At 39.9% G+C, this 72089-nt stretch overlaps 4 protein-coding genes across 4 annotated transcripts; 3 read left to right on the forward strand and 1 right to left on the reverse strand.

The window, feature by feature from the left end:
- Nucleotides 1-10174: 10174 nt before the first annotated feature.
- Nucleotides 10175-11919, reverse strand: LOC149407752 (exopolygalacturonase-like). The gene is made up of 4 exons (XM_089621764.1): nt 11800-11919; nt 11301-11606; nt 10631-11146; nt 10175-10417 (listed from the first exon to the last, which is right to left on the reverse strand). The coding sequence occupies exons 1-4, from the start codon at nt 11917-11919 to the stop codon at nt 10175-10177; spliced, it is 1185 nt and encodes a 394-aa protein (XP_089477890.1).
- A 1337-nt stretch (nt 11920-13256) lies between these two features.
- On the forward strand, nt 13257-14159 carry LOC149407753 (dirigent protein 2-like). The gene is made up of 2 exons (XM_089627359.1): nt 13257-13507; nt 13714-14159. Exons 1-2 carry the CDS (start codon nt 13289-13291, stop codon nt 13942-13944), a joined length of 450 nt encoding a protein of 149 aa, XP_089483485.1. The 5' UTR covers nt 13257-13288; the 3' UTR covers nt 13945-14159.
- Nucleotides 14160-40398: 26239 nt separating this feature from the next.
- On the forward strand, nt 40399-42217 carry LOC149407754 (uncharacterized). Its single transcript, XM_089621772.1, has 3 exons — nt 40399-40839; nt 41247-41441; nt 41558-42217. Exons 1-3 carry the CDS (start codon nt 40399-40401, stop codon nt 42215-42217), a joined length of 1296 nt encoding a protein of 431 aa, XP_089477898.1.
- A 645-nt stretch (nt 42218-42862) lies between these two features.
- On the forward strand, nt 42863-43375 carry LOC149407755 (uncharacterized). The gene has a single exon (XM_089621791.1). It carries the CDS (start codon nt 42863-42865, stop codon nt 43373-43375), a length of 513 nt encoding a protein of 170 aa, XP_089477917.1.
- The last annotated feature ends 28714 nt before the right edge of the window (nt 43376-72089 follow it).

Here is a 72089-nt window from a genome sequence, read left to right on the forward strand (position 1 = left end):
CAATATAAAAAATTAAAAACTTTTAGAACTGATTCTAATGTGTTTTAATATCATCCCAAACTCATAGAAAATCAACATGATTTTTAATTTAAAGGCAAGAGCAATAAATTAAAAAACCTAAGAAAACAATTCTAACTTGTCACAAAATTAGTAAACTTTAGAAAACGATTTTCAAGCTCATAATTTTAAATACATGTACATGCAAATATTTGACCATAGCTCTGATACCATTTGTTGGAATCAATCTAGGGTTTAAGAAAAAGTTTAACGCTTCGGTAAGCGGCGGAATTTTAAAAAAATTCTTTTGATAAGTAAAACGTTTTTACTAACCTAGACAAAGAGCAAGAACATGTAAATAAAAACTAATATGAGCATTAAAGATTACTAACCTTTTTAGAAGCTTGAACGTTGAGAAGCTTTTGGAAAAGATTGCAACGTTCGTCTTCCTTCGCAGCACGTCTCTCTCTTCCTTCCTTGGCAACTCGAGCAACCACGAAAGTTTCTATCACTAAATCACTCGAGAGAAAAAGGAATTAGTGTGTGGGCACTTTTAAACACAACGACTCGAGAACAAGTCTCGGAGTTGAAGAGCTAAACCCACTAGGTCAAATGAGGACCTAGGTGCCAAAACAAAAACGAAAAATAACTAGAGAGAGAGAGAGGAGAAATCGGCCACAAGGTCTAGAGAGAGAGTCTCTCAATCTCTAACTTATGTGGAATGAATGAAATAAGAGGAATGAGGTGGGGTATTTATAGGAAGAGAATTGCCTTCAAAAGGTAGTTTCCTCTTTACTATAGAATATCACATATTCATGAGTAAATCTTATTTCCTATTTTTTCCCTTGCTTTGCACGTCCAACCTTGTCCAACAATGCCTTAGATTTGTTTCCTCTTTTAGTTCCTCTCTTGGTTAGCCGAATTCCTCATTGCTTCTTGAAGCAAATTTGTTTCCTCTTTTTCTTTTGGCAAATTCTGAATTCTTTTGGCAAAATAAACTCTCTTTCACACTAAGGGCTGCACGAATTTTATCTCCCATTTCATTGGGTTGGACGGCCAAAAAGCCTTCTAGAAAGGCTTTCTAGGTTTTTCTTTAATTGTTCATGACAACATAAGAAAAGCCCATTAAGAATTTTCAAGTAAAATTCTATGAAATGAAATTAATTCACAAGGCCCAATGAACATATCATGGCCGAGTGTTATAAGTCATCATATGACCATGTCAAAAAATTTATTGACATTCATTTCATGCCATGTCCAAAAAGACAAAATTACCCTTTTGACAATTTTCATAAAATTCGTCTCGTTCTTGTTTTGACTTAGCTTCTAGTTTAACTATTCCTACTCGATGTGATTTGTGACAGTGACCTCATGGATCCAAATGAACAAAGCTTGAGCTAAACACTTGGATTCAAAAGTTCACAAACCTTTTCCAAGTTTAGCTTAATGTCAACTGACTCCACTAAAGAGTTGACACTGAAAATCTCTCGGTTCAAATGAATTTATTTTCTACTCAAGAATTCAACAAAATTATGATGAGCGGATCCACTGAATATCATCTATGTTTACCCTTCATGAATATCATCAGCTAGTCAGGATTTACTAAATTACAATTTTACCCTTCTACCTGTTATTTCCTCAACTCCTTTGTCGCTTGTGAATAAGTTAGAAACAATGTATTGACGAGGAGGTAACAAGTCACATTGTTTCATCCAAAAGAGTCAGGACTCAGTTTGGACATTGGCCAGTTCATTTATTCACATTCCAAGGAACAAAGCATGAGGTGATATACATTACATTTCAGCCATCTTATACATGAATTCCATATCTATGAGAACTTCATAAAGTTACTCATGACATCTTCACAACTTAGTACTTTACCAATAGGTCCTGTTTGGAATCACATAGTGAGTCTGAATTCTGACTTTCTCAAATGAGAAAAGGTAAGTTGTGAAATGGCATGTCTCATTTCAGGATTAAGGTAAGCATGATGCAATTCATACGTAGTGACTTCGAGACATAAGAGGTTAAATAGTTTGTTCTTATTTTGTCTCTAGAAGTGCACTGGTCAATTCAGTACCTTCGGAAAATATCTAAAAGAACTATAGAGTCTCCAACTCTCAATGCCCCATAACCAGACATCATAGATTCTCCTAACAATCGTAATGAGGTCAATAGTCCTTTGACCCTTAGAATGCGAATATATCGTTTTAAGCAAATTACGAAGAGTTTGTTCATGCAAATCTACATTTGTCTCTTCGTAAGTTGTTAAGTTTTTTTATGGACTAAAGACTAAGGTTTTATCATAAAGCTTCAAATAGACAAGGAAGAATGAATGAACGTTTCAATTTTTTATTAATGAATAAGCAATTACAAGCAAGAGTCTTCGTGAGACTTTATTACATAAAATGTACAAAATAAAGACTACAACTCTTCTTGTGGGCACCATTGACAACAGGAATTGCCATTCGTCCTATGGGCTTACAGGACAACCGCGCAAAACGCCACCGGCGAAACGCTATTCTCCCTCGCATATGGGATCGAGGCCGTGGTTCCGATCGAAACCGAGGTTCCCACATTTCGAGTCGATACATTCGACGAAGAAAACAATGACAAGGCATGCGCCTGGAGTTGGATTTGATCGATGAGAGGAGGTCATAAGCATTCAGCCGCCTCGCTGCACAGAAACGCAAGGTCGAAAGATACTACAACTCCAAAATCAAAAGGCGAACCTTTGCCGTCGGAAGCCTTGTACTCACACGAGTGTTCCAGAATACACAGGTTCAAGGCGTTGGCGTCCTAGGCCTGAACTGGGAAGGTCCCTACAGAGTCCGCAAAGTTATTCACGACGGGACATACTACATCGAGCACACAGACGGAACTCCGATCCGCCATCCGTGGAATGCGGAAAACTTGAGGCAGTACTACCAGTAGCTAGCATTCCCTACGTTTTATCGCTTTTATTTCCCATTTTCAATAAGGCATGCGAGCCAATGTTTTAGAATTTTAAATTTTTCGCAAACGTAATAAAATTCGAGTTTTTCCTTTCAAAATTTGTTTTGTGCAAGTTTTCCGGTTATCAAAAATTAAACTTATAACCCTAAAACTTGGGGGGCTAGTAACGGTAAGGAAACCCTCAAAAGAACATGCTCCACCAAATTTTTTTTTTTCGTAAGACGCCTATATGGCGCAACCAAAGACGCCTACATGGCGCAACCAAGTCATCTCTCGAGACGCGCCTAAGATGCCTACATGGCGCACGTAAGATGCCTACATGGAGCACTTAAGATGCCTACATGGCGCAACCAAAGACGACTACATGGCGCACGAAAGACGCCTACATGGCGCAACCATGTCGTCTCTCGAGATGCGCCTAAGACGTCTACATGGCGAACGTAAGACGCCTACATGGCGCAACCAAAGACGCCTACATGGAGCACGTAAGACGCCTACGTGGTGCAACTGTTGTCAATGGTGCCCACAAGAAGAGTTGTAGTCTTTGTTTTGTACATTTGATGTAATAAAGTCTCACGAAGACTCTTGGTTGTAATTGCTTATTCATTAATAAAAAGTTGAAACGTTCATTCATTCTTCCTTGTATGTTTGAAGCTTTATGATAATACACTAGTCTTTAGTCCATAAACAAACTTAACAACTTACGAAGAGACAAATGTAGATTTGCATGAACAAACTCTTCGTAGTTTGCTTAAAACGATATATTCGCAGTCTAATGGTCAAAGGACTATTGACCTCATTACGATTGTTATGAGAATAGATGATGTCTGGTTATGGGGCATTGAGAGTTGGAGACTCTATAGTTCTTCTAGGTATCTTCCGAAGGTACTGAATTGACCTGTGCACCTCTAGAGACAATATAAGAACAAACCATTTAACCTCTTATGTCTCAAAGTCACTACGTATGAATTGCATCATGCTTAAGTTAATCCTGAAATGAGACATGACATTTCACAACTTATGTATTCTCATTTGAGAAAGTCAGAGTTCAGACTCACTATGTGATTCCGAACAGGGCCTATTGGTGAAGTACTAAGTTGTGAAAATTTCATGAGTAACTTTGTGAAGTTCTCATAGATATGGAATTCATGTACAAGATTGCTTAAATGCAATGTATATCACCTCATGCTTTGTTCCTTGGAATGTGAATAAATGAACTGGCCAGTGTCCAAATTGAGTCTTGACTCTTTTGGATGAAACAATGTGACTTGTTAGCTCCTCGTCAATACATTGTTTCTAACTTATTCACAAGCGACAAAGGAGTTGAGGAAATAACAGCTAGAAGGGTAAAATGGTAATTTTGTAAATCTCGGCTAGCTGATGATATTCATGAAGGGTAAACATAGATAATATTCAGTGGATCCGCTCATTATAATTAGGTTGAATTCTTGAGTAGAAGATAAATTCATTTGAACCGAGAGATTTTCAGTGTCAACTCTTTAGTGGAGTCAGGTTACATTAAGCTAAACTTGGAAAAGGTTTGTGAACTTTTGAGTCCAAGTGTTTAGCTCAAGCTTTGTTCATTTGGATCCATGAGGTCACTGTCACGAATCACATCGAGTAGGAATAGTTAAACTAGAAGCTAAGTCAAAACAAGAACGAGAGAAGTTTTACGAAAATTGTCAAAAGGGTATTTTTGTCTTTTGAGACATAGGATGAAATGAATGTCAATAAATTTTTTAACATGGTCATTTGATCACATGCATCACTCGGCCAATATTAGTCTTATTGGGCCTTGTGGATTAATTTCATTTCATAAGAATTTTATTGAAAATTCGTAATGGGCCTTTTTCATGTTGTCATGAACAAATGGAAAAGCTTCTAGAAGTGTTTTAGGCGCCCACTACCCAAGAGAAAGAGAGAATATTTTGTGCATAAATGTATCAAGATACTTGCCTAAAGAAAAAGAGGAAACAAATTTCCTATGCATGCATAAGGGAATTTCGGCCAACCTATTAAAGGAACAAAATAGGAAACAAATCAAGGCTTCTAGAAGGCTTGTTTGTCCGTGTATCTCATGAAGGAAAAGAGGAAATTGGCTCATGAATGTGAGACCTCTCCTATAAATAGGAGCCTCATTCTTCACATTTCATTCATCCAAGTTTTAGAGATTTGAGAGCTTCTCTCTCTAGCTTGGCCGACTCCTCTCTCTCTCTCTATTCAATTTCGTTTTTGGTTTTGGTACCTAGGTCCTCATTTGACCTAGTGTTTTAGCTCTTCGACTTCAAGACTTGTTCTTAAGTCGTAGTGTTTAAAAGTGCCCACACAGTAATTCCTTTTTCTCTCAAGTAATTTAGTGATAGAAACTTTCGTGGTTGCTCGAGTTGCCGAGGAAGGAAGAGAAACGTGCTGCGAGGGGATACGAACGTTGCAACTTTTTCCAAAAGCTTCTCAACGTTCAAGCTTATAAAAAGGTTAGTAATCTTTAATGCTCATATTAGTATTTGTTTCCATGTGTTTGCTCTTTGTCTAGGTTAGTAAAATCATTTTACTAGTTAAAAGAAATTTTTTAAAATTTTACCGCTTACCGAAGCGTTAAACTTTTTCTTAAACCCTAGATCAATTCCAACAGCAACCAAGTCGTCTCTCGAGCCGCACCTAGGATGCCTACATGGTGCACGTAAGACGCCTACATGGCGCAACCAAGTCGTCTCTCGACACGCGCCTAAGACGCCTACATGGCGCACCTAAGACGCCTACATGGCGCACTTAAGACGCCTAAATGGCGCAACCTAAGACGCCTACATGGTGCACCTAAGACGCCTACATGGCGCACGTAAGACACCTACATGGCGCAACCAAAGACTCCTACGTGGCGTACGTAAGACGCCTACATGGCGCAACCAAATCGTCTCTCGAGACGCGCTTAAGACGCCTACATGGTGCACCAAAGACGCCTACATGGCGCACCAAAGACGCCTACATGGAGCACCTAAGACGCCTACGTGGCGCAATCAAGATACCTACCCGGCACACATAAGGTGCCTACGTAGCATGGCTGACTCGCAGTTGAAAAAACTTACAGAACGCAAACCATCCAAGCGGCTGGCGCGGCTGAAGTGAGATCGTGCTGAGATAAAGGAACTGGCAAGACCATTGACACAAACACTTGCCTATCCAAGCATGCCAAGACAAAAGAAAAATGAGCAAAAACGTTCATAAAAAGAAATAATGTTTCATAAAAAATAGGGCAACCGCCCCAAAAATCCTAGAAAGCAAGCGCTAAAGCAAGTGCGCTGAAAGGAAAAACCTAAAAGAAAGCATGCGCTAAACACTTGCGCGAAAATAATAAAGAAAATATATCACTTGGCGGGATCGTCACCAGGGGGATCGGCCCCGTCGAGTGGTGGGAACAGCGAGTCGAAGAAGTGGAAGGTGACCCCCCGAGAAGCGTTGTCAGTAGTTGTGGCGTCCCGATACTCCACCGTCGCCGCATGTCTCGCCTCTTCGACCCCGACGTCAAAATCCTCTTGAAGGTCGGACACAAGCTGTTCTGCTGCAGCTTTCTCCGCGATGACCCGAGCCAATTCCTCCGCCAAGGAGTCGCGCTCACGCTCCGCTCGAACACGGGCAGCTTCGCTCGATGAAAGCTGGCCTTAAAGAATACCTATTTCTTCTGTACGCGACTCCAACTGGCGTCGAAGGTCCTGCACCTCGCTCCGGAAGACCTCCGTCGATCGAGTCGCCACTTCGAGAGCTTGAAGTTCCGTTGTTAGCTCCTCAGCCATTTTTGCCACGGCCGACTGAGCACGGTCACACTTGCCGCGGGTAACCCCTAACTCCACGCGAGCCTCTTGAAGCTGCTCGCGGAGACTCGCGAACTCTGCCTTTGAGTGAGAACCTCGCTCAGCACGGGCCAGCTGAGACTTCGCTTGAGCAAGCTCCTCTTGGGCAAGGCCGATCCTTCGGATAAGGTCGTGAAGGATCTTTTCGCCCCGGGTCGCTCGAGTAAGCACCTGAGAAGGCGAAAAGACAAGTCAGCAAAAGATAAGGCCCTAGCAGGAACAAAGAAAGAGGGTAAAAGCAAGAGAAACTTACTCTCTGTGCGTCAGAGACGCCATGCCGAAAGAACTCCACGTCGTTGCTGGCCACGACACTCTTCCACATCTTCATCGAAGATTGAGTGAGGCCCAGGGAACATTCCCCTCTAACCTCTGCGGCCTCCACCTCGACCATCGAATTTACACGCTTCGAGTCCGAGGACGTGTCTGGAAGAGCCGAGGAAGAGGGTCGCTTCAAAGAAGCACGAGGGCCGCTCTCCGTCGGATAACCGGTATCAGGCTTCTCCCGACCGTTCCGCGCCGTAATCCGAGAAGGCCAAGAGGAAAAGGCGGGAACCACCCGGTAGAAGCCATCAGCTCAGGTGAACGGAATCGTTCAACAGCCTTCCGAGCCTCCGACATTCCCCGGATATCCTTCACGAAGTTGAGATCATCGGCCCCGACGTCGGCAGAAAACTCAGTCAAGGGACCGAACCGAAGTGGTGCATCACCAAAGGCCTCAGCCGAAACATACACCCACGGTCTTTGAATATGCTTCTCCGAGTCCGTGATCAGCTTAATGTTCCGGCGATTGCGGGCCATGAAGAAACTGGGTTTCCTGGGCGCGGGAAAGACCGCGACGAGATTGCGGAAGTCACTCACGATCATCTCCCACTCGGTCTGACAATGCCACCATGTGACACATTGCCACGATGCGATAAAACGCCGGACTCATCTGACAGGCATGCACCCCCAATCATGCTAAGAGCTGCTGAATGATGGATTGGAACGGCAATCGCAACCCGCAGTTGAGACTCGCGACCAAAACTGCGGCGAATCCACAGCGAGGGCGAAAGGGACGATCACCCTGTAAGGGACGGAGGAGCGCCACGGACGACGGAATGGCAAATGCCTCCCTGAGACCGATGAATGTCCGGTAGGTGAGCGAGCTCGAAGCATCAACCCCGAACAATCGAAGCCCTCGGGAGCAGCAAAGCCTTCCTCGGGATACCACTCTGTCCTAGCAAGCGACCTCGCCGACACTATCGCCTCTGCGTTAGGGGTAACGGGCTGAGCACCCCCTGGCTCCAAGGAAGGGCCTCCACCCTCCAACACGGTCGCAGCAGTCGCCAGCGGCCCCTCGGGACGCTTCGGTGCGAGGCCCTCGGCCCCCGGACATGTCTCCGAATCACCTCCGGGATCTTCTGACTCGGGACCAAAGTCGTCCACGCAGTCATTCTCGTCGAGGACCGACTCTAGCGGAGTCATCACATTCGCGCCCGCAACGTCTCCTGGTGTGCCATGAGAATCCAAGTTGGACTTCGGCGCGTCGGGACGGGGCTTATCATGTGCCCCCTCGCCGACAAAGTCGATCACAAGGCGAGGTGCGAGTTCCCTGGACGTAGGAGGGTCGGCGTCTCCATCTGCGCCACGCCCAGTCGGCACGCACTCCTCCCAAGGCTGAGGAACGGGCGCAGTCGCGCCCGGCTCGCCTTCTTCGAGCCACTGCTCCACTCCACTTATCTTCCACGTGCAAAGGAACTTCCCCTAATCCCGCGAAGAGGTCATCCTCTACATGTTCAGAGTCCTAAAACAAGAGAGAGAACTCAATCTCGGGATCCTTAGTTGAGAAAAGGGAAGGAATATCCATGATGCAAGCATGTAGAAAAGATAAAAGTGTAGAGAAAGAGAGAAAAAAATAAAGTGGAAGGATGAGAAAGAGGAGGGGCTTATTTATAGGCTCCTATGGGGGTAGGAGTCCAAATCCTACTCCCACAAGGAAGAAAACGAAGGAAAACCTCCAAAAAAAGTCGAACTCCCCCGCGCAAGCGCACCAGCCCCGCGCACGGGGCCCGCCACGCGCCGCACGGACCGCGCGCCGCGCCGTCTAGGGCGCGCGCCGCGGGGTTGCACAAAAAAAAAAAGAAAGAAAAAGGAAAGAGATCCTTTTTAGGTTGGCGGTGAAGACCACACCTCCATCCGGTGATTGAAAAAATCAACATTGGTGCAGAGATCCTTTTCGGAGAACTTCCACGACAATGAACAAAGAATTTTAGTTGGCATAATGGGTGTGTTCTTGAATCTCTCTTTGACATGACTTCATAGAACTTGGAACCGCTATATTTGGAGTTGATATGATAGAGATATGGTCATTTGAAATTTTGAGAAAAAGAAAGATAAAAGCTTGAGAGAATGAGAAAGAGAGAGAGAGAGAGAGAGAGAGAGAGAGAGAGAGAGTAACGAAAATGAGGATTGGATTTCAGGAACCGGGATATGATGTATTGATCAGGAAAAGGATTCTTAGCTATCATTGGGATCATGATAAGACTTTATCTTGAAGGACTCTACATGAAGCATTCAGACTAAATAATTTGATGAAATGTTTCCATGTAATAGGCAGCTAAGGTTGTGATTTTTGACATATCTGAAGAAAATACCATAAATACCCAATACTAAACGCATGAAACCCTAAATTAATCGGCCTCATTTTGTGTTTCTTTTAAGCGTTGATCGTTGTTATGAACTATATGCCGGATTCACCACTAGGAATCGTGCGAGCCGCTTCTCATAGAAATACAAAAACGTAACACCCTTCCTACAATCAAGCCCAAATCTTGGCTGGAAGAATATGATTCTATATTGGTAGCCTAACTATAGAGATCTTATTTAGAATGAGATCTATAGCAGAAATGCTATGCTTACACTCTATACTCCCCCGGCTGTCCTTTCATTGAACTCAAATAACCAATAACCGAAAATACTCATGCGGAGTAGTAATTAAATTTAAACTTTGTGTTGTTCCAATAAGATCTCTCGGTGGCATAAACCAAAATTGGCTTATACAGTCGTGGACCCACGTGAGGTCTGGGGGACAAATGCATACACACATTTATTGATAATTTATTGTATAATTTTCAAGCATACATACTTGAAGGAAACAGTTCATAATTAGAAATAAAATAAAAAATACAAGGTATATGATTAAATTTACCCTTAAATTTATTGTATATATAGTTGCAATGTTTTCAATGCCGCTATAAGTTTTACATAACCATCAATCTCAGTACCACTCCAAAAAAAAAAAAAAAAATCGTGCTTCTTGTATACGTATAAGTTGTCAGAAAATAATCATTATTAACTAATCCAAAATTTTAATTTTTATTAATTTTAATTTTGTCGCTTTAGGCGACGTTAGTCGCGCAGGCCGGGGGGTTCTGAGTGCCGGAGGTGAGAGGCTTAACGTGTTTGCAGTGTGAGGTGATGGTTCCAGCGGCAGTACCACTGTATTTGAGGTTGATATCTATGAGCTGCACATTCGAGCACGGCGCTGCTGTGCTGCAAATAAGGCTCACGGCCAGAGGTGTGGATGAAGTTCCCGTGATCTTCTTGAATATGACATTGCTAAGCTTAACTTTGGAGGGAACCTGAAAAATTCAAACACATTATATATAATTAGGGTTTTTTTTTATTTGATGTCATTTCCACCACAAATTATGCACAATAGTATGATTTTGAAGGTCGTAATAAATTTCTACGACCTTCAAAATGACACCTGTTATGTATTCGCATATTTTCGTCTGTGTAGTACTCAGTGATAACAGCTAGAACACTTCCTAGTTGTAAGGGACATATAATACCTTAAGGTTGCATTTGTTCCACGGACAGTATTCTTGGTCGATAAGAATGGGGTTTCCGACATTCTCCATAGTGATGCCCTCGAAGTGGAGGTCGGACGCGACACCAGAGTAGGAGTCGGGCCAAGTCTTGACCCGAACTCCGTTCATGGTGTTCTTCAAGTGGCTGTTCGAGATGTGAACACCCGTCACGGGCGCCTCGTTGGTGTACCGGCCCAAACTTCCAATGCTGATGCCGTGTCCCGGCCCACATGTGACCCCAGTGACTGTGATCTTCGAGCTCCCATCCCCGATGGAGATACAATCGTCTCCGGTCTGGATGTGAGCGTTGTTGATCTTGATGTCCGATGATCGGCCGATGTGGATCCCATCTGTGTTCACACTGTCCGCCGGAGCCACCACTTTGTAGTTGTTGAACGTCACGTTTTTGCAACCCAACACGTTGGTGTGGAATTGCTTGCTGTCCAGTGTCGTCACGTCTTGGATCACGGCGTTGGTGAGGAAGTTGAATCTCACGTTCTGTCATGAATATTATACAAGATTTGAGAAGAAGAAAAAAATTAGATGGCATGACAGTTAAAAATGTCAATTCTTAAGTGGGGGGTTTGTATTACAGTTTGTAAAACCGTCGTTGTAAGTACCACTTTTTTTAAGAGAGAGAGAGAGAGCTTACAATGGGAAGGCTTCCACAATATGAAGTATGCTCGCATTTCTTTCCCCATGCGGTTTTCCCGTTTCCGTCAAATGTCCCGGATCCGGAGACAGTGAGATGGTCAATGTGTTGAAACATAATCCAGTTCTCGCTGCTTTTGAAGGCCCCAAGGGCGGGTGCCTGCAGTGTGCCTTGGAGGTTGAACTCGATCGGAGCCCTGCAAGGCCCTTCCATAGTCGCTTGCGTTATTTTGTACGTCCCCTTCGGAACCACCACTTTGGTGCGTGATGGTGACGCGCAAGCTAGCTTCCATGTGTCCAACAATGCCTGTGAAAACAAGAGCAAATATATCAACATCTACGTAAATAGCCATCAAATGTCATTTGATCAAATATTGTAGCAAAACATTTATCCATATCTATGAGATTTGTTTGTCGGTTACTTTTTGTCTACTGAAAATGAAACATTTTACGTTTTATATAAGTAAATACGACAAATATTATATCTTGCTTGTCCTTACTTTAGTACTATCGGCGCCAGGTTTCGCACCCTGTTTTGTGATGTCAAAAACTTGGGCATTTGCATGCAATGCAAATAACACCACCAGAGCTATGAAAGTCACGTTCGATTTCAACCCCATGCTGTTTGATTTTTGTTTCTTCTTCTTGTTCTTCTTTCTAATGAGTACGTAGACCTAGTAGTTTTGTATCATGCAAACAGATGTTAATTATTGTTTCGGAATCTAACCCTTTTTATATATACCATGAAAGGCCTAAGAAAAGAGTCCTCGTAAGGCATGGTTAAGGTCGCCCTTGTTTTAAGGAACATAAGAGGATGTCAACGTCTTCAATAAGCGAAGCTATTCTTAGTCACCTTAAAAGTAGTCGCGCATGCATGGTTCCTAACGGATGTCCATTTGTAAAACCACACGTAATATCACCTAATTGAGTCTACATAATATTTGTTCGATTAATGCGTTTTTAGCAATAGCATTTGTCTTTTTAAGCGACCGTACGTTTTTTTTCCCCTGCAATTGCCGTTTATTATTCCCCAATGCGGTCGAATTTCAGTAATGCCAGTCTAAATATGGTGTAGCTTTCCCCATTAGTGTATCATGTATATTGTCAATACCAATGTCAATATTGCACCACCATGTTATTATATTTGTCCTAATCCAGTGTCTCCCATATATGAACAATATTATTGCCGTACAATGATAAACATGAAATATATACCTTTTTTAAAATTGTCAAGCGGCGCGTTTAACTAATTATGTAGTATGTATGTAAAACAATATATATTGTTTACTTGTTACTCAAAAAATATATGTTGTTGACTCACTGATTAATTAACTTCTTCACGCGTTTTAAATAAAATATACATACACCCCCCATTAACTATTCAATCGATTAGGATCACATCACTATAGACAGATAATAATAATTGACAATAATCTATTAGCTTAAAGATATTGCAGATAATTGAAAATCCAAACCCAATAATAAAAAAAAAAACCATGCCCATACACTATTATTTTTTTATTTTTTGCTAGAAGCCCATACTATTTTTTTTTTTTTAGTAGAACATACTATTATTATTACTACATCAAACATATTATTTGGCCATGTCGTACAATGATAATCACTAAATACCATTTGAAGACACGTCAATCCTATTTTAAACTAATTAAATTATGCAGGTAAAAACAAATTTTTTTTTACGCATTGATTACTTAATTTCTAGTTGGGTTTAAATGACTTAATAAGTACACTCAACTCTCCATTAATTATACAACCATTGACCACTAATAATTCACAATAATTTACAATACATAATTAAAGCTCAAATAAATAGAAAAAAACTCGAAGAACCCAAATACCTAAAAAGTATTGTAGCCCCAAGCAAGCAAACAAACCATGCCCATTTTATTACTAATCCTTCAAGCTTATTATTTGGCCATATCATTCTTATCCTCAACAAGCTATGCCAAAGCAGTAACCACCTCCGAGATGTCCTTATACCTCCAAGATTACTCCTACTCTAGCGGCAAAAACTCCACCTCTGTCTCCGTCGCCGGTGTCTCCGGAAAGCCGCAGCACTTCACGGAGTTTGGCACCGTCTATGTCTCCGATGACCCGATAACCCTAACGCCCGACCCAGATTCGGTTCGGGTCGGCCGGAGCCAAGGGACGTACGTCGTGGCGGGCTCAGACGGTCGTAATTTACAGGCAGGGACGATGAAGCCAGGATTTTGGCTTTGTGAATGAATTTTTTTTATTTTTATATATGACAATGAAACAACGCTTGGCTTTCAAAAGATAGAAGTTTTGGTAAAAAAAATTTGTGTTCGTTGATCAAGAAATGGCCTTTATTTTATGATTATTATTATCAAGTCCGGGAGGTTTTAAGCAGCTTCGTGTGTGCTTAATTGCAGGTGGTTCTTTCTTTGGTGTTCAACAATGGAAGTACGATAGAGATTCAGGGGAGTTACAGACAGTTCGAGGTAGGGTCCGAGGTTTCGGTCGTCGGAGGGACCGGAATATTCCGGTTTGTCCGTGGATATGCCACGTTCGAGACTTTTTCCTATCACCCTTCTTCAAACCCCAATATCCCGTCCCACGGTGTTCTACGCTTGAATGTCACTCTGGTACAAGTGCAATATTGATACGCACTCGAGTATAAATACTTTCTAGAATATTCTTAATTGGTCGTATATGGTCTATATACATCAATCAAATTATGTATTTTCCGTCCAAAATCTATTTTTGACGGAACCAAATAAACTCGAGTTACGATGGGATTGCGCGATTCTCCATGCATCGTATCAAATGTTGATTATTAAATTATCTTTCTTTTATCACTTTGTTTGTACATGCTGTTATTACGACTATTATTGATTTATTTTTTATCGGTAAAATATGACAAGATATTTGCCAACATATTATGCAATTTATTGAGAAACATTGGCCATCCTCTGATCTACCAAAATATTATGTGATCCGATCTTTGGAAAAATTCTGATTTTGTTGGAACAATATCATCGTGCAAGATATGCATCGAATATCTTCTACGCTCTTTAGTTAAGATACTTAAAAGATTCATCTAGTTCGTCAACCACTATAAAAGAGAGACGCTCCGCTAATTACTAGATCTTTGCTACACAACGTTCTAGGTTTTGCGCGTGCATGTTTAGTGTCAAAAATAGTTTTACGAGTGTGGCCATGTATTTTTGTTTGGCGATGTTCCCACGTATTTTTGAGTGACATAGTAATTAATGAGTATTGCTGCAAAAACTTTTATAGTTGAGAGTAACAAATACTTGGGTGTGTTTGAGTGGAAATGATGAGATTTCATATTCAATGGGATCACGAGTTTGATTCATGAGTTTTGTAATAGGAAATAAATGAATATGAAGAGATGATTATTAAGATAAAATCGACGAGTGCATATGACTATTTACTGATCAATGAATTTCCTTGTTACTATGCCATAACCTTTGAGACGTTTGTCACATAACACTAAATTGGGTTAACAACTCTTTATGTCTTTTATTCTACGCATTATTTATTTGTTTGTCTTGATTATGAGAACATCTTGTCACACATTTAATATATTGTTTCAATATTGTGTGAGACATTTTATATCGTGTAAATATAATTTCCAAGGTTCAAAATGCCGTTTTCGACGCCGTTTCGAGCCTCCTAATTTACGGAAAATCGACTCGCCGATGGAAAACTGAACGGAAAAAATGTGAAAAAGGGCAACTGATATGCCGTTTTCAAACGCCGTTTTTCATGAAAAATCGACGTGCCGATGGAAAATCGAACGGAAATAATGTTGCAAAATAAACTCATAGAGAAAAATACTTGTAAATATAATCCAAATTTAAAACACTACAAATCATACATATCAACCACATATATTTCACACTTAAAGTCACACAACAAAATATTTAAAAGACATAAATAATAAGTATTCAATTTTTTAACATGTAAAATATATGATATTTAACATTTAATAATATCTATATATGTATTACATTTTTTTATGTATTGATATTTATTTCTTTTGAGTTTTTTTTATTTTATTTTTAATTTTTATATATAAACTCTATATACTAAAAAACTTAGGTCATGTTTGGTTGCTCATCCGGAAAGTGTTTTTCAGTTTTTGTTTTTGCTTTTTGTTTTACAAAAAAGTAAAACGTGTTTGTTTTTCAATTGAAAAAAATTTTTTGAAAAATTTTCAAGTTGTATTTTAATTTTGTGAAGGATTTTCAAAAACAACTCTTAGGTGTTTTTGCTTTTTTTCACTCACGTTTCTCTCTCTCTCTCTCTCTCTCCAACTCGCCATCTCTCTCTCTCTCTCTCCAACTCGTCATCTCTCTCTCTCTCTCCTGGCGGCGGCGGTGAAGGCGCTCCTGGCGGCGGCGAAGCGGTTCACGGCGGGGCCGCCGCAGCTCCTCGGCCGGGCCGACCGACTCGACGAGGCTGCGAGGGTCGTGGACGAGATGCGGACCGCGCGCGCGCTCCGGCAAGGAGAACGCCGCCGCGAGCTCACCCAAGGCCACCGACCGTGGAGGGACACCGGAAATCAAGAGAGAGCGCGCCGATGAGGTCCGTTCCATAGCAAGTGAGGTGAGATATTCTCTTCTCTGAAATCAAGATTGAAAACTAGGGTTCTAGAAATTGATTTTGATTTGGGGCTTTTCAATTCTGAACGTGTTTGATACTCCTTGAATTGATTTTGAGCTCGATTATTGAAAATGATGATTTGAATTGAAGGTTTGAACTCGAATTTAGTTGGGTTTTTTTTTGGCCGTGGGTTTTGATGGAATTGAGATGTTGGGGGTTTTCGCTTGTGAACGAGATCGATGATTCTTGGATAAGTTTATACCCGAATTTGTGATTGTTATTGATTTTGGACGAATTTGCTTTGGATTTTGACAAGTTTGGCCATGGGTTTTTGTCTTGGCCGTGTGTATTGTTATTTGGCCGTGTGTTTGTGTCTGTGCTGTTGTTGTTGTTGTTGTTGTTAGTCTGGACTTGTTATTGATAATGATCTAAGATCGATAGGTTGAATTGATGTTTCGTCGCGGTGGTGATGAGTCGGAAACACGTTGATATTTTGGATTGTAATATGGTTGGTGAGCTTTGTTTCGTTTGCGAGTTTATTGTAATATGGTACGGTATAGGTGGGCTACGTAGAGCCCAAAACAGCGAGTTCGGGACGGCGAGGGCGTGACCGGGAGACGACGGAGTTATAGCGCGAGTATCGACGAGGCGAACAAGACCAGGAGAACGTCGAGTGGATACGGCGTTTCGGCTTTGGCTCGGAGGCCCGCGAGTGTCCGTTAGAATTTTATGAATTTTTGTTGTTGTGATGTGTTATCACGGGTTTTAAATAATTTGTATACGAATCGTTTTGAGTTAACGTTTGGTATCTTGGTTACTCGAGCGTCGCGATAAGAAATTTGACTATGTTTTCCTTGAGATTCAGAGAAGAAAAGAAATGATTTTTATTTTGTTGGAGTTATTTTCTAATCTCATTTTGGATAAATTAAATTAGTTTTATTCAAGGAAACACAAGCTCGCTTATTAGAGTTATTTCTCGGTTTTGAGTTTGAGTATTGTGGACTACTCATAAGATTCTGATTCAGGATCGGTTTGATTTACTTTTTATTCGGATCAATTTATTTAAGACTCATAAGCATGGAATAAAAAAAAAGTGAAAAGTGTACCAAACAGTTTTTCCAGTTTTTTCAATTTTTCAAAAACAAAAATGAAAACTGTACCAAACAGCTTTTTGAAAACAACTACAAAACAGTTTTTCAATACAACTACAAAAATTAGAAAACAGAAAACAAAAACAATTTGAGTTAACTACCAAACACTACCTTAATTTTTTTTTTTGTATAATACTTTTAATTTTCAAAGTATACATTGACGGATATACATTTAGTGTAGTGTGATAGCATTTAACTAATAACACAAATGATATATAACAATTTGGTCTAATCTTTTATTCAAACTAAAATTATTTAACAAATATAGCTAAATTATAAATTTAAAAAAGGGCCGGTTAGGTATCTAGCTCAAATTGGCTACCTCCTTTAAAATTCTAGCCCAACTATTACTTAAATTAGGTAACTAGCCCAATTCACTACCAAACAATATTATATTCCTATCTTACCTCTCATCAAATACACACCAAAATTTTCGCATCCGACTCCGAATCCTTCAATCCTCCGATATTGCCTCCGAACTCTCCGTCGATTTCGAATACTTCAATCCTCCGATATTGCGTCTGACCTCCTTTTCCGCCACCAATTTTTTATTTCGCCACTTCCGAAGCCGACGAAGATGTCTCCGTTCTCAGACTTGGAAAAAATGGTAAGTAAATATTATTTCCAATTCGATGAACCCATAGAACACCATAATCGAAACCCTAGTCCGCATCTCCGATCAATTCTCTGTTAGATTAACTATAAAATATGGTAAATAATATTTTCAATTAGATTAACCCATAGAACACCATAACTGAAACTTTAATGGTAAATAATATTTACAGTCAGGCCATTCGATAGTAAATATTATTTACCATTCGAAAAAACAAAATACTTGTCTCCGATTTGGCGAACGATTCCATGATTCAAATCTGATGATGAATAACTGAAAAAAAAAATTGGAATTAACAAAAAAATATGAGCGAAGTTTTATGAGACCAAAGAACCTAAACACCTACACTAGACAAACATAAACTAAGAATGATTAAATGACTAATCTAGACGAACAGATAATATAAGAACAATAAAAGAACATCTACGAAATCGATGATCCTAAACATCTATTCCAAATGAGTCGTCGAATATTGCAAATCGCATGATAATTTCAATGGTAAATAATATTTACAGTCGGGTCATTCGATAGTAAATATTATTTACCATTCGAAAAAGAAAAATACTTGTCTCCGATTTGACGAACGATTCCATGATTCAAATCCGATGATGAATAATTGGAAAATGGAATTAACGAACAAATAAGAACGAAGTTTTATGAAACCAATGGCAATTTTGGAAGTATGAGAAATATGGGCTATATCCCTAAATAAATAGATAGTTGAGCTATAATTTAAAAGTCCCCTCTATAAGTAGGCTAGTTGTTTACAAATCTCTTTAAAAAAATCATGTAAATATAATTTGGTCTAGTCTTTTATTCAAATTAAAATTATTGAACAAACACAACTAAATTATAGATTAATATTTTATTTTTCATATATATATATATACATATATATATATATACACGTATATATATATATATATTTGTAAAAAGAGGTTTAAAAAAATGATATTAAAAAATAGATCAAATATATTATACATACAAATAAAGAATGAATAAAAAGAAAATAAAAAAGAATTAAAAAAAAAGGTATTGTCAGTTTTTTTACACGATTTTTACCCTCATCTCTACTCTCTTATCTGTCATCTCTCTTCTTTGTTCTCACTTTTCTCTTCTCTTTTCTCTCTCTTGTTTCAGACTTCATCCACCATTTCCGGCGATTTTTTTTTCCCTCTGAATGAGCTTTGTTCTTTAAGTACAACGAAAATCGTCGGCCGTTTTTTTTGGCGAACGGCGCGTCGTTTCGCCGATTTCCGACAACATCCGACGACAAAACACGCATTCGTCGACCGTCAGTGTTCCGGCAGCGACTTCGCCGGCGAATTTCGGCGAATTTCTCCGGCGTTTAGAACTACGTTTGAACATTACTATCTTTAATTTTACTCGTTTTGGAAATTGACCTTGTATTTTTTTTTTGGCACTACTAGTCCGTAAGCTTTGAAATTTTGCGGTTGTGACCCTTTTGTCAGATTTTATTCATTTTTTTTATAGAATCTTATTATTGTACGATCTTATACACTATCTTGTTTTTATATGATTAAATTTGTCAGTTCATGTGAAAAAACGAATCGAGAAACCAAGTAGACTCTAGTTTCAACAAATAATTGATTGAAATATGACAAAAAGGCTATAGGTTTCCAAATTTCAAAATTCAGGGACCCTGACTACTACCAAGAAATATATAAAAGTCAATATGCCAAAACACTTTAAATATGTTGAGGTTAAAACAAAGTTGAAAATTATGTGACACAACTTGTTGATTGTTGTTCGTTGCAAATTTACTAATAAAATTATTAAAGAATAGGGTTTTGTTTGAATGTCTGTCTCAATCAATTGGGGATCGTACGGTTAATATATATTGAATATGTTTATACGTACTTAATCAACTCTATGCAATGTTATATGATGACAGGTATATATAATACACATAGTATATTATATAGTAACACCTACGCAATTTTATTTGAAAAAAAAAAACACTTCAAAACAGATGACATATGTAATTTATAAACGTTTGTAAGATAAACACACATTACCTACCACTGTATCTGTAAACAAAAAGGGAGAAACACAGACATGAATCCAAAAGGGAGATTTACCACATATAAATTAAACACTCAACTGACCTGGAAAACTGAAAGGGTAAAAGTGAAGAAGTAATTTTTTTCAATTGCTCCACAGTTTCCACAGAGAGCATTTCAACACATATGAATCCAAATATAATAACGAATGTTCGCCGGAAATAATGGTGGAAAACAAATAAATAAGAATGATCTGGTCATCGTTGAAGAAGCTCCAGCGTCTACGTCGCCGATCACGGTGGCAGAATCCGGCAGTAATAATATTGGCGGATCTCGGCGGCAACTCCGGTCAAAGTCCGGCGGTAACTGCGGTGGTGGAGTTTGACCGTAGCTACGATGCTGGTGGAATGCGATTTTTGGGGATAAGTTTATTTCTTTGTCAGCTCAAGTCAAAGGCTAGTTTAGAGATTTAAAAACTACGATAGAATGGAATCCTGATTCTTTAGGTACCCCTAATGAATCTCCATTCATTTAAAATGACTTAATAGCCATTGCATTAGAATTATCATTCTGGTTTTATTTTTTAACCAAACATTAGAATGAGCCCATTTTAAAGTAATGACAATTCCATTCCAAGCCCATTACATCGAACCAAACATGCCCCAAATTCTTAGGTGGGACTGTCTCTAAATATAGACGAATCTAGTACAAGAAAGAAAATAAATGAGAGTGTTGAATGATAGAGATGATGCTCCTGACTTTTTTTTTCTCTCTTCTATTAAATTCATCTATATTTATAGATGATCCCGCCTAGAAATTTTGAGTTCTCGGGACTCCGTGCTCGGAACCGAGTGCTCTTCGCGAGACAATTGTTTTACTATTTTGGTCTGCCAATAGTTTGGTGCTAAAGAGGGGGATAGCGTCGAAGATCGATGGCTAGTTCGTCAACTCCAACCGGAGACATCAAGAACTCCATCGGTGTCGATCCCCAGATCGAACACCAGAACCGCACTTTGCTACTTACTCCAGAGGAACTTGCTAAGTACCTGCCACATCTTAGTATGGCGGAATAGATCAAAGAGATGCAAGAAACAAAGAACTAGAGGTGAAACTCCAGACTAAGAGGGTAATGCTGCGAACAGCAATGGTAATCCATGATGAAGAACCCACTCATCGACTAGGTAAGGACCTGTCGAGTCGGAGCTGAGGATTACGAAATCCCATAAGCATGCGAAAGAATGATATGAGAGGGAGGAAGAAGACTCGGATATTGAAGGTTAACAAGCCAGCCAGGAAAATATTTCTGATCAGTACCGATCTTCGACCGAGAAACCATGTACTAGACCATAAAAGGTTCCAAATAATATTAGGAAACTAGAGACAGTGCCAACACCAAGAAAACTTCAAACGACTAAAGCTTCGAATCGAAGCAGAGGCTTTGGGTCGAAAAGATTCGACTCCAAGAATCGAAGATACTACTTCACCATTCACTACTCGGGTGTTAGAACACCCTCTGCTAGATCGGTTCAGGATGCCCAACATTCGGATCTATGATGGGAAGACAAACCTCGGCGACCACTTCGACACCTTCACATCTTGGATCCTGCTGCAGGGAGCTAGACCCGAGGTAATGTGCAGAGAATTCTTAATTACCCTTTCAGGCTCCGCTAAAAGGTGGTACCGAAAGCTCAAACCAAATCGGCGGGTTCGTGGAAGCAACGAACTTGAAAATAGATTGAGCAGTTTGTCAAGTCTATTTCTGGAAAACTTCCAAGGAAAGGCTCCTGGCAATAAGGCAAGCTCATGGGGGGAACCACTCAAAGACTACACCAATCACTACTCGGAGTAACCACTCCAAGTAGACAACTTTTCGAAGACTTCAAGCTCTTCAAAATCACCTCGAGGATCTAAACAGAATCAAAATTCTAGTTGTCCCTCCAGAAGACAAATTTCGCGGGACTACAATAATTTTCTGAAAGGAGCTCAACAGTATATTAATATTGAAGAAGCAAGATTGGCAACTCAGAAGGTTTTACCACCTAAATCATGAAGGGAGGAGCAAAGGGAACAAAGGTTCGAAGATGCTCATCTATCGAAGAAAATTTGCTCAGAGGCAAGCCCGTCTAGCCATTTCCCAGTAAGTTCGATAAGTATCACCCTCTAAATGCTCCAAAAGAGGAAATTTTCAGGCTGACCAAGGACAAAGGAGATTTCTCAAAGGTAAATAGGATCAAGAAGGACATCTCAAAAAGAGACAAAACAAAATATTGCGCATTCCACCACAGCGTTGGCCACAAGACCTCGGAGTGGTTTAATTTGAAAGACGCCATATAATCTTTGATCCGAAGAGGATCACTAAAAATGTTTCGAGCGATCTTGGAGAACAGACCGAGCTGAGCAACGACGTTTATGGAGACCTTTCACTAATCTTGGGTGGACCACACATCAGAGGGAATACAAGAAGCATTTAATAGAGCTATGTCAGGGGAGCTCTGGCCGGACACCGCCAGGTCCTGTTCGCGATAGAATAGAGGCCGAGCAAGATAGTTAAATCTAGCTCAAAGCCCATCACCTTCAAGTCTAAAGACGCACGGTGGGTGATGTTCCTGTACAACGACCCTCTGGTCATCTCCGCCATCATTGGAAATCGAAAAGTTCATCGAGTCCTTGTAGACAATGGGAGGGCAATTGATATTATCTACGGAGAAACATTCAGTAAAATGGGTCATAAGAAAGAATCTTCGGCCCTATCTTCAGAAAACCTATATGGTTTCACATGAGATTCCATCGAAACCGAGGGAATAATATTGGTCCCTATAACAGTAGGGGAACATCCGAGGAGCAAAATCGTCAAACACTAGATGAGTAGTTATCCCGGGCAAGTCCGTGTTCAATGCAATCATCGGAAGGCCTAAATTGCAAGCGCTTGGAGCCATCATTTCTATGCAGTATCTAAAGATGAAGTTCCCAACAGACTAGGGAGTGAGGGAAGTACAGGGCAACCAAACCCTCGCAAGAAGTTATTATGTCGACTATCTTAAAGCTAGTCATGATAAGCAGGGCCACAAAGTAATGATGGCCAATGATGAGTTAAACCCACGCCTTTCGAGCAAATGAGCTATCGGTCTTGGAGACGAGGTGGAAGAAGTCATCCCTGATCCCGAGTAACCAGAGAGTGTTGGAATTGATCTAGGGTTTAACAAAAAGATTAAACGCTTCGGGAAGCGGCGGAATTTTTAAAAAATTTATTTTCAAGTAAATACAGTTTTTACTAACCTAGACAAAGAGCAAGTACATGTAATTAAAAACTATTATGAGTATAGAAGTTTACTAACCTTTCTTGAAGCTTGAACTTTGTAGAAGCTTTTGGAAAGTTTGCAACGCTCGTCTCCTCGCAGCACGTCTCTCTTTCTTTCCTCGGCACCTCGAGCAACCACGAAAGTTTCTATGACTAAATCACTCGAAATAAAGGAATTAGTGAGTGGGCACTTTTAAACACTACGACTTAAGAACGAGTCTCGAAGTCGCAGAGCTAAACTCTAGGTCAAGTGAGGACCTAGGTGCCAAAGCAAAAAATCGAAAATAAACTAGAGAGAGAGAGGATTTCGGCCACAAGTTCTAGAGAGAGAGTCTCTCAAATCTCTTAAACTTGGATGAATGAAATGTGAGGAAATGAGGCTCCTATTTATAGGAGAGGTCTCACCTTCAATAAGGTAGTTTCCTCTTCTATAGAATATCACATATTCATGAGCCAATTTCCTATGTTCCCTATTGAGACACTCGGCCAACAAAGGCTTCTAGAAGCCTTGATTTGTTTCCAATTTTGTTAATGGCTTGCCTTTTCTCTCAACATGGCCGAAGTTCCTTATGCATCCTTATGCAAATTTGTTTCCTCTTTTTCTTTTGGCAAGTATCTAAATACATTTATGCACAAAATAAACTCTCATATTTCTCTATAGGGTAGGCGCCCAACACGTCTCTAGAAGGAGCTTCTAGAAGCTTCTTCATTTATTCAGGAGAACATGAAAAAGGCCCATTAAGAATTTTCAATAAAACTCTTATGAAATGAAATTAATTCACGAGGCCCAATGATCAAGTCATGGCCGAGTGACATTAAGTCATCAAATGAACTTGTCAAAATTTATTGACATTCATTTCGTGACAGTGACCTTATGGACCCAAATGAACAAAGCTTGAGCTAAACACTTGGACTCAAAAGTTCACAAACCTTTTCCAAGTTTAGCTTAATGGCAACTGACTCCACTAAAGAGCTGACACTGAAAATCTCTCGGTTCAAATGAATTTGTTTTCTACTCAAGAATTCGACCTAATTATAATGAGTGGATCCACTGAATATTATCTATGCTACCCTTCATGAATGTCATCAGCTAGTCGGGATTTACTAAATTACCATTTTACCCTTCTAGCTGTTATTTCCTCAACTCCATTGTCGCTTGTGAATAAGTTAGAAACAATGTATTGACGAGGAGCTAACAAGTCACATTGTTTCATCCAAAAGAGTCAGGACTCAATTTGGACACTGGCCAGTTCATTTATTCACACTCCAAGGAACAAAGCATGAGGTGACATACATTGCATTTCAGCAATCTTGTACATGAATTCCATATCTATGAGAACTTCACAAAGTTACTCATGACATACTCACAACTTAGTACTTCACCAATAGGCCCTGTTCGGAATCACATAGTGAGTCCGAACTCTGACTTTCTCAAATGAGAATACTAAGGTGTGAAATGGCATGTCTCATTTCAGGATTAAGGTAAGCATGATGCAATTCATACATAGTGACTTCGAGACATAAGAGGTTAAATGGTTTGTTCTTATCTTGTCTCTAGAAGTGCAATGGTCAATTCAGTACCTTCGGAAGATACCTAGAAGAACTATAGAGTCTCCAACTCTCAATGCCTCATAACCAGACATCATAGATTCTTCTAACAATCGTACTGAGGTCAATAGTCCTTTGACCCTAAGATTGCGAATATATCGTTTTAAGCAAACTACGAAGAGTTTGTTCATGCAAATCTACATTTGTCTCTTCGTAAGTTGTTAAGTTTGTTTATGGACTAAAAGACTAAGGTTTTATCATAAAGCTTCAAACAAAGAAAGAATGAATGAACGTTTCAACTTTATTAATGAATGAATAGGCAATTACAAGCAAGAGTCTTCATGAGATTTTATTACATCAAATGTACAAAGTAAAGATTACAACTCTTCTTGTGGGCACCATTGACAACAAACTGCCACTTGACTCAAAGAAGATGTGTGTAGTCTTTCATGCCTAATCCCTCACGATGTTGGTCGAAGACCTTGTTCGCTAGGGCCTTGGTGAATGGATCTGCTAGGTTGTCCACCGTTGAGATCTTTTTCACTTCCACGTCTTCTAGGTTCCTTTGAGTTAGCGACAGCCCCACTATTATCACAATAAAGGGTCATGGGCTCGTCGACGTTTGGAACAACTTCCAAATACTTAAGGAATTTTCTAAGCCATACATCCTCTTTGGATGCTTCACAAGCAGCCACATATTCTGCTTCCATTGTGGAGTCAGCAATGCAAGATTGCTTAATACTTCTCCACACAACAGCTCCACCATTAAGGATGAACACAGATCCCATAGTGGATTTCCTGGAATCCTTATCCGCTTGAAAATCGGAGTCAGTATATCCCGTCATAGTCAGGTCAGTACCTGAGTATGTAAGCATCAAGTTCCTAGTTCTTCGAAGATACTTAAGAACATGCTTAACAGCAATCCAGTGCTCGGGTCAAGGGTTGGATTGGAAACGGCTAACTACGCCAACGACGAAACATATATCAGGTCTAGTGCAAAGCATGGCATACATGAGGCTTCCTACGGCAGAGGCGTAAGGAATTTTCCTTATGTCTTCAATCTCTTGTGCAGTCTTGGGAGACTGGTCCTTAGAGAGTGAAACTCCATGCCTAAAGGGTGTTTGGCCCTTCTTGGAGTCTTGCATCGAGAAGCGATCCATTACCTTATCAATATAAGATGCTTGAGAGAGCGACAGGGTCCGGTTTTTCCTATCTCGAAAGATTTGGATCCCCAGAATGTACGCGGCTTCTCCTAGATCCTTCATATCAAATTGCTTTGCCAGCCAGACCTTAACCTCAGATAACTTACCCACGTCATTACCAATGAGTAGTATATCATCGACATATAGTACCAGAAACACAACTTTACCTTCGTGTATTAACTTGTAAACACAAGGCTCATCTATTGAATGTTCAAAGCCGAAGCTCTTTACAGTTTCATCGAATCTAATATTCCATGACCTAGATGCTTGCTTTAGTCCATAAATGGATTTAAGCAACTCACAAACCTTGGTCTCTTGACCTTTATCCACGAAACCGTCTGGTTGAGCCATGTAAATCCGCTCGTCAAGATTGCCATTCAGAAAGGCTGTCTTGACATCCATTTGCCAGATCTCATAGTCGAGAGCTGCAACTATGGATAGGAGTATGCGGATGGATTTAAGCATCGTGACTGGCGAGAAGGTTTCTTCATAGTCAATCCCTTCTTGTTGGGTATAACACTTCGCCACAAGTCGTGCTTTGAACGTCTCGACGTTCCCATCAGGACCCCTTTTCTTCTTGTATATCCACTTACAGCCTACGGGTTTAATCCCTTCAGGAAGGTCTACAAGTTTCCAGACATTGTTGACATACATCGAGTGCATTTCAACTTTCATGGCATCAAGCCAAAGGTTTGATTCAGAACAAGCCATCGCTTGGCTATAGGAAACAAGATCATCCATGTCAGAGACGGCTACAAGAGAGTCTCCATAAGACATGTACCTGTCAGGCTTTTGAGTAGCCCTCCCACTACGTCGAAGTACTACTTGACGAGATTCTGATGAGTTAGGTTGTGTTTCAGTTGGGGTAAGAACAGTTCTTACAGATGAGGTAGAAGCTTCCTCACCCAACTTTTCTTCAAGCACAATTTTGCTTCTAGGTTTTGCATCCTTCATAAAGTCCTCCTCAAGGAATCGAGCATTCGTGCTAACGAAAGTCTTATCGTCCTCGGGACTATAGAAAGTAAAACCTTTGGTTTCCTTTGGATATCCCACAAACAGGCACAATTCTGACCTATTAGCCAACTTGCTAGTCTTTTGCCTCAGCACGTGTGCAGGGCAACCCAAAATTCGGATGCGGCCAAGATTCATTTTACGGCCAGTCCATCGTTCATAAGGAGTACCAGGAACCGTTTTGGACGGAACTTGGTTCAGAATATAGGCGGCTGTTTCAAGGGCATATCCCCAAAAGGAAAGCGGGAGTGATGAGTAACTCATCATTGATCTAACCATCTCCATAAGAGTTCGGTTTCTTCTCTCTGACACTCCGTTTTGTTGAGGTGTGCCAGGTGCGGTAAGCTGAGAAGCGATACCTTCTTCTTTAAGAAAGTCATCGAACTCTCCAGACATATACTCACCACCTCGATCAGATCGAAGGGTTTTGATCACTTTGCCAGTTTGCTTTTCCACTAAAGCCCTAAAGACCTTAAATACGTTAAAGGTCTCGGATTTGTGTTTAAGCAAATAGACAAACCCATATCGCGAGTAATCATCGGTGAAGGTAACGAAGTATTCGTATCCTCCACGTGCCTGTTGGCTGAGCGGACCACATACATCAGAATGTATTAGTTCCAGCAACTCAGTGGCTCTTCGACCCTTATCGGAGAAAGGTCGCTTAGTCATTTTTCCTTCTATGCAAGATTCACAAGTAGGTAGTGAACCTATTGCAGAGTCTTGGAGTGGACCGTCCCTCACAAGTCTCTTAATCCTATCTAGACTGATATGACCAAGTCTTAAGTGCCATAGGTATGTTGATTTTGTTAGATAGGAGGATTCAGAAAGTTTGATCCTCTTTGGCTCCCTAATTAGATCATTATCTATTTCGGTGTCTAAAAGAGAAGATTGAGTGGGATAGATGTAGAAAAGAGCATTCTTCATACATGCATCAGTGACAAAAGAATTATCAGGAAACGAAATACGAATTCCATTCTTAATGAACTTTAAACAATAATCTTGCTCACGAAGACGAGCAACGGATATTAAGTTCTTCCCAAAGGTAGGAACAAAATAAACATTATTCAAGTTTAAAGTGCGGTCTTCAAAAGACAGCGTCACGGATCCCACAGCCTTTGCAGACACCAGGCTCCCATCACCCCATTTGAAACAGAACTCGCCTTCCTCTAAGCTTTTGGTTTTCTTGAAACCATTCAAGGAACAACAAATATGGTTAGTAGCAGCGGAGTCAAGAATCCACGTTGATACATTATCAGCTACTAAGCATGCTTCGGTAACTAGTACAATACTATGTTCCTTTGCTTTGAGATAGGCGGGACAGTTCTTTTTATCGGCCTTGTAAGGTCTCTTCTTAGTTCTAGAGGCGGAGGCTTTTTGCTCAATAGCATGTGCCTCTCCTTTATTCCTCTTTCTCTTAGTGAGACCTACAGCAGTGTGAAGTTCCTCCATAAGCTTGGTAACAGTGTACTCCAGCTTGTTAATGGAGTAGTTCATCTTGGAGGTATCAAGAGATGCGGGGAGAGTTTCTGAGATCACATCTATGACATTCTTCCCATTAATCTCAGATCCTAGGATTTCCATTTTACTCAGATGACTAATGATCAATATCATAAAGTCTCCAACAGGAGTCCTAGCCTTCATATGACAGTTCATAAACTGTCGGACTGCTTGTTGCCTTGTTTGACGCCTTTGCCCTCCAAACATCTCAAGGAGATTGTAGATCATGTCAGCGGCAGTCTCGATGTCACGATGTTGCTCTTTCAGCATATTGTTCATAGATGCCAAGATATAGCACCTCACAATCTCATCGGATCGAAGCCTGGCCGCTAAGGCGTCATAATCCTCTTGATTTGAATCATCATTCGTCAGAGGAGGACACGGGGTGATGAGTACGCATTTGTGCTTGTTAACAGTAGGTATTATGTCGAGGTTACGTTTCGAATCTACGTAGTTTTCATTTTCGAGTTTTATCGAGGAAAGAAAGATAGAGAGATGGTTGAGAGACATATTGCCTATATAAGTTGAAACAAGTTTATGATTAGTCTTTGGTTTAGGATTTAAGTTTTATTAAGACTTTTATAAAATCCAAAGGTGTTATAAACCAAACGATAATTTACTCCCTCAAGAGAAGGCCGCAAAAAATCTCCTTTTATAAGTAAATGACACATCATTAATGCTTAGCCAAGATGTCAATACATCAACTTTGACTAGCCACCTTTTAAATTGGTTTGATCACTCACATCCTTTCGCAGAGCCTCAAGGGAGGATTACTAGGGATTGAGCCTAAGTGTGAAACCAACCACTTAGTCCAAAAGGTCAACTTTGAAAAACAATCCCCCAAGGGGAGGCCTTGCCATCATCGTCTCACTCTCGGACGTAGCTTATTGAGCAATGATCGAAGCAATAACGCCTTGGAGTACTCCCATTTAAGTGAGGGTCGCAAGAGCGACTCTTAGTCCCACGTTAATTGCTTCTTTCATTAGTGTTGGGGATCGTGGGTTACAAACAACAAGTATAACCCTCCCACTTAGTTTTTGGAGTTGGTAATCGACTCTTATAAGTTCGGAAACAAATTTCCTAGTTAGAGAGCGACAGAGCGGACAACTAGAAGAGAATCCTAGATTGACATGTTCAGAGTAGTATTAGTGCATAAAGGCACAAGGTACATACTCGATCTTTTCCTATTTTCTATTTCGGGAAAGTGCATGAGGGAAGTGTGAACTTCAACTCACTCGAACACTTGAAAGTTTGAGATTACACATCTTTTTATTTTTCGGCTTGTCTATAAAGAGACCTCCCACTCAAATTTTCAAGAGCATATAGATTTTGAACATATGTGATATAGATATAGTTTTGAAAACATTTTGAAAACTTATTTGATTTGGATCATAAAATATTTTCAAGTTTGAAAGTGAAAACGGTTTTTCAAAATTCAAACTAGTTTTGTAAAAACTCAATTTCAATTAAACTTTCAAAAATCAAAACATTTTAATCTTACACATCAAGTTTATAATCATATGAAAAACATTTTTACTCAAGAAAATTTTCTCATTAGAGTTCTATAACTCATGGTAGTGGGGTTTGAAAATCCGGATTTCTAAAAAACTGGAGTTTCGGAACAGCCGCGCACCTCGGAGTAAAATCGCTATATCTGGCGGCTCAGATGTCCTTTTGAGCCGAAACCAATGGCATTGAACAGAGGACAGACAGAGCTTTAATTTGATTCAAGAATAATTAAATTTCGATTTCTGAGCAGAGAGTTATGCTACTTTTAATGCGGGTTTACTCCAGCTCGAAGAAAAAGAAATAATTAAAGCTTGGTCCTTTTTAGGTGCGAAAAAGAATCGAGTGTAACGGAACGTTTTATGAAGGTTGTTAAAGCTTTTATTTGTGTTTTATTAGCAAGGTAATAACAAGGCATAAAAGAAATAACAACAAGCATAAAATGATTCAAGTAAAAATAAGAAACTAGTAAGACAAGAAAACTAGTCACAAAATTTTACTCGAAATTTCTCAAACCTTAAAAACACGTTTTTCAATATAAAAAATTAAAAACTTTTAGAACTGATTCTAATGTGTTTTAAAAACATCCCAAACTCATAGAAAATCAACATGATTTTTAATTTAAAGGCATGAGCAATAAATTAAAAAAAAAAATCTAAGATAACAATTCTAACTTGTCACAAAATTAGTAAACTTTCGAAAACGATTTTCAAGCTCATATTTTTAAAAACATGTACATGCATATCTTTGACCATAGGTCTGATACCATTTGTTGGAATTGATCTAGGGTTTAAGAAAAAGATTAAACGCTTCGGGAAGCGGCGGAAATTTTAAAAAATTTATTTTCAAGTAAAAACAGTTTTTACTAACCTAGACAAAGAGCAAGTACATGTAATTAAAAACTATTATGAGTATAGAAGTTTACTAACCTTTCTTGAAGCTTGAACTTTGTAGAAGCTTTTGGAAAGTTTGCAACGCTCGTCTCCTCGCAGCACGTCTCTCTTTCTTTCCTCGGCACCTCGAGCAACCACGAAAGTTTCTATGACTAAATCACTCGAAATAAAGGAATTAGTGAGTGGGCACTTTTAAACACTACGACTTAAGAACGAGTCTCGAAGTCGCAGAGCTAAACTCTAGGTCAAGTGAGGACCTAGGTGCCAAAGCAAAAAATCGAAAATAAACTAGAGAGAGAGAGAGAGGATTTCGGCCACAAGTTCTAGAGAGAGAGTCTCTCAAATCTCTTAAACTTGGATGAATGAAATGTGAGGAAATGAGGCTCCTATTTATAGGAGAGGTCTCACCTTCAATAAGGTAGTTTCCTCTTCTATAGAATATCACATATTCATGAGCCAATTTCCTCTATTCCCTATTGAGACACTCGGCCAACAAGGGCTTCTAGAAGCCTTGATTTGTTTCCAATTTTGTTCATGGCTTGCCTTTTCTCTCAACATGGCCGAAGTTCCTTATGCATCCTTATGCAAATTTGTTTCCTCTTTTTCTTTTGGCAAGTATCTAAATACATTTATGCACAAAATAAACTCTCATATTTCTCTATAGGGTAGGCGCCCAACACGTCTCTAGAAGGAGCTTCTAGAAGATTCTTCATTTATTCAGGAGAACATGAAAAAGGCCCATTAAGAATTTTCAATAAAACTCTTATGAAATGAAATTAATTCACGAGGCCCAATGATCAAGTCATGGCCGAGTGACATTAAGTCATCAAATGAACTTGTCAAAATTTATTGACATTCATTTCGTCCTTTGCCTCAAAAGACAAAAATACCCTTTTAACTATTTTCGTTCTTGTTTTGACTTAGCTTCCAGTTTAACTATTCCTATCGATGTGATTCGTGACAGTGACCTCATGGACCCAAATGAACAAAGCCTGAGCTAAACACTTGGACTCAAAAGTTCACAAACTTTTTCCAAGTTTAGCTTAATGGCAACTGACTCCACTAAAGAGCTGACACTGAAAATCTCTCGGTTCAAATGAATTTGTTTTCTACTCAAGAATTCGACCTAATTATAATGAGTGGATCCACTGAATATTATCTATGCTACCCTTCATGAATGTCATCAGCTAGTCGGGATTTACTAAATTACCATTTTACCCTTCTAGCTGTTATTTCCTCAACTCCTTTGTCGGTTGTGAATAAGTTAGAAACAATGTATTGACGAGGAGCTAACAAGTCACATTGTTTCATCCAAAAGAGTCAGGACTCAATTTGGACACTGGCCAGTTCATTTATTCACACTCCAAGGAACAAAGCATGAGGTGACATACTTTGCATTTCAGCAATCTTGTACATGAATTCCATATCTATGAGAACTTCACAAAGTTACTCATGACATACTCACAACTTAGTACTTCACCAATAGGCCCTGTTCGGAATCACATAGTGAGTCCGAACTTTGACTTTCTCAAATGAGAATACTAAGGTGTGAAATGGCATGTCTCATTTCAGGATTAAGGTAAGCATGATGCAATTCATACATAGTGACTTCGAGACATAAGAGGTTAAATGGTTTGTTCTTATCTTGTCTCTAGAAGTGCACTGGTCAATTCAGTACCTTCGGAAGATACCTAGAAGAACTATAGAGTCTCCAACTCTCAATGCCTCATAACCAGACATCATAGATTCTTCTAACAATCGTACTGAGGTCAATAGTCCTTTGACCCTAAGATTGCGAATATATCGTTTTAAGAAAACTACGAAGAGTTTGTTCATGCAAATCTACATTTGTGTCTTCGTAAGTTGTTAAGTTTGTTTATGGACTAAAAGACTAAGGTTTTATCATAAAGCTTCAAACAAAGAAAGAATGAATGAACGTTTCAACTTTATTAATGAATGAATAGGCAATTACAAGCAAGAGTCTTCATGAGATTTTATTACATCAAATGTACAAAATAAAGATTACAACTCTTTTTGTGGGCACCATTGACAACAGAGAGAAGCTCAAAATCAAGAAATTCTTCGAATCAAGTACCAAAAACGACACCATCTCTTTACTATCTAATAACTTAGATATCTTTGCATGGTCTCAAGCTGATATGGTAGGGATATATCCCGAACTATCATGTCATAGGCTAAACATTGATCCCAAAGAGAGACCTATTAGGCAAAAAAGGACAGCCTTGAATAGTGAATGATACAATGTATCAAAAGAAGAAGTAGAGTTCATCTCGAATAGATCAATCCGAGAAACTAAATACCCAACATGGGTAGCCAATCTCATCTTTGTTAAAAAAAAACAAATAGGAAATGGATAACTTGTGTAGACTTCACCGATCTAAACAAGGCATGTCCAAAAGACAGTTTCCCAATCCCGAGAATCGATCAGCTGGTCGACGCGATGACAGGTCATGAACTTTTAAGCTACATTGATGCTTACTCAGGATATAACCAAATCCACAAGTATGCTCCCGACCAAGATCATACTACATTTATTACAGACCAAGGTCTATACTGTTAAATGGTAATGCCTTTTAGACTGAAAAATGCAGGAGTAACATACCAATGATTAGTTAATTGAAAGTTCCCTGACTTGCTCAGAGTCACAATGGAAGCATACATCGACGACCTATTAGTAAAAATTCAGAAAAGTAGTGAACATATCGAGATCTAAAAAGATCTTTCTAAATCATCCGACAATTCTGCATGATACTTAAAAGTTTGAAATGTACTTTTGGTATTTATGTATGAAAATTCTTAGGTTTTGTCGTACATGAAAGTGGGATAGAGGTGAATACCGAGAAAATCACAACTTCGCTGGACAAAAGTCCACCTCGAAGTATCAAGGAAGTAAAAAAGGTCACAGGATGTATTGCAGCACTCAGTCGGAGTTCATGTCCTGATCAACAGATCGGAGCATTTACTTCTTCGACGCCTTGAAAGGATCAAAAGAATTCGAGTGGATCAAAAAATGCAACAAGGACTTCGAGGAACTAACAGAGCACCTTAGTTAACCACCGACTTGATGAAAATCCAAGACGGGGAACCTCTGGAAATATATCTAGCAGTCTCCGAGCATGCAGTGAGCTCGACTCATTAAAATTGAGGGAAAAAGTCAACTGGCAGTTTATTACATTTTGAGACACCTCAATGACGTTGAGAGAAGATATCATGAGTTGAAAAATTGGCTTTTCCTCTTATCTTATTTGAATATAACATAACATTGACTTACGAAATAAATATTATAATTTATAGAACGATTCATTTCCTTATAATCACAAGCAAAACTAGTAAGATAATGTTACAATATTTGTACAAAAGAAATAGTATCTAAAGTGAAATATCTTAAAAGAAGCGAGGTATTTATCAACAACCAACCATGTCGATATGAGTAATGTCAAGTGTTGCATTCAACGATGTTGAAACAGTTCAGAAAAAAAAAAAAAAACATGTTCTTGTTCTTGAGGCATATCTAGGGTGTAGACTTTGTTCTAGAACTTCAAGTCAATTTCACCAATGATTTTCATGAAGAGAAAACATTGAGATTTACTTTTTTTTTTCGTAGTAACTTATACTTTTGGAATTTTTTATATTTTAAATCGGTATTTTGTCATTTCCTTGTTTTATTCCTTTATTAATAATAAGAAACAATATTAGACTTTGCATCCTAAACGACTTGGACCACAAACGTGGCACATTTAGGTGAAGAGCCCAAAATTAAAGCCCGATTGAAACATTCGTTGAATTCAGGTAATTCTTACCAAAGATTCCACATGTCAGATCATAAAGACTCTACGAAAACATTATTCACACACAAAGCAATTTTTTTTTTTTTTTGAAAAACGTGGCCGGCACCACGAAAAATATTATTAGAAAGCCTCACTTAAGTGGCGGAGGAATACCGTGGTTACATCAAGGACTAAGACCACGGAGGTCGTTCACGGCCTCTTGAACAAATTAGGAGGGGCCGATCCCAACCACCTGGCGCCCGGAACAAAATTAAAAGCACAACTAGCTAAAGCATGGGCAGCCTTATTACAATCCCTTGGATGAAAAACAAAATCCAAGCTATCGAAACTAGGGAAGAGAAGAGTAATATCGTTTAAAATAGTACCTAGTTCCGTAACCGGCACCTCACGTCTTCGGAGCGCCGATATCACCTCCAGGCAATCCGATTGAACGATGACACGTAGCCACCCCATATCCCGCGCAAAAATCATACCTTGAAGCACCGCCGAAGCTTCTGACAATTGAGGCGAGAGACCGAGCTGAATAACTGTCGTTTCCGAGTGGACGGCTGCATCCACCGAGATTGCTACTTTGTCTTCTTGGGGAGGTTTCCACTGCCTCGGCGGGGCTGCCTCCCGTTCTCTCTTATGCCCCCCGCACGCTTCTTGGTAATCACGGAGGAACAGAACCGACCATTCTAGGAGGGCGTCTAGTGTCCAAACCTTCCGCCCGGAGCATATACCATGCAAGGAGGAGCAAGCCAATTGTGTCATCGCCCCGAAAGCACCGAACAATATCTTTAAACCCACCAAGCTTCCACACCTTCTTAGCCCAAGAGCAGCCCCAAAACGCATGGAAGATATTTTCCCCTCCCATATTGCACACCGGGCACCTGTCATCAGAGGTAATATGGCAGTGTCGGAGGAGAGTCCTCGTCGGGATCCAGCCTCTGCACAATCTCCACAGGAAGGACTTGACTTTGGGGGGAATATTGAGCCCCTACATCTTGTTCCACCACACCACATTCCCGGATTTACTAGAAGGCCCCTCCACCGCTTTCGCCTCCATCGCCACCCGATAACCACTCTGCACCAAATAATCGCCGTCCTAGGTAAAATGCCATCTTAACATATCCGGTCCACCACCACGGCTTTCCGGTATGCTTAAAATAGCCTCCACGTCCTCGGGCGGGAACATCGCCGTAATAAGGGGGATATTCCAGGCACCGCTGGAATTCTTAAGCTCGAAGACCCGCATTTCCTCCGGCATAGAAGCCGTATCACTAATTCTGAAGCTCGGAAGCCTGGGAATCCACCCATCCCCAGAGACCGATGTCGATTCTCCGTCCCCAATCACCCATCTAGACCCCCGAAGGATGAGCTCCTTTCCCCAACACAGACTCCTCCAAATAAAGGACCCCGTAGACCCGCAATTAGCCTCAAGAATATCACGATTCGGGAAATAGCTCTCCTTGAAAACGCGCCCCACGAGGGAAATTCTCTATACAAAAGAGGATTCACTAGCCCACTCCTCCGATGTTTGGATTAGTGCGAAGCCGGGCACGTGCTTAGAAAAATTCACAAAGGAAATTGCGGAAGCCACATCGGGTAGGAAGCATGGGCCAAAAAGACTCTTAGACAAGGTCATTACTGGCCAACTGTCAAAAAAGACGCATAAGGCATGGTCCGCAAATGCGCTAAGTGCAAAAAATTCTCTAACATTCCTAGGCGTCCTCCGTCCAACCTTATAACCCTAACTTGCTTGATACCATTCAATGAATGGATGATAGATCTCATCGGAGCATTACCAACAAGGAAAGACGGATGCAAGTACACCATTGTAGCTATAGATTATTAATGGGTCGAAGTCGAACCCTTTAATAAAATAACTGCTCGGAATATTGAAAAATTTGTGTGGTAAAATATCATGACAAGGTTTGGAATTGTTGGAATTGATCTAGGGTTAAGAAAAGATTTAACGCTTTGAGCAAGCGGCGGAAAATAAAAATTTTCTTTTAAACAAGTAAAACGTTTTTACTAACGTAGACAAAGAGCAACCACATGTTATGATTAAAACTATCTGAAAGCGATTACACGTTTACTAACCTTTATGAAGCTTGATCGTTGAGAAGCTTGTGGACGTTGAATCGCCCGTCTCCCCACGCAACTCGTCTTTCTTCTTTCCTCGGGAACTCGAGTAACCACGAAAGTTTCTATCACATAAATCACTCGAGGTAAGAAGGAATAAGTGCGTGGACACTTTTAAACACAACGAATCAAGAACAAGTCCTAGAGTCGAAGAGCTAAAAAACTAGGTCAAATGTGGACCTAGGTGCCAAAAACAAAAATGAGCAATAGAGAAAGAGAGAGGAGGAGTTCAGAAATTCTAGAGAGAGAGAGAGAGAGAGCCGATTGTTGAGGTGAGGATTCAATGAGAATGAGGTGCCCTATTTATAGGAGAAGGGTTGGTCTTAAAAAAAGAAGTTTCCTCTTTTTTTCAAGCATTCTTGAGCAAACCTAGTTGCCCAAAACCCATAGTGCACGTCCAAACCCATGGCTTTAATGCCTTCGGATTTATTTCCTCATTTGTTTGATCTCTCCCTTGCTTCTCTCCTCACCGTGTGACTCATTCCTCCTAGAGGAATATTCGTGTCCTCTTTTTATTTTGTCAAGTATCTTTATACTTCAAGGCACAAAATAATCTCTTTAACACCATGGTATGTGTGGATACTAGAATATAACCCTATAATTTGGGCCTTCTCCCAGAGGCCCTATTTAAATTATAGGTCTCGATTGATTAATAAGATCTAACCAGGCCCAGCCCGCTCGGATCTGGATCACACAGACAGAACCAGCCCTCAGCATCCACCCCGTCAGCTCGGAAGAAGCGGTCTTCAAGCTGACCACCTCACGAGTCCGGAAGAAGCGGTCTTCATACTGAACCTTCGTGAGAACAGGCCAAACCACTCCGCATGCAGCATCGCAGAATGCTCCAAACCGACCACGTGTCCACTAGCTCAACGGCAGAAGAGCAACGATCTCACCTATAAATAAAGGACGAAGCAGATCTCACAGGGGGCACTCGGCATTGTTCTTTTATTATATACCATCAATATTCTGTATTCCCAAAAATATATTCTGTTGTTTCGTACTCGATTGTGATCAGTAATAAAAGAAGTCATTTCCCAGTCTATTTTCCGCTATTATTTTCGCTATTCATCGTAATTCTTTTGAAATTCAATTCTAATTACGACGAATTCTTGAGATCCACATCATACAAATAAAACGATATACTTAATATAATATATATAGTTTCGTGATTGTTGAGGAACAGATTTCGACATCAACAATTTGGCGCCGTCTGTGGGAAAATTCGAAATCAAGGATTCTAACCTCGAAGAATTGAGTTAAGCTCAAATCACGAAGTATGGCTAACGAAAATGAACAAAATGAGATGAATCGAGAGGTTACCTCCGAGATCAAATCTCTTCTGGAAACTCTGTCGCTGGGTCGACCGAGAATAGAGAGTTCCAGCAATCTACCCGGACTGCCTTGGAATCACCGGCTGCCGAACAGGCCGCGCTCAGAGCCGCGTACGCAGCCGATAAGGCTGCAGCTGAAATCGCGAATTCATCAGTTCGTCCTATCGGCCTGGAGGTAGGAGATCGAACTCTCCCGACGGTGACTAGTTTGGATTTCTCTAGGATCCCGGTCACCCCGTCATGGATAGGATCTTCCTACGCAGTGTTTCAACCAAGGATGTATTCACATCCCGGGATGATCACCCCAACCTCCTTGCCGTGCTCCAGCAGGATTCCTCATCCCCCTGGAGGATCGCCACCTCAGCCCGCACCTCGTCCACTTGGTGCTGATGATAGGGAAGTCCCATCAGCCCGACTTCCCGCACCAATTGATCCTCCTGCGAGCTCAGACAAAGATCCAGCGCAAAATCAGCCTATCACTAGTAATGCCGCTGCCGTCACTTTTGTGACCCCAGAAGGATCCGAGCTCGTGACCACCAGGCCCGAGCTGACCGAAATGGAGTTGTTTTGCAAAATGGTAGATGACCGATTCCGCGCTGTTCACTCCAAGATGCACTCTGCCACCAGCTCGGCTCCCAAAATTGACCGTCTAGTAGCTGAAACGGGACGAACTCCCTTTTTAAAAGACATTAGTAGGATCAAGATTGGAGATGCAGGAAAGGTCCGACTCCCTAAGTACTCCGGTACGACTAATCCCAAGTCTCACATGACAGCTTTCCGAATTTCCATGGGTCGAGCTCATCTTTATGAACACGAACTCGAGGCAAGGTATTGTCAACTGTTCGCTGAGAACCTAACCGGGGCCGCCTTAGATTGGTTCTCCAGGCTTGAGGAAGGCTCGACAGCAGTTTTTAAAAACTATCTACCGAATTCCTTAAGCACTACTCTATGCTCGTCGAAGACGAGGCCACCATGGCTGACTTATGGAATACCTAGCAAACTAGCTCTGAGTCCCTCAAAGGCTACATGACTCGCTTCAAAAACATTATGGCGAAAATCCCGAACATCGATAACGATTCGGCTTTGACCGCTCTGAAAAACGGACTGTGGCATGATTCTCGTTTCCGAGAAGAGATGATAGTCAATAGGCCACCTACCATTGAAGATGTGATTCATCGCGCATCAAACTTCGCAAGAGCCGAAGAAGAAAGGAGTTTCGTGGCTAAGAAGCATGGTATCAAGAAAAGTACACCGGGAAATCTAATCCCTGGGAACTCGCAGGGAGTAGAACCCAACAGGAAAGGGAATACAATCCCAAGGAAAGTGGAGGCCCCGCCAGGCTTCGCGTTTAATGTGAACAATGGAAATCGCAGCGAAGGCACTAGTAAGAAATGGACTAGAGACCCGAATGCTTATTGCGAATTCCACAAAAGCAATGGCCATAGTACGCTCAATTGTGAAACAATGAGAAAAGTCTTGGCAGAAAAATTCACAAAGGGGAGATGAAAGGAATTGACTTGGGATCCCCTCCAAAGAAAAAGACTTTCAACTCGCAACCCCGAGGAAACCCTTCTCCCGGTAAAAGGGGAAGAAGTGATGAGCAAGACACTCAACCCGATTCACAAACAAAACCTAGAATCGACTGTATTATTGGAGGTTCAAAGTTTTGTAGGGAATCAATCAACTCCATAAAGGCTCATCAGCGTCAGCTAAAGAACACCCCTATTAGTCTTAAACTAGAAGGTGAAGACGAAGTGTTAATCTCCTTCAAGGAAAGTGAGGTAAGAGGGCTGGTCGCACCACATGACGATGCCCTGGTTGTCGAACTAGATGTATCAAACTGCATTGTGTCCCGGATCCTGATCAATGGAGGAAGCTCAGTGGACGCGATCTTCAGAAGTACTCTGAATAGGATGAACATCGACGAAACCGACATCGAAAGGGAACCAACCGAGCTGACCGGTTTTAACAGCCTGGTAACACCCTCTATGGGATTAATCAAACTCCCTGTCTAAGCAGCCGGAATTAATAAGCTCGTCGAGTTCGTGATTATCGACTGTCCGTCACCGTTCAATATAATACTTGGGACGCCATGGATTCACGGTATGAAAGTTGTCCCGTCCACATACCACCAATGTGTTCGCTTCCCTACTCCAAATGGGGTCGCGGAAATCCGTGAAGCCAAGAAGCGTCTCGAATGTGTTACATGAGCAACCACAAAATAAAGACAAAATTGTTGAACGGTACCCCATAGCAATTAATGACTGTCGGAACCACTATTTCCACTTTGCAAGACACAAAGGGAGGAGAGGAACGTTTGTAAGAAAAAGATTCCCCTCGTCCCGAGCTAACAACCCAGGTGCAGCTCGATGGATCTAACCCAGATCACCGTGTTGGGATCGGATCCGAGCTCAAAGGAAAAGTAAGAAGGGATATAATAACCTTCCTAAAAAGAAATAAAAATACATTCGCATGGTCCACCGAAGACATGCCAGACATAAGCACGACGTTGTGTCTCACCAACTCAACGTTGACCCCAGCTTCAAACCCATCAAACAAAAACGTCGAAAACTCGGCCCCGACAGGGCCAAGGTGATCAACGACGAAGTAGAACGACTACTAAAAGCTGGGTCAATTCGAGAGGTAAAATACCCGGATTGGTTAGCTAATACCGTAGTAGTAAAGAAGAAAAACGGTAAATGGCGAGTATGTATCGACTTCACTGACCTCAATAAAGCTTGTCCCAAGGACAGCTTCCCTTTACCACACATCGATCAGCTAGTCGAAGCCACAGCTGGGCACATAATGCTCTCCTTCATGGATGCGTTCTCAGGATATAACCAAATCCTTATGCATCCAGACGATCAGGAAAAAATGGCATTCATTACAGACAGAGGGACTTATTGCTACAAAGTAATGCCCTTTGGCCTAAAAAATGCCGGGGCTACGTATCAACGACTCGTAAACAAATGTTCTTTGAGAAAATTGGTAAGAATATGGAGGTATACATCGATGATATGTTAGTTAAATCACTCCGAGAGGATGATCACATTGAACATTTGGAAGAATGTTTTGAAGTATTAAATGAATATCAAATGAAACTGAACCCCGAGAAATGCTCGTTTGGAGTGTCTTCCGGAAAATTCCTAGGATACTTGGTCACGCAACGAGGAATCGAGGCGAATCCTGACCAAATCCACGCATTGCGCGAAATGCCGTCTCCCTGAAGTAAGAGAGAGGTGCAAAGGCTCACAGGCCGTATCGCTGCCCTTAATCGCTTCATTTCCCGGTCGACGGATAAATGTTTACCCTTCTACCAGCTCCTGAAATCAAACAAGGAGTCAAAATGGAACGATGAATACGAGAAAGCATTCCGTGAGCTGAAAGAATACTTGGCCAAGCCCCCAATCCTCGCAAAGCCCGCAATTGGAGAACCACTCTATCTCTACGTGGCCGTGTCGCACGCTGCCATAAGCGGCGTTCTGGTTCGAGAGGATCAAGGAGACCAGAAACCAGTATTCTACATTAGCAAATCTCTGCTATGGAAAAGCTCGCACTAGCTATCGTTACTTCAGCCAGGAAATTAAGGCCGTATTTTCAGTCACATACGATTATCGTAATGACAACCCAGCCGCTGCGAACTTTCCTCCACAGTCCAAATCAATCCGGAAGATTGACTAAATGGGCAGTGGAGTTAAGCGAATACGACATCGAATTTCGAGCAAGGACATGTGTGAAATCACAAGTTCTTGCCGATTTCCTTGTAGAATTTCCAAGAGATGTGACCGAGACCAACCCCGATGATGGTGTTTGGACTTTGAACGTAGATGGCGCTTCATCAAAACAAGGTTCTGGCGTGGGGATACATCTGGTGTCACCCCATGGCGAGGTAATTGAACAATCATTCCGACTTGACTTCGTTGCATCAAACAATGAAGCTGAGTACGAGGCTCTAACCGCAGGTATGCAACTAGCTAAAGCCTGCGGGGCAAAAAACGTAAGCGCATATTGCGACTCCCAACTCGTTGCTAACCAATTTAGTGGAGAATTTGAAATGAGAGACGAACGTATGGAAGCTTACGTGAAGATAGTATGGGATCTCACAAAGAACTTCGAAGCCTTCGAACTCACAAGGATCCCGAGAGGAGATAATACGTCCGCCGACGCTTTAGCAGCTCTGGCCTCAACGTCGGACCCCGGACTCACTAGAGTCATCCCGGTCGAATCAATTAAACAACCTTCCATCGCCATTAGCATTAACACAATAATGACAATAGAAGTGGGGGATTGAAGAGACGACATCCTGAAATACATCAAAGAGGGAAACGCACCTGACGACAAGTCAAAAAGGCGAAAATTAAAACAGATTTGCGCTAGGTTTTGCATCATCAATGATGTTCTTTTTAAAAGGAGCTTCGCTGGACCATATCTGAGATGTATCTCAAAGAGCGAATCAGCCCGCATTATCTCCGAGATCCACGAAGGGGATTGTGGGAACCACGCCGGGGGAAGAGCCTTGGCCATAAAAATTAAAAGGCAAGGATACTACTGGCCAACGATGGTGGAAGATTGCGAAAACCACTCCCGACGTTGTGATAGGTGCCAAAGGCAAGCCTCGAACATAAAGCAGCCTGCCGAGGTGCTGTCTTCAATCTCTTCCCCATACCCATTCATGAAATGGTCAATGGACATCGTCGGACCAATGCCTACCGCCCCCGGGGGATTAAAGTTTTTATTAGTCCTCACCGACTATTTCTCTAAGTGGATGGAGGCCAAAGCCCTACCCCTAGTCAAAGATATCGACGTTCAAACCTTCATATGGAAGAACATCATATGTCGACATGGGGCCCCACAAGAGATTGTTACAGATAATGGTTCTCAATTCATATAAAAAAGGTTTAGACAATTCTGTTCAAACCACGAAATAGAACTAAGAATGTCTACACCTAGATATCCACAAGGCAATGGCCATGCCGAGACCGCCAATAAAACTATTGTAAACTCTTTAAAGAAAAGGCTTGACGCTAAGAAAGGTCGATGGGCTGACGAGCTTCCGGGAGCCCTTTGGGCCTATCGATCCAGTCCTCGGCGCCCCACTGGAGAAACCCCGTTCTCTCTAGTGCACGGTGTTGAATCAGTCATTCCTGTAGAACACGAAATCCAAACCATAAGGACGATGTCTGCACACGAGAATGAGGGCGCCAACAACCTGGCACTCTCTGATTCCCTCGACTTCATCGAGGAAAAAAGAGATCAAGCTATGGTCAGAATGTTGCAATACCAACAGAGCATCGCCAGGCATTACAACAAAAAATTGCGCTTCCGCCACTTCATAGTAGGGGATCTCGTTCTTAGGAAAACATTCCAGAACACAGCAGAACCCAACGCTGGAAAATTGGGAGCAAATTGGGAAGGACCCTATCGCATTACAAAAATGGTTCACCCATGAGTTTACGAATTAGAAACTCTGAATGGAATACCCGTTCTAAGGTCTTGGAATATCATAAACCTTAAAAAATACTACGTCTAAACCACGTAGAACCCCCAATCAAACTACGTCACGGCTTGATCCCATTCATTGGGTACATAGGCAACCTTGATTCCAAGGCTCAGCCCCATCCAAAATTTTAAACACAAGGTTTGTAACGCGACAAACAACGACTAACGGACTCTTGACTCCGCATGGTGCTCCTTCAAACAAAGCACCAACTGAGTCATCAACCTTTACAAGATCAAGGACGGACCCTTGACATCCTCACAGCATCGAGGCTCTCAGTATGATTGGGTAACACTAAGATGGGATCCCTTTGAATTACTGAAAATTAAGATGGGATAAAAATAAAACACAAACGTCTCCCATAGGCATCGAGGCCATCAAAGCATCTGAATACCTCATTAAAGGATCATTCACACGCTCTTGAAAACCGAAATACAAAACAATACGTTACATAACAAATCGAGAGTATGATCAGAATACATTTCAGTCCGGTGAACATCGAGCAGCGGGCTGAGATAAAGGCATCATACTTCAGAAATTCAAACACACATAAAGCACAATTGGGACGCGAATTTTCACAACGCATCACCGGAAAAGGGGAAACCACTACGAACCAAAACAGTTTCTTTGATAGCGAACCCGAACCATTCTCGGCATAGGATTGATTACCCAATTCGTAATTTACCCTATGACAAGACCACAAGGACCGAGCTAAAAACACTTAGCAGTTCTCACACGATTCATAATCAGCGAAATAGTTCACTGGATAAAACAAACAAGAGTTGATCGAGTTGAATTCATACAATAGGTCATCCAGCTCGAAGGAGCTAAAAGGCTTAGCGAAATCTTTTAAACAACTAAGCAGCAGACCGTTCAATCCGCTCAGCAGTCTATTGAGCGAACTGAAAGCTCGCCTTCAGCGAACTTAATTAATACATACAAATTGGGAGGAGTTCCTCATATATAATGAATGGATCCAGACTATTCCTACCGAACCTCATAAAACATACTATCATCTAGCTCGGAAGAAATTGTCCAATCCTACATAAGGGCAGTCGGAATAAAAAGACTTAGCAAAAGTTTGAGAAATCATAAATGCATAAAAGTCAAATTAAAACTCCGACCCCAGAGTCAAACAAAAGTACAGCTCAGTGAAAGCGACCCCACAGCCGAAATCATCAGAGCTAATAATTATTACAAAAAAAAGAGGAAAAAAGCGTAGTAGTCTTGCCCAAAAACAAGTGGGCCCATAATTATTCAAAACAAAAAACAAAACAACAGAAATTTACTAAGAACCCCATCAGGCTCCGGACTCAGGCGTCCTGGACGACCTCGGTCTCCTCAGTAATTCCCGCCATAGTCAGGCCAGCGTTCGAGCCATACTGATCGATGTCCATCGCAACCGAGACATCCTCAAGGCCGCCTTCGGGAGAAACCCGCTCCGAGTACGGGGTGAAAATCGCATCTTCCGCACCTGCGAGGTCGGGGAGAGGCTCGGCGGACAAATCCGCGGTGAACTTGGCAATATCGTCCTTCGCCTCCTGAAGAACCTCGGGGGCATCGTCGAGCTCGCCAGCCACCACGTCTTCTAGTACCCCGGCCGCAGCACGGCATTGATCAAGCTTCCGCACAATCACAGGCTTCTTTTCACGAGCTGCGAGGTGAGCCTGGTATTTGGAGATAATGCTCCGGTACTTCACAGAGGCTGCCTTCCGGCCAGATCGAGTATCCTGAACCTTGATCATTTTGGCGGTCTTCTGCAACTGGGCGATATGAGCATTAGCCCGCTTGAAGTCAGCAGCGGCTCGATTGGCAAAGGCACTTAAATCCTTGTTGCTCGATTCCAGCGAGGTGACCCGGTCCTGGTACTCCTCGATCTGCGATTGAGCAATGCTAAGCTGCCGCTCCTTTTCTGTCAAATCTGAACGAGCTGTCTGGGCCTCAACTCCAAGGTCGCGGAGCATCTTTTGATCAAGCTGAGCGTGCTTCAGCTCGTCTTCTTTCTTCGCCAGTTCGCCCCTGAGCCCAGTCACCTCTTCTTCCAAAGCTTTCACATCGGCACTCCGCCCCCTCGAAGCCTCCAAAGACCGTTCCAGTTCACGAATCCTCTTCTCCGCCACTCGGATTTTGTGCTCATAAGCATAAACCCCTTGTTGATCTCGGCTTGATACTTCGTTAAGACAAACACCAGACAAAATAAACAATGGTAAAAAAAGGGGGGGGATAATATATAACAACTCAAGAAGAATTGATACCTTCGTGGCCGCCATGGACATCCCCCTATAAATGTTGGTGTCGGGGATGATTCCCCATATAACCATATAAATGCGGAAAAAATAATTAATTACGCTAATCATAAGCTAATTAATTCAATGATTATATGACAAGATCTAGATTTACGTTAATTAAAAAATATAAGAGAGCATATAAGTCGAGCAACCGAAACAAGAGTAAACAAGTACTTACATTGATTTTCGGTTCATGAACTGAAAGCTTTCACAATCCGTCTTCGTCTTGAACGTACAAGCTTCCACACGATCCAACAAAGAACTCCTTCTTCAAGGACTCGATGTGATGACATCTTAGTCTTCCGAAACGTAATCTCCGAGACGAATAAGAAAGATGAGTGGGCACAGTCTTTATCTCACTAGATCACGAAACTAGGTGTCTCGAGATCTCTCTCTTATTTTACTAAGAATGGAAACGAATTTCCGAGGGGAGGGGAGGCAGAAGTGCACGGCCAAGAGGAGGCTAGGTTGCACAAAATTTCTCTAAAAATTTGCTTAAAATAATTGCTTATTTTTGCCTTCTCATGAACCCCTATTTATAGTAGTAAAAAGGAGATATTCATGGAATCTTCCAGAATATTTTATTTCCTTTTATTGTGTTCACACTAGTGGATTAAATCTAGGCCATTGGATCTCATCTAGTGAATCCTACTTTTTCTCTCATCCATCAGATCAATATCTATGGGATATTATTCTTTTATTTAAATAGAGAATAATTTATTTAGTGAGATAATAAAGGAGAATATATTATTCTCCTAAATATTCTCCTATATACTTTCCTTTAAATAAGGAGAAAATATATGACAATATCTTATATTTCTCTCTCCTTTATTTAAACAACTAAAGAGAAAATATTGGTAAATACCAATATTGAAAAAATCGGATTTGGAGGCACACGGCCAAGGGGATTTGCGCAAGTCCTTATGCCGAAATTCCCAATTCGATTTTTCCATGTGTGCAAGGCCCAATTGCTTAAAACCCAATTAATCATTTATTTACTTGGTCCAACAATAAACAAATAATTAATAAATGTTTATTTACTTGATCAAACAATAAATAAACAATTCTACCATAAATATTTATTTAATTCTGCGAATACCCGTTTTCCAGAATTAATGCTGTCAATCACAATTACAGCAAGTGCGATTAATACTGAGAAACATTATTATACGAAAGTTCTTATCCGCCTTTATTAGAGCCGAATCGGGGACTATGGACCTAGTAATAGGAGCTTAACAAATCCGATGAAAAAGACGAAATAGTCCTTTCTCTTTTGTCCATCGATTCGTCTAATCTTGGTCAAATACTCCACCTTGTAAGCCAAGACTGAACTCTCCTTTATACTAGAATTATATTTACTCATCGTGACGAGTGTCCACTGATATAGTCAGTTCGTGATCAAGATCCTCCAGGTTCAACCCGTGTCAAGAGAAGTCAATTTTTCTGTTATACTTATCTTGATACATATAAGCCCTAAGCATTGTTGCTTCCCCAGCGAAAGATTCTTTCGAACGTTACTTACTTCGAAAGTGCGCGCAATCTATCGGTTCTGGAATCAACCCTTAGGTGAGAGAACATTAACCTTCTTTCAGGAAGGCTGGATTCCGTATCTGTAAATCATTTCCCACTCGAATTATGCTCTGAGAAAGCTCCCAAGACATAAGTTGTGATTAGCATGAATAGCCTTTTAGGGAATGAGTCAAAGAGCTCAGTAACATAACCCAGTGTTCATAATCACTTCAGGATTTAGATCAAGTCTCACTGTGACCATCATAGTGGCCTCGGTTTGTGTGTCATAACGGTCCTTAAACGACACATCTACACCAAGACCTGTCCAGGTCGTACACTTACCACAAGTGTAGAATGCTCCCACATAGTGATCAGCCTTCACCTATGTGTTCCACATATATGACTTTAGATATAGTTTTCCAGGCGTATATCAGTCATCGACCATGTTTTAGGACACCGCCCGAACTCAGGTGCCCAGCACGTGACTCAGTTAGATACGGAGGCTATGGAATAATGAATGTTTAATAAATCTCATTAAATAAGAAATAACGCTTTCAATTCAAATAGATAATAAATGTCAAACTTTATTTTATTAATAATTTCAACGAGAATTTACATAAGTATCTTCTCGTGGGCAAGAATTCCTAACAGTTGGCACCCCTCAGAGCCCTTACTTTGCCCAAAGGCGTGGTAGGGTACCTGATCTGCCTCATCAGGAAGGCTGACGAACTGCCATCCTCATAGATGTGGTGGTTACACTCAAAGTGAATCACCGCCTTGTTCAGCTTCGAGTCGGATCTGGGCACCTTGTCAGGGGATGTGGGACCCGAAGAAGTCAGCTCACCGGGACCAGTCACCGCGCCCTTCTCCTTTGGAGCAGCACCTTTGGAGGGCGAGCTCCCTTCAGTATCCACCACCCCGGAACTCTTGGCGGATTCAATTGGAACAGCCGATCCTGGCAATTGGGCAGTCGCCTCGCCACCACTTCCCACAAAACCAACCTTCTCTTTCTTCTTTTTTGCAAGCCGCCTCTCTTCTTTCTCTACCTCGTCGGCCGAGATGAAAACACTCTCCTTCGAATGCTTCTTTTCCTTGCTCTTCTTGGCCACGACCTTGACTTCGGGAGTCGGCTTAACCACTCCGGCTTTCCTCTTCACAACACACACAGGCGACCGCAACGCCACCTCGGAATCAACCTGGACAGGTTGAGGACTCTTCTCAATGCGCCCCTCAACTTCAACGCCATCAGGCGGACCAGGTGAGCTCGCCCCACGAGTATCCTCCTTCTCCAGCGTTCGCTCTAGAACGGCCGAACTTTTGGTGGTTTGGAACACCTCGCCCTTCTGAGCATCCTTCTTGGCCTGACGAAGTCTTTTCTTCTCGGCCACGTAATCAACCTCGGCATCCATGTTACCCTCCTCGCGATCCCCGCCTATAAAAAAATATAAATGAAGCATTTCAATACAACACTTTCTGCTAGTCTGATCAAGCTTGAGTTTGTACTCACCAAGGACACCTCGATCAATCCCAGGACGGGTCCAATAACCCGACTCGACGAAACGATCCGAGTTGAAGTATTTCCAATCCAAACTTCCAGTTCGCAATACCTCGAGTTTTTCCAGGAACTCGGCGTCGACCTTGGGCACCGTGATTTTCGCTATAAAAAAAGCAAAAATGCTCAGGAAACATACACAAGTTAATTTTTTTTTTGACATATCATAAGGGGACCAATAGCGAGTGACAAATCCTAATTCTATACTCGGAGTAGTAGCCCACTCAAGGCGTAACCTTTGATGAAATGAGCCGACCGAATGCTCATTTATCTCGAAGAAAAATCTTCTCCAACCCCAGTGAGTGTCTTTCTCAGGTAACCCTTCTAAAACACCTCGACCCACAACATTAGCAAGATAAAATGTAACCGGGGTAAGTTTGGAGTTACGTTTAATACGACCTAAACGAACCAGGTCGGCCACCGTGAGCTCGACCTCGTTCTCCTTGGCTAAGGTAATCAACCCAGAGATTTTCCTAAGGAAATTGGGGCACATTTGGGAATGGATATTTTTAGGGCTTCTAGGTATTCTAAAAGCAAAGGGTCCACAGGAAATCTAAGCCCGCAATCCCTGCAAAATATTTCATATACGCAACAATAGCCTGTAGAGGTGTCTGAGGCTGTAAACTCAGGGCTAGGGAGAGCTAAGGCCACGTTATGAGGAATATCATATTCGTCGAAAAATCTGACGAGTTCATCCTCAGAAACCGTGGTAGGGCCTCTGAGATCCGTTGAAATTTCATCAAGTTTTTCTGGAGTGCTTTGGATAGACATCTAAGAAAATTCTTGAGTAACCCGGTCGAAAGCCGAGGTAAAACTAGTAAGGTGAACGCCTAGAGAGATAAGCTCTGACGAAAACAAGAAAAAAATAGAGAGAGAGAGAGAGAAATGAAACGAAAGATACCTGATTTTGAATCTTCGAGGGATTAAAAACGAATGAATCGATTAGAATGCAAAAAGCCCTATTTATTAATAATAATGGAGTGTCAATGTCGTTTCAAATTCCACTCAAGTAGGAATCTTAACTGACTCGGCCTGGAAAAGTGAAAGTCAGTTTGACACCTGCCATTATGAACGTTATGACTGCGACACGTGGACATACGAGTTCGGAATTCAGTTCAAAATATATATATATATATATATATATATAAATATTTTACTAACTCGGGGTTAGAAGTTTAAAGAATATTTAATATTCGCATAAATTAAATATGCTTTGGGGGACTTATTGTGGATACTAGAATATAACCCTATAATTTGGGCCTTCTCCCAGAGGCCCAATTTAAATTCTGGGTCTCGATTGATTAATAAGATCTAACCAGGCCCAGCCCACTCGGATCTGGATTACACGGACAGAACCAGCCCTCAGCATCCACCCCGTCAGCTCGGAAGAAGCGGTCTTCAAGCTAACCACCTCACGAGTCCGGAAGAAACGGTCTTCATACTGAACCTTCGTGAGAACAGGCCAAACCACTCCGCATGCAGCATCGCAGAATGCTCCAGACCGACAACGTGTCCACCAGATCAACGACAGAAGAGCAACGATCTCACCTATATATAAAGGACGAAGCAGATCTCACAGGGGGTACTCGGCATTTTTCTTTTAATATGTACCATCAATATTCTGTATTCCCAAAAGTATATTCTGTTGTTTCGTACTCGATTGTGATCAGTAATAAAAGAAGTCATTTCCCAGTCTATTTTCCGCTATTATTTTCGCTATTCATCATAATTCTTTTGAAATTCAATTCTAATTACGACAAATTCTTGAGATCCACATCATACAAATAAAACGATATACTTAATATAATATATATAGTATCGTGATTGTTGAGGAACAGATTTCGACATCAACAGTATGCACGAAATTCTCATCTAGAAAAAGCTTCTACATGTTTCTTTGATTATTCAAGATAATATAAGAATATCTCGTGTGGAATTTTCACATAAAATTCCATAAACCAAAAATTAATTCTAAAGGCATATAAGTGTATATGGCCGAGTGAATTACTTTCTTATTCATCTTATGAACTTGTCAAAAACTTATTTATTGACAGGTATACCATGTTATGTCCCATTGGAAAAAAATACCATTTAGACAAATTTCGTAAAACTTGTCTAGTTAAACATTTGAACTTGTTTTTGACTTAGCTTCTAGTTTAACTAATCCTACTCGAAATGACTTGTGACAGTGACCTTATGGATCCAAATGAAGAAAGCTTGAGCTAACATACTTGAACTCGAAAGTTCACAAACCTTTTCTAAGTTTAGCTTAATGTCAACTGACTCCGCTAAAGAGTTGACACTGAGAATCTCTCGGTTCAACTGAATTCATTATCTACTAAAGAATTCAACTTAATTGTGAGGAGTGGATCCACTGAATATTATCTATGTTTACTCTTCATGAATATTATCAACTAGACGGGATTTACAAAATTACCATTTGTTATTTCCTCAACTCCTTTGTCGCTCGTGAATAAGTTAGAAACAATGTATTGACGAGGAGCTAACAAGTCACATTGATTCATCCAAAAGAGTCATGACTCAATTTGGACACTGTCCAGTTCATTTATTCACATTCCAAGGAACAAAGCATGATGTGATATACATTGCCTTTAAGCTATCTTGTAAATTTCATATCTATCCTGTTCAGAATCACATAGTGAATCCGAACTCTGACTTTCTCAAATGAGAATACGTAAGATATGAAATGACATGTCTCATTTTAGGATTAAGATGCAAATCATATATAGTGACTACGAGACATAAAAGGTTAAATGGTTTGTTCTTATTCTGTCTCTAGAAGTGCACAGGACAATTGAGTACATTCAGAAGATACCTAGAAGAACTATAAAGTCTCCAACTCTCTATATCCCATAACCAGACATCATAGATTCTCCTAACAATCGTACTGAGATCAATAGTCCTTTGATCCTTAGATTGTGAATATATTATTTTAAGCAAACCATGAAGAGTTTTTTCATGCAAATCTACATTTGCCTCTTCATATGTTGTTAGGTTTGTTTAAGGACTAAAGACTATAGATTATCATAAAGCTTCAAACAGACAAGGAAGAATGAATGAACGTTTCAACTTTTATTAATGATTCAGCAGTTACAAGCAAGAGTCTCCGTGAGACTTTATTACATCAAATGTACATAAGTAAAGACTACTATTCTTCTTGTGGGCACCATTGACAACAGGAATACCAACCAAAATAATATTCAATCATGGAACTCAATTTGATTGCGATTCATTTCAAAATTTCTGTGACTTAATATGGTATTAACAAAGTTTTTTCTACTCGAGTCCGACCACAATATAACATGTTAGTATAAGAAGTCAGCAAGACTATCAAGCACTGTCTGAAGACAGAGCTAGACAAAGAAAAGAACGCGTGGTAGAAATGCTTCCGTAAATCCTTTGGTTTTACCAAATTACCATCCACGGTTTCGACGCCGTTATCCCAATGGATGTTATGATTTCAACCAGGTGATGGGAGAATTATCCAACATAGGGAAACACCCAAAACCAGCGGTTTAATTTCGATTTTCTAGAAAAAATGAGAAAACGCACGATTAAGAAATCTAGCTAACCAACAAAGTATTGCTCGGTATTTCAACGGGAAAATCCATACGAGAAGATTTAAGGTCGGCGAGCAAGTACTCCGAAAAGTTTTCCTCCACACAAGATGGAGCACTTGGTGCCACTGGGAGGGACCTTACATCGATGAAGAAAACTTTAAGAACGGAGCATACCGACTACAAAAACTAAGAGGGGAAAAGGAAAAGAATCCTTGGAATGCGGAGCACCTTAGAAAATTTTATGTTTGAAAAGAAAACTTTATAATTTCTTAGTTTTCCCAAAGCGGCATGGTAGCAGTGTTCTTTCAGTTTTCAAAAAGCAGCGTGGTCGTAGCTTTGTTAAAGTTATTACTCGAAACCCTTTTCCAATTAATGAAAATTTTCTATATAGTTTGCTTATAATATTTTCTACAAATTTCTTATTAGATATTCTCGGTACACAAAACAGTTCATTATTTCATTCTTAATTTGCAATAAAAACTAAAAAAACGGAGTGAGGATTTGTATACCCTGGAACATGTTTGAAAAATATTCAAAGGTTATACTAAAAAAGAATAAGGAAATGTTTATTAAACTATGAGCTCAGTTATCTGCGCGATCTCGAAAGTACCGAGCCTTATCAGCTACGGTAGTGTTAATATGTTTTTCGCGAAGTTTATAACAATAATAAACAATGTTTAATAAATACCGAGCCCAAAATTTTGCTCGGAATTTGTAGACCTTTTTCTTAAAAGAAAAGAAAGATCCGATGACGGACATTTGTTTTAAACCCAAACGGGCTTCCACAAAAAACATATTAGAAAATAAAGATCTGACAACAGATCCATTGTTCAAAAGCTCTTTCAAGTTAAACTAAAACAATATATATACCCGATATCATCCAACCACAAACTCCTTGTCACTCTCTTCCATCCCCCGTCACGGCCTCCTTCTTGGGTGTCTCCTCCTCGATGGTCTGGCTCTCATCGTTAAGGTCCAAAGTATCCAAGTTAGGATTCTTTGGTTTAAGGAGTTTGACAGCATCGGCAGTGCCTGGGGAGTAGAGGTCATCCCACATGGTCTTGTACTCCTCCTAATATTTATACTCGTCCACGACGGAGGCATGAGATGACAGAAGATCAGCTCGGAGCGAATCCTCTAGGCCTCCTTCCGAGCAGCGTCCCTCTTTTTTTAGATACTTATCGTTTTGATTCCTGAGTGAGGTGAGCTCATCACCTACGGTGTCGTTCAGGTTTACGAGGCTGGGTAGGACCTGAAATGAAAAATCCAAGAGTTAGTCAAATTACTTTTTAACAAGTAAACCAAGCTTAACGAGGAAAAAGAACAAATGAGGCGGAGTTCTCGGCAGCGGCCAAGTGATGATCGAGAATAGTGCAAGAACAAATGATATTCATATCTTTTTGCAGAAGAGTGATCGTTCAAGAATGCAATGGTCGGAGCATAGTGGTCTCCGGTCTCGACAGATCCTGAGGGAAGAGTATTCCCCACAGAAGGAGACTTGACCAACTCGGTCACTTTCAAAGGACCAGTCGAGTGGTCCAGGCCTTTCCCCTTTAGGGCTCGACATCTGTTGGAGTCGGAGGGAACCACGTCTGGGGCACTCCATTTCTTAACCATTTTTGTCCACACCCAGGCAACAATTTAGTTAAATTATTTTTTTTTAAGAAAACGAAAAATTATAGTTTCAAGCAAAGCTTACCTTAGTAAAAGGGGGAATAAAATATTCGTCGAAGAAGTTTGGGTCCGAAAGTTTGTGAGTCGAGCGCTCGTGCTCCGACATGGCAAGAATTTCGGACCACTCAGGAAGACTTTCCTCGGACTGCCTAGGTAAGGGACCTACACAAAAAAAGTATTTGATTAGAACGATAAAGAATGAAAGCACATATTAACCAAACATCACTCTCAATAAAACAAAAGGCTCCAAGCCCCACCAATTGTAGATAATTTGGCGGGAATCGAAAACTTGGGGGAAATCGTAGGCTTCCTTTACCCAAAAAAAGTAAGTTTTCTAGTTCTTTAGGTTACTCGGAAGTCCTCCAATCAGCTTGTCTGTATCCTGATGTGCCGCTGCATAATACCAGCCACACTGATCGGGACTAGTTCTCAAACTATATAAAAAGGAAAAAAAACATCCAAAGAAGGAGCAATTTTGTAAAACATAGCCCACAACACCATCATCCCGACAAGTAGTCGGTAGACGTTTGGCACCGGTTTGGTAGGAACACATCCAAGATGATGCAGGAACTAAGCGATCAGCGGATTGAAAGGCAACCCACTGATCACTGATAAAATGGCTCGGTTAAAAGCTACTTTACCTTGAGGAGCGGAGACCACGCTCTCTCGTAGTCCTTAGGATTCGAGAGGATGATATCCTTGTTGTAAATAGTACCTACAAGAAGAGTAGTAGTCTTTACTTATATACATTTGATGTAATAAAGTCTGACAAAGACTCTTGCTTGTAACTGCTGAATCATTAATAAAAGTTGAAATGTTCGTTCATTCTTCCTTTTTCTGTTTGAAGCCTTATGATAAACTATAGTCTTTTGTCCATAAACAAACCTAACAGCAAATAAAGAGTCAAATATATATTTGCATGAACAACCTCTTCAGGGTTTGCTTAAAACAGTATATTCGCAATCCAAGGGTCAAAGGGCTATTGATCCCAGTATGATTGTTAGGAGAATCTATGATGTCTGGTTATCGGACATTGAGAGTTGAAGACCCTATAGTTCTTCTAGGTATCTTCTAAAGGTACTGAATTGACCAGTTCACTTCTAGAGACAGAATAAGAACAAACCATTTAACCTCTTATGTCTAGAAGTCACTACTATGAATTCCATCATGCTTACCTCAATCCTGAAATGAGATATGTCATTTCATAGCTTACATATTCTCATTTGCTTCTAACTTATTCACAAGCGACAAAGGAGTTGAATAAATAACAGCTAGAATGGTAAAATGGTAATTTTGTAAATCCCGTCTAGTTGATGTTATTCATGAAGTGTAAACACAGATAATATTCAATGGATCCACTCATTACAATTAAGTAGAATTCTTGAGTAGAAAATATATTCATTTGAACCGAGAGATTTCAGTGTCATCTCTTTAGTGGAGTCAGTTGACATTAAGCTAGAACTTGGAAAAGGTTTGTGAACTTTTGAGTCCAAGTATGCTAGCTCAAGCTTTGTTCATTTGGATCCATGAGGTCACTACCACAAGTCATTAGAGTAGGATTAGTTAAACTAGAAGCTAAGTCAAAACGAGAACTAGACAAGTTTTATGAAAATTGTGTAAAGGGTAATTTTGTCTTTTTTGACATATAATGAAAGGAATGTCAATAAATAAGTTTTTTTGACATTGTCATATGATGGTAGTGAAATGTGTCACACGGCCATATTAGAGAAATTGGTTCTTGAGGATTAATTTCATTTCATGGAATTTTACTTGAAAATTCTTTATGGGCTTTTCTTATGTTGTCATGAACAAATGAAGAAACATGTAGAAGCTCCTTCTAGAAGCCCTTGCTCGTCCAACATAAAGAGAATAAGAGACTTATTTTGTGCATTGATGTATGAAGATACTTGTCAAAAGAAAAAGTGGAAACAAATTTCCTCCAAAAAGAAATGGGATTTCGGCCAACCAAGGGAGGGAACAAAAGAGGAAACAAATCCAAGGGCTTGTAGAAGCCATCTGTGACGTGTGACATAAGGCAAGGGGAAGAAAATATTTGCTCATGAATATGTGATATTCTATAGAAAAGAGGAAACTACCATTTGAAGGTAATCCTCCTCCTATAAATACCCCACCTCATTCACAACTCGCATAACACAAATTTGAGATTGAGAGCCTCTCTCTCTTCTTTAAGGCCGCCCCTCCCCCCCTCTCTCTCTTTCTCTCTCTCTCTCTAGAATTCCATTTTTTTTTCTTTTGGGTACCTAGGTCCACATTTGACCTAGCATTTTTTTTTAGCTCTTCAACTCTAAGACTTGTTCTTGGGTCATCGTGTTTAAAAGTGCCCACACACTAAATCATTCTTCCCTCGAGTGATTCATGTGATAGAAACTTTCGTGGTTACTCGAATTCCCGAACAACGAAGAAAGGTGAGCTACGTGGGAAGACGAGCGATTCAACCTCCGCAAGCTTCTCAACGATCAAGCTCCATTCGAGGTTGTTACCAAGTAAACACTAAATGTAGTTTTAAAATTTTAATTTATATGTTCATGCACTTTGTCTAGGTTGTAAAAACGTTTTACGTGTTTTAAAGAAATTTTTATATTCCGCCGCTTGCTAGAAGAGATAAAACTTTTCTTAACCATAGATCTATTCCAACAAATGGTATTAGAGCTATGGTCAAAGTATAAGCATGTGCATCTAATTTGAAATAAGAGTTTGAAAATCGTTTTCTTGAATTTACTCGAGTTAAGGTTATGCTAGAATTGTTATATTAGATTTTTTTAAATTTATTGAGCATGTCTTTAAATTAAAAAGCATGGTGATTTTCTACACCTTTGGGATGATATTAAAACACATTAGAATCAGTTTTAATAGTTTTTATTTTTTTCATAATAAAAAACATGTTTGGATAAGTATGAGAAATTTCGGGTATTTTTGTGACAAGTAATATTGTCTTGATAGCTTTAATAATAAAAATCCAAAAGACTTAACAACTTAATAATATGTTCTTTTACACTTAAATCTTTTGCACTTAAGTTATGATCGAATTTCTCTCCAGATTTCCTTGAGCTTAAAAAATACCTACAGTAAAAGGGACGTATCTTTCTGCTCGGAACTTGGATTTGAATGGTCCTTTAACCAAATTAAAGGTATGTGAGTGTAAAAGAGTTAGAATTAGATCAATTGGACATTGGAGTCTCCGTTTACGGAATTTTTACTCCGAGGTGTTTGGTGCCCGGGTTTCCAGGATTTCTTGAAAATTTAATTTTTCAATTCGGAATCCCGACTCTCATTCCAAGAGTTCTAGAACACAAATGGAAAGATTTCCATGAGCAAAAATGTTTTTCTAAATGTTATAAACATAATGTGCAAGATTGATTAGTTTTAATTTTTGAATATTGAATTGAAATTGAATATTTACAAACACTAGTTTGAATTTTGAAAAATCGTTTTCACTTTCAAACCTGAAAATGTTTTGTCATCCAAATAAAATAATTTTTCAAAATGTTTTCAAAACTATATCTATATCACTTATGTTAAAAATCTATTTGCTCTTGAAAATTTAAGTGGGAGGTCTCCTGGTAGACTAGTCGAAAAACTGAAAGAAGATGTGTAATCTCAAACTTCAGGTGTTTCAATGAGTTAGAAGTTCACACTTTCCTCATACACTTTCCCGAGTAGAAAATATAGGAAAATGTCGGAGTATGTACCTTGTACCTTTATGCACTAAGTCTGATCTTCCTAGAAACATGACGATCTAAGATTCAATTTCTAGAATCCCACTCTATCTCTCTATACGCTAGAAAATGTGTTTCCGAAACTTATAAGAGACGATGTGCCAACTCTAAAAACTAAGTGGGAGGGTTATACTTGTTGTTTGCAACCCATGATCCCCAACACTAATGAAATGTGTAATTGTTGCCAGACTAAGAGTCACCCTCGTGGCCATCTCTTAAATGAGAGTACTCAACGGCACCCTCGACGAGCTACGTTTGAGAGTGAGACAATGAGATAAGGCCTCCCCTCGGTGCATTGTTTTTTCAAAGTCGATCTGTTGGGCTAAGTGGTTGGTGTTGTCAATTGTGCCCACAAGAAGAGTAGTAGTCTTTACTTATGTACATTTGATGTAATAAAGTCTCATGAAGACTCTTGACCACTACACTTCTAGAGACTGAATAAGAACAAACCATTTAACTTCTTATGTCTCGAAGTCACTACGTATGAATTGCATCATGCTTACCTCAATCCTGAAATGAGACATGTCATTTCATAGCTTACGTATCCTCATTTGAGAAAGTCAGAGTTGGTGAAATACCAAGTTATGAAGATGTCACGAGTAACTTTGTGAAGATCTCATAGATATGGAATTCTTGTACAAGATTGCTGAAATGCAATATATATCAACTCATGCTTTGTTCCTTGGAATGTGAATAAATGAACTGGCCAGTGTCCAAATTGAGTCATGACTCTTTTAGACGAATCAATGTGACTTGTTAGCTCCTCGTCAATACATTGTTTCTAACTTATTCATAAGCGACAAAGGAGTCGAGGAAATAACAGCTAGAAGGGTAAACTGATAATTTTGTAAATCTCATCTAGTTGATGATATTCATGAAGGGTAAACAAGATAATATTCAGTGGATCCACTCATCACAATTAACTTGAATTCTTGAGTAGAAAATAAATTCATTTGAACTGAGAGATTCTCAGTGTCAACTCTTTAGTGGAGTCAGTTGACATTAAGCTAAACTTGAAAAAAGTTTGTGAACTTTTGAGTCCAAGTATGTTAGCTCAAGCTTTGTTCATTTGGATCCATGAGGTCACTGTCACAAGTCATTTGGAGTAGGATTAGTTAAACTTAAAGCTAAGTCAAAACAAGATATAGACAAGTTTTACGAAAATTGTCTAAATGATATTTTTGTCTTTTTGGACATGTGATGAAATGAATGTCATAAATAAGTTTTTTTGACATTGTCATATGATGACAAATGACTTAGACTACTCGGCCATGTTATGAATATTGTGCCATGTTATGAATATTCTTAATTGGCTTTTCTTATGTTGTCATGAACAAAAAAGAAACATCTAGAAGCTACTTCTAGAAAGCGTTGCACGTCCAACCCAAGGAAAGAGAGATTAATTTTATGGATTGACGTATGAAGATACTTGCCAAAAGAAAAAGAGGAAACAAATTTCCTCTAGAGGGAAATGAGTCACACGGCCAACCAAGGAGAGATGCCAAAAGAGGAAACAAATGCAAGGGCTTCTAGAAGCTTGCCTTGGACGTGTGGAATGAGGAAGGAGAGCAAATATTTTCTCATGAATATGTGATATTCTATGGAAAAGAGGAAACTACATTTTGAAGGTAATCCTTCTCTTATAAATAGAGCCCTCATTCTCATTGTTTCTCATCCAAAAATTTTAGAGATTGAGAGCTTCTCTCTCTAAGTTTGGCAGCCCAGTTCTCTCTCTCTCTCTCTCTCTCTCTCTCTCTCTTTCTCTATCTCTCTCTCTCTCTTTCTCTCTCTCTCTCTCTCTCTCTCTATCTCTCTCTCTCTCTCTCTCTCTCTCTCTCTTCCCTTTTCGTTTTTGTTTTGGCACCTAGGTCCACATTTGACCTAGCATTTGTTTTAGCTCTTTGATGTTGGAATTGATCTAGGGTTAAGAAAAGATTTAACGCTTCCAGCAAGCGGCGAAAAATATAAATTTTCTTTTAAACAAGTAACACAATTTTACTAACCTAGACAAAGAGCAAGAACATGTTTATATTTAAATTAAAACTATTAAAGAGCATTACTCGTTTACTAACCTTTGTGAAGCTTGAACGTTGAGAAGCCTTAGGAAGGTTGAAACGTTCATCTCCCCACGCAGCTCGTATTTCTTCGTTCTTCGGGAACTCGAGTAACCATGAAATTTTCTATCACATAAATCACTCGAGATAAAAAAGAATTAGTGTGTGGGCACTTTTAAACACGACGACTCAAGAACAAGTGTTAAAGTCGAAGAGCTAAAACACTAGGTCAAATGTGGACCTAGGTGCCAAAACAAAAATGAAAAGAACTAGAGACAGAGAGGGAGTTGGGCGGCCACAAGGTCTAGAGAGAGAAGCTCTCAATCTCTAACTTATGTAGGATGAGAAAACAATGAGAATAAGGGCCCTATTTATAGAAGAGGAATTACCATATATAAGGTAGTTTCCTCTTCTATAAAATATCACATATTCATGAGCTAATATTGCCCTTCACCCTATTAAGTCACACGGCCATGTAGTCTTCTAGAAGAGCATGGATTTGTGTCCTCTTTTGTTTTACTTCTCCCTTGCCTTGTATTGCCGCCCACTTCAATTTCCTTTTAGAGGAAATTTGTTTCCTCTTTTTTTTTTTGGAAAATATCTTCGTACATGAATGCACAAAATTTGGTTTCTTTTCCTTGGGTTTGGACGTGCAGCCCTTCTAGAAGGTGCTTCTAGATATTTCTTCATTTGTTCATAACAACATAAGAAAAGTCTATTAAGAACTTTCAAGTAAAATTCCATGAAATGAAATTAATCCTCAAGGCCCAAATTCCTTAACTTAGCCGAGTGATATTTATCATCATATGACAATGTCAAAAAATTTATTGACATTTCGTCCTATGTACAAAAAGACAAAAATACCCTTTAGACAATTTTCGTAAAACTTGTCTAGTTCTTGTTTTGACTTAGCTTCTAGTTTAACTATTCCTACTCGATATAATCTGTGACAGTGACCTCATGGATCCAAATGAACAAAGCTTGAGCTAACATACTTGGACTCAAAAGTTCACAAACCTTTTCCAAGTTTAGCTTAATGACAACTGACTCCACTAAAGAGTTGAAACTGAGAATCTCTCGGTTCAAATGAATTTATTTTCAACTCAAGAATTCAACTTAATTGTGATGAGTGGATCAACTGAATATTATCTATGTTTACCCTTCGTGAATATCATCAGCTAGTCGAGATTTACAAAATTACCATTTTACCCTTCTAGCTGTTATTTCCTCAACTCCGTTGTCGCTTGTGAATAAGTTAGAAACAAAGTATTGACGAGGAGCTAACAAGTCACATTGATTCGTCCAAAAGAGTCATGACTCAATTTGGACACTGGCCAGTTCATTTATTGACATTCCAAGGAACAAAGCATGAGTTGATATATATTGCATTTAAGCAATCTTGTACAAGAATTCCATATGTATGAGATCTTCACAAAGTTACTCGTGACATCTTCATAACATAGTATTTCACCAATTCGTCCTGGTTAGAATCACATAGTGAATCCAAACTCTGACTTTCTCAAATGAGAATACGTAAGCTATGAAATGACATGTCTCATTTCAGGATTGAGGTAGGCATGATGCAGTTCATACGTAGTGACTTCGAGACATATGAGGTTAAATGGTTTGTTCTTATTCTGTCTCTAGAAGTGCACTGGTCAATTCTGTACATTCAGAAGATACCTAGAAGAAATATAGAACCTCTTACTCTCAATGTCCCATAACCAGACATCATAGATTCTCCTAACAATCGTACTGAGATCAATAGTCCTTTGATCCGTAGATTCCAAATATATTATTTTAAGAAAACCATGAAGAGTTTGTTCATGCAAATCTCTATTTTTCTCGTCATATGTTGTTAGGTTTGTTTAAGGACTTAAGACTATAGATAATCACAAAGCTTCAAACAGACAAGGAAGAATGAATGAACATTTCAACTTTTATTAGTGATTTAGCATTTACAAGCAAGAGTCTTCATGAGAATATATTACATCAAATGTACATAAATAGACGCTACTACTCTTCTTCTGGGCACCATTGACAATAAACTCCCACTTGACTCATAGAAGATGTGTGTAGTCGTTCATGCCTAATCCCTCTCGATGTTGATCGAAGACCTAGTTTGCTAGGGCCTTGGTGAATGGATCTGCCAGGTTGTCCACTGTTGAGATCTTCTTCACTTCCACGTATCCGCGCTGCAGGATCTCTCGAATCAAATGGTATTTACTCTTAATATGTTTAGAGCGCTTATGGCCTCGAGGTTCCTTTGTGTTAGGGACAGCCCTACTATTATCACAATAAAGGGTCATGGGCTCGTCGACGTTTGGAACGACTTCCAAATACTTACGGAATTTTCTAAGCCATACAGCCTCTTTGGATGCTTCACAAGCAGCCACATATTCTCCTTCCATTGTGGAGTCAGCAATGCAAGATTGCTTAATAGTCCTCCACACAACAGCTCCACCGTTAAGGATGAACACAGATCCCGAAGTGGATTTCCTAGAATCCTTATCCGCTTGAAAATCCGAGTCAGTATATCCCGTACTAGTCAGGTCAATACCTGAATATGTAAGCATCAAGTTCCTAGTTCTTCGAAGATACTTAAGAACATGCTTAGCAGCAATCCAGTGCTCGGGTCTAGGATTGGATTGAAAACGGCTAACCACGCCAAACTGCAAAGTAGATATCAAGTCTAGTGCAAAGCATAGCATACATGAGGCTTCATACGGCTGAGGCGTAAGGTATTTTCTGTTGGAATTGATCTAGGGTTTAAGAAAAAGTTTAACGCGTCGTTAAGCGGCGGAATTTTGAAAATTTTCTTTTTCAAGTAAAACGGTTTTTACTAACCTAGACAAAGAGCAAGCACATGTAAATAAAACTAATAAGAGCATAGAAGTTTACTAACCTTTTTAGATGCTTGAACGTTGAGAAGCTTTTGGAAAAAGGTAGCAACGTTCGTCTCCCCTCGCAGCACGTCTCTCTTCCTTTCCTCGTTAACTCGAGCAACCACGAAAGTTTTTATCACTAAATCACTCAAGATAAAAGGAATTAATGTGTGGGCACTTTTAAACAATACGACTTAAGAACGAGTCTTGAAGTCGCAGAGCTAAACACTAGGTCAAATGAGGACCTAGGTGCCAAAACAAAAACCGAAAATTAACTAGAGAGAGAGAGAGAGGATCGGCCACGTTCCAGAGAGAGAGTCTCTCAAATCTCTTAAACATGGATGAACGAAATGTGGAGAATCAGGCTCCTATTTATAGGAGAGGACTCACCTTCAATAAGGTAGTTTCCTCTTCTACAGAATATCACATATTCATGAGCAAATATTGCCTCTTTCCCACTTAAGTCACACGGCCAACGCAGCCTTCTAGAAGGCTTGGATTTGTTTCCTTTTTTTGTTCCTTGCCTTGCCTATGACTCACTTGGCCGAAATTCCTATTGTCTTGCATAGGAAATTTGTTTCCTCTTTTCCTTTTGGAAAGTATCTTGATACATTTATACACAAAATATTCTCTCTTTCTCTTGGGTAGTAGGCGCCCAACATATCTTTAGAAGGAGATTCTAGAAGCTTCTTCATTTATTCATGACAACATGAGAAAGGCCTATTAAGAATTTTCAATAAAATTCTAATGAAATGAAATTAATCCACAAGGCCCAATAAATCTAATTTTGGCTGAGTGTTACTTGTCATCAAATGACCATGTCAAAAAATTTATTGACATTCATTTCATCCTATGTCTCAAATGACAAAAATACCCTTTTGACAATTTTCGTTCTTGTTTTGACTTAGCTTCCTTTTTAACTATTCCTAATCGATGTGATTCGTGACAGTGACCTCATGGATCCAAATGAACAAAGCTTGAGCTAAACACTTGGACTCAAAAGATCACAAACCTTTTCCAAGTTTAGCTTAATGTCAACTGACTCCACTAAAGAGTTGACACTGAAAATCTCTCGATTCAAATGAATTTATTTTATACTCAAGAATTAAACCTAATTGTAATGAGTGGATCCACAGAATATTATCAGTGTTTACCCTTCGTGAATATCATCAGCTAGTCGGGATTTACAAAATTACAATTTTACCCTTCTAGCTGTTATTTCCTCAACTCCTTTGTAGCTTGTGAATAAGTTAGAAACAATGTATTGACGAGGACCTAACAAGTCACATTGTTTCATCCAAAAGAGTCAGGACTCAATTTGGACACTGGCCAGTTCATTTATTCACACTCCAAGGAACAAAGCATGAGGTGATATACATTGCATTTCAGCAATCTTGTACATGAATTCCATATCTATGAGAACTTCACAAAGTTACTCATGACATTCTCACAACCTAGTACTTCACCAATAGGCCTTGTTCGGAATCACATAGTGAGTCCGAACTCTGACTTTCTCAAATGAGAATACGTAAGGTGTGAAATGGCATGTCTCATTTCAGGATTAAGATAAGCACGATGCAATTCATACGTAGTGACTTCGAGACATAAGAGGTTAAATGGTTTGTTCTTATTTTGTCTCTAGAAGTGCACTGGTCAATTCAGTACCTTCGGAAGATACCTAGAAGAACTATAGAGTGTCCAACTCTCAATGTCCAATAACCAGACATCATAGATTCTCCTAACAATCATACTGAGGTCAATAGTCTTTTGACCCTTATAGTGCGAATATATCATTTTAAGCAAACTACAATGAGTTTGTTCATGCAAATCTACATTTGTCTCTTCGTAAGTTGTTTAGTTTGTTTATGGACTAAAGACTAATGTTTTATCATAAAGCTTCAAACAGACAAGGAAGAATGAATGAACGTTTCAACCTTTTATTAATGAATAAGCAATTACAAGCAAGAGTCTTCATGAGACTTTATTACATCAAATGTACAATATTAAGACTACAACTCTTCTTGTGGGCACCATTGACAACATTTTCCTCATGTCTTCAATCTCTTGTGCAGTCTTGGGAGACTGGTCCTTAGAGAGTGAGACTCCATGCCTAAAGGGTGTTTGGCCCTTCTTGGAGTCTTGCATCGAGAAGCGATCCATCACCTTATCAATATAAGATGCTTGAGAGAGTGACAAAGTCTGGTTTTTCCTATCTCGAAAGATTTGGATCCCCAGAATGTACACAGCTTCTCCTAGATCCTTCATATCGAATTGCTTTGCCAGCCAGACCTTAACCTCAGATAACTTACCCACATCATTACCTATGAGTAATATCATCCACATATAGTACTAGAAACACAACTTTGCCTTCGTGTACGAACTTATAAACACACGGCTCATCTATTGACTGCTCAAAACCGAAGCGCTTCACAGTTTCATCAAATCTAATATTCCAAGACCTAGATGCTTGCTTCAATCCATAAATGGACTTAAGCAACTCACAAACCTTAGTCTCTTGACATTCCTCCACGAAACCGTCCGGTTGAGCCATATAAATGCGCTCGTCAAGATTGCCATTCTGGAAGGCTGTCTTGACATCCATTTGCCAGATCTCATAATCGAGAGCTACAGCTATAGATAGAAGTATGCGGATGGATTTAAGCATCACGACTTGCGAGAAGGTTGTTGGAATCGATCTAGGGTTTGAGAAAATAATTAACGCTTCGGTAAGCGGCGGAATTTTAAAAATTTTCTTTTATAAGTAAAACAGTTTTTACTAACCTAGACAAGTGCAAGTACATGTAATTAAAAACCAATATGAGCTAGAAGTTTACTAACGTTTCTTGAAGCTTGAACTTTGAAGAAGCTTGTGGAAAGTTTGCAAGGCTCGTCTCCCCTCGCAGCACGTCTCTCTTTCTTTCCTCGGCACCTCGAGCAACCACGAAACTTTCTATCACTAAATCACTCGAAAAGAAGGAATCAGTGAGTGGGCACTTTTAAACACTACGACTTAAGAACGAGTCTCGAAGTCGCAGAGCTAAACACTAGGTCGAGTGAGGACCTAGGTGCCAAGACAAGAAAAAATCGAAAATAAACTAGAGAGAGAGAGAGGATTTTCGGCCAAGTTCTAGAGAGAGAGAGTCTCTCAATCTCTTAAACTTAGGATGAATGAAATGTGAGGAATGGGGCTCCTATTTATAGGAGAGGTTTTACCTTCAATAAGGTACTTTCCTCTTCTATAGAATATCACATATTCATGAGCAAAAATCCCTTATTTCCCATTCCATTATGGGCGCCCAAGGCTGCCTCCTAGAGGCTTGGATTTGTTTCCTTTTTTGTTCCTTGGCTTGCCCATTATTCTCTTGGCCGAAATTCCTTGTGCATCTATATGCAAATTTGTTTCCTCTTTTTCTTTTGGCAAGTATCTAAATACATTTATGCACAAAATAAACTCTCTTTCCTTGGGTATTATGGGCGCCTATTCTCATCTAGAAGGAGCTTCTAGAAGCTTCTTCATTTGTTCATGACAACATGAGAAAAGCCCATTAAGAATTTTCAATAAAATTCTTATGAAACGAAATTAATTCACAAGGCCCAATAAATCTTATTTTGGCCGAGTGAAACTTGTCATCAAATGACCATGTCAAAAAATTTATTGACATTCATTTCATCCTATGTCTCAAAAGACAAAAATACCCTTTTGTCTATTTTCGTTCTTGTTTTGACTTAGCTTCCAGTTTAACTATTCATATCGATGTGATTCGTGACAGTGACCTCATGGACCCAAATGAACAAAGCTTGAGCTAAAAACTTGGACTCAAAAGTTCACAAACCTTTTCCAAGTTTAGCTTAATGCCAACTGAGTCCACTAAAGAGCTGACACTGAAAATCTCTCGGTTCAAATGAATTTATTTTCTACTCAAGAATTCGACCTAATTATGATGAGCGGATCCACTGAATATTATCTATGTTTACCCTTCATGAATGTCATCAGCTAGTCGGGATTTACTAAATTACCATTTTACCCTTCTAGCTGTTATTTCCTCAACTCCTTTGTCGCTTGTGAATAAGTTAGAAACAATGTATTGACGAGGAGCTAACAAGTCACATTGTTTCATCCAAAAGAGTCAGGACTCAATTTGGACACTGGCCAGTTCATTTATTCACACTCCAAGGAACAAAGCATGAGGTGACATACATTGCACTTCAGCAATCTTGTACATGAATTCCATATCTATGAGAACTTCACAAAGTTACTCATGACAGACTCACAACTTAGTACTTCACCAATAGGCCTTGTTCGGAATCACATAGTGAGTCCGAACTTTGACTTTCTCAAATGAGAATACTAAGGTGTGAAATGGCATGTCTCATTTCAGGATTAAGGTAAGCATGATGCAATTCATACATAGTGACTTCGAGACATAAGAGGTTAAATGGTTTGTTCTTATATTGTCTCTAGAAGTGCACTGGTCAATTCAGTACCTTCGGAAGACACCTAGAAGAACTATAGAGTCCCCAACTCTCAATGCCTCATAACCAGACATCATAGATTCTTCTAAAAATCGTACTGAGGTCAATAGTCCTTTGACCCTAAGATTGCGAATATATCATTTTAAGCAAACTACGAAGAGTTTGTTCATGCAAATCTACATTTGTCTCTTCGTAAGTTGTTAAGTTTGTTTATGGACTAAAAGACTAAGGTTTTATCATAAAGCTTCAAACAAAGAAAGAATGAATGAATGTTTCAACTTTATTAATGAATAGGCAATTACAAGCAAGAGTCTTCGTAAGACTATATGACATCAAATGTACATAAATAGACACTACTACTCTTCTTGTGGGCACCATTGACAACAAAGGTTTCTTCATAGTCAATCCCTTCTTTTTTGGTATAACCCTTAGCCACTAGTCGTGCTTTGAATGTCTCGATGTTCCCCCTTTTCTTCTTGTATATCCACATACACCCTACGGGTTTAATCCCTTCAGGAAAGTCTACATGTTTCAAGACTTTGTTGACATACATCAAGTGCATTTCAACTTTCATGGCGTCAATCTAATGGTTTGATTCAGAACAAGTCATCGCTTTGCTATAGAAAACAGGATCATCCATGTTAGAGACGGCTACGAGAGTGTCTCCATAAGACATGTACCTATTAGGCTTTTCAGAAGCCCTACCACTATGTTGAACTACTACTTGACGAGGTTCTGATGAGTTAGGTTGTGTTTCAGTTGGGATAAGAATAGTTCTTACAGATGAGGTAGAAGCTTCCTCACCCAGCTTTTCTTCAAGCACAATTTTGCTTCTAGGTTTTACATCTTTCATAAAGTCCTCCTCAAGGAAACGAGCATTTGTCCTAACAAAAGTATTGTCATCCTCGGGACTATAGAATGTGAAACCTTTGGTTTCCTTTGAATATCCAACGAACAGACACAATTCTGACCTACTAGCCAACTTGCTAGTCTTTTGCCTCAGCCCGTGTGCAGGGCAACCCCAAATTTTGATGCGGCCTAGATTTACTTTACGGCCAGTCCATCGTTCATAGGGATTACCATGAACCGTTTTTTATGGAACTTGGTTCAGAATGTAAGCGACTATTTCGAGGGCGTATCCCCAAAAGGAAAGAGGGAGTGATGAGTAACTCATCATTGATCTAACCATCTCCATTAGAGTTCGGTTTCTTCTCTCTGATACTCCGTTTTGTTGAGGTGTGCCAAGTGCTGTAAGCAGAGAAGCGATATCTTCTTCTTTAAGAAAGTCATAGAACTCTCCAGACATATACTCACCACCTCGATCAGATCGAAGAGTTTTGATCTGTTTGCTAGTTTTCTTTTCCACTAAAGCCCAAAAGACCTTAAATACGTTAAAGGTCTCGGATTTGTGTTTGAGCAAATAGAAAAAACTGTATCTTAAGTAATCATTAGTGAAGGTAACGACGTATTCGTAACCTCCACGCTCCTGTTGATTGAGTGGACCACATGTATCAAAATGTACTAGTTCCAGCAACTCAGTGGCTCTTGGACCCTTATCGGAGAAAGGTCGCTTAGTCATTTTTCCTTCTATGCAAGATTCGCAAGTAGGTAGTGAACCTATTGCAAAGGCTTGGAGAGAATAGTCCCTCACAAGTCTCTTAATCCTGTCTAGACTAATATGACCAAGTCTTAAGTGCCAGAGATATGTTGATTTTATTAGATCAGAGGAATCAGAAAGTTTGATCCTCTTTGGTTCCCTGTCTAGATCATTATCTATTTCGGTGTCTAATTGAGAAGGTTGAGTGGGATAGATGTAGAAAAGAGCATTCTTCATACATGCATCAGTGACAAAAGAATTATCAGGAAACGAAATACAAATTCCATTTTTAATGAACTTTAAACAATAATCTTGCTCATGAAGACGAGCAACAGATATTAAGTCATCCAAAAGGAAGGAACAAAATAAACGTTATTCAAGTTTAAAGTGCGGTCTTCGAAAGACAGCATCACAGATCCCACAACCTTCGCAAACACCAGGCCCATCACCCCATTTGAAGTAGAAGTCGCCTTCCTCTGAGCTTTTGGTTTTCTTGAAACTAGTTAAGGAACAACAAATATGGTTAGTAGCAGCGGAGTCAAGAACCCACGTTCATACACTATCAGCTACTTAGCATGCTTTGGTAATTAGTACAATACTATGTTCCGTTTCTTTGAGATAGGCAGGACAGTTCTTCTTCTCGGCCTTTTGAGGTCTCTTCTTAGATCCAGAGGTGGAGGCTTTGTGCTCATTAGCATATGCCTCTCTTTGATTCCTCTCTTTGTTAGTGAGACCTTCGGTAGTGTGAAGCTCCTTCATAAGCTCGGTAACAGTGTACTCTAGCTTGTTTATGGAGTAGTTCAGCTTGAAGGTATCGAAAGATTTGGGGAGAGTCTTCAAGATTATATCTATTTTGGTCTCCTCATCAATATCAGATCCTAGGATTTCTATCTTATTCAGATAACTATTGATCTCTATCATATGGTCCCTGACAGCATGTCAGCGGCTGTCTCAGTGTCACGATGATGTTGTTTCAGCACGTTGTTCATAGATGCTAAGATATATCACCTCACAATCTCATCGGAGCGGAGCCAGGCTGCCAAGGCGTCTTTGTCCTCTTGAGTCGAATCATCATTCAGTTGAGGAGGACACGGGGTGGTGAGTACCCATTTGTGCTTGTTAACGGTAAGGACGATGTCGAGGTTACGTTTCCAATCAACGTAGTTTTTGGTTTCGAGTTTTTTGAGGAAAGGATTGTTGAGAGATGGTTGAGAGACATGTTGCTGAATAGGTTGAACCAAGTTTATGATTAGTCTTTGGTTTAGGATTTAAGTTTATTTACGTTTTTAGGATGAAGAAGACAGGAAAAATCCAAAAGTGATATAAACGAAATGACAATCTCCTTAGAAGGCCGCAAAAAATCTCCTTTTATAAGTAAATGACACATCATTAATGCTTAGAAAAGATACTAGCCTTTATATGATAGTTCATAAACTGTCGGACTGCTTGTTGCCTTGTTTGACGCCTTTGCCCTCCAAACATCTCAAGGAGATTGTAGAGCATGTCAGCGGCAGTCTCGATTTCACGATGTTGTTTTTGCAACACATTGTTCATTGATGCTAAGATATAGAACCTCACAATCTCATCGGATCGAAGCCAGGCCGCTAAGGCGTCTTTGTCCTCTTGAGTCGAATCATCATTCGTTAGAGGAGGACATGGGGTGGCGAGTACCCATTTGTGCTTGTTAATGGTAAGGATGATGTCGAGGTTACGTATCCAATTAACGTAGTTTTTGGTTTCGAGTTTATTTGAGGAAATGATGATTGAGAGAGGGTTGACAGACATGTTGCTTAATTAAGTTGAAACAAGTTTATGATTTAGTCTTCGGTTTAGGATTTAAGTTTTATTTAAGACTTGATAAAAACCAAAGGTGTTATAAACCAAACGATAATTTACTCCCTCAAGAGAAGACCGCAAAAAATCTCCATTTATAAGTAAATGACACATCATTAATGCTTAGCCAAGATGTCAATACACCAATTTTGACTAGCCACCTTTTAAATTGGTTTGTTCACTCACATCCTTTCGCAGAGCCTCAAGAGAGGATACCTAGGGATTGAGTCTAAGTGTGCAACCAACCACTTAGTCCAAAAGGTCAACTTTGAAAAAACAATCCCTCATTGAGCAATGATCGAAGAAAAAACGCCATAGAGTACTCTCATTGAAAGGAGGGCCACAAGAGTGACTCTTAGTCAAACGTTTAATTTCTTCTTTCATTGGAGTTGGGGATCGTGGGTTCCAAACAACAAGTATAACCCTCCCACTTAGTTTTTAGAGTTGGCACATCGTCTCTTATAAGTTCGGAAACAAATTTCCTAGTTATAGAGCGATAGAGTGGACTTCTAGAAAGGAATCCTAGATCTTCATGTTCAAGGAAGAGCAGTGTTAGTGCATAAAGGTATAAGGTACATACTCGGACATTTTTCTATTTTCTATTCGGGAAAGTACATGAGGAAAGTGAACTTGAACTCACTCGAACACTTGAAAGTTTGAGATTACACATCTTTTATTTTTCGGTTCGTCTTGGAGGAGACCTCACACTGAAATTATCAAGAGCATATAGATTTTGAACATATGTGATATAAATATAGTTTTGAAAACTTATTTGATTTGGATGACAAAATATTTTCAAGTTTGAAAATGAAAACGGTTTTTCAAAATTCAAACTAGTTTTGTAAAAATTCAATTCAAGTAAATTTTTCAAAAATCAAAATATTTTAATCTTTCACATTATGTTTAAAATCTTATGAAAAATAAGTTTTCTCAAGGAAATTTTATTATTAGAGTTCTATAACTCATGGAGTGGGGTCCGAAATCCGAAATTCTAAAAAAACTGGACTTTCGGAACAACCGCGCACCTCGGAGTAAAATCGCCATAACTGTCGGCTCCGACGTCGTTTTTACCTAAAACCAATTGCATTAGAAAGAGGACAAACAGAACTTTATTATTTTTTTAAGAATCATTCAATTTCGAATTTTGAGCAAAGAGTTATGCCACTTTGACTGCGTGTTTTTCTCGAGCTAGAAGAAAACTGGAAATAATTAAAGTTCGGACTTGAGTGCAAAAAAGAATCGAGTGTAACGGAACGTTTTAGAGAGTTGTTAAAGCTTTTATATGTGTTTTATTAACATGGTAATAAGATGGTATAAAAGTAAATAACAACAAACATAAAACGAAACGAGTAAATAAACGAAACTAGCAAGACAATATAACTAGTCATAAAATTACCCGAAATTTCTCAAACTTTAAAAACACGTTTTTCATTATAAAATTTTTAAAACTTTTAGAACTGATTCTAATGTGTTTTATTAACAT

Source organism: Urtica dioica, chromosome 1 (assembly GCF_054948205.1).
Source record: "Urtica dioica subsp. dioica isolate 48M chromosome 1, U.dioica_male_clone48M_v1_H2, whole genome shotgun sequence".
Classification (NCBI taxonomy): domain Eukaryota; kingdom Viridiplantae; phylum Streptophyta; class Magnoliopsida; order Rosales; family Urticaceae; genus Urtica; species Urtica dioica.

What these genes read in the sequence shown, in the direction of transcription:
- LOC149407752 (XM_089621764.1), bottom strand. Translation starts at nt 11,919, where the DNA reads ATGGGGTTGAAATCGAACGTGACTTTCATAGCTCTGGTGGTGTTATTT. An exon ending in CTGGCGCCGATAGTACTAAA is followed by an intron (nt 11,607 to 11,799) that starts GTAAGGACAAGC and finishes TTGTTTTCACAG; the next exon opens with GCATTGTTGGACACATGGAA. An exon ending in ATTGTGGAAGCCTTCCCATT is followed by an intron (nt 11,147 to 11,300) that starts GTAAGCTCTCTC and finishes TATTCATGACAG; the next exon opens with AACGTGAGATTCAACTTCCT.
- LOC149407753 (XM_089627359.1), top strand. Translation starts at nt 13,289, where the DNA reads ATGTCCTTATACCTCCAAGATTACTCCTACTCTAGCGGCAAAAACTCC. An exon ending in CAGACGGTCGTAATTTACAG is followed by an intron (nt 13,508 to 13,713) that starts GCAGGGACGATG and finishes GCTTAATTGCAG; the next exon opens with GTGGTTCTTTCTTTGGTGTT.
- LOC149407754 (XM_089621772.1), top strand. Translation starts at nt 40,399, where the DNA reads ATGGTCCACCGAAGACATGCCAGACATAAGCACGACGTTGTGTCTCAC. An exon ending in GAGGGACTTATTGCTACAAA is followed by an intron (nt 40,840 to 41,246) that starts GTAATGCCCTTT and finishes CCCTTCTACCAG; the next exon opens with CTCCTGAAATCAAACAAGGA. An exon ending in ATCAAGGAGACCAGAAACCA is followed by an intron (nt 41,442 to 41,557) that starts GTATTCTACATT and finishes ATGACAACCCAG; the next exon opens with CCGCTGCGAACTTTCCTCCA.
- LOC149407755 (XM_089621791.1), top strand. Translation starts at nt 42,863, where the DNA reads ATGTCTACACCTAGATATCCACAAGGCAATGGCCATGCCGAGACCGCC.